At 35.9% G+C, this 60,948-nt stretch overlaps 3 protein-coding genes and 1 long non-coding RNA gene across 5 annotated transcripts in view; 3 read left to right on the forward strand and 1 right to left on the reverse strand.

Moving 5' to 3' along the window:
* Positions 1-14,930, forward strand: part of LOC127831224 (uncharacterized) — a 76,770-nt gene extending 61,840 nt beyond the window's left edge. Inside the window, exons 17-22 of the mRNA XM_052356210.1 lie at positions 2,757-2,903; positions 5,125-5,237; positions 5,425-5,579; positions 7,063-7,199; positions 7,924-8,113; positions 8,692-14,930. Of these exons, the coding sequence (XP_052212170.1) occupies positions 2,757-2,903; positions 5,125-5,237; positions 5,425-5,579; positions 7,063-7,199; positions 7,924-8,113; positions 8,692-10,040 (2,091 nt within the window). The 3' untranslated portion in view covers positions 10,041-14,930. The remainder of the gene's footprint in view (positions 1-2,756; positions 2,904-5,124; positions 5,238-5,424; positions 5,580-7,062; positions 7,200-7,923; positions 8,114-8,691) is intronic.
* Positions 14,931-23,418: 8,488 nt separating this feature from the next.
* LOC127831715 (uncharacterized) lies at positions 23,419-29,662 on the reverse strand. Its single transcript, XM_052356749.1, has 4 exons — positions 29,545-29,662; positions 27,492-27,675; positions 25,333-26,138; positions 23,419-24,307 (listed from the first exon to the last, which is right to left on the reverse strand). The coding sequence occupies exons 2-4, from the start codon at positions 27,671-27,673 to the stop codon at positions 23,445-23,447; spliced, it is 1,851 nt and encodes a 616-aa protein (XP_052212709.1). The 5' UTR covers positions 27,674-27,675; positions 29,545-29,662; the 3' UTR covers positions 23,419-23,444.
* On the forward strand, positions 29,064-48,223 carry LOC127831717 (elongator complex protein 5-like). 2 transcript variants are annotated; one of them, XM_052356757.1, is made up of 8 exons: positions 29,064-29,681; positions 33,623-33,683; positions 35,614-35,694; positions 37,040-37,269; positions 38,682-38,860; positions 42,820-42,915; positions 45,217-45,317; positions 48,023-48,223. In XM_052356757.1, the coding sequence occupies exons 1-8, from the start codon at positions 29,633-29,635 to the stop codon at positions 48,129-48,131; spliced, it is 906 nt and encodes a 301-aa protein (XP_052212717.1). In that variant the 5' UTR covers positions 29,064-29,632; the 3' UTR covers positions 48,132-48,223. The 2 variants fall into 2 exon arrangements, with proteins under 2 accessions (XP_052212717.1, XP_052212715.1); XM_052356755.1 differs by lacking the exon at positions 29,064-29,681 and adding an exon at positions 29,826-29,964.
* Positions 43,425-44,037, forward strand: LOC127831722 (uncharacterized). The gene is made up of 2 exons (XR_008026471.1): positions 43,425-43,657; positions 43,820-44,037. It is a non-coding gene; the product is annotated as an uncharacterized LOC127831722 (long non-coding RNA).
* Positions 48,224-60,948: the final 12,725 nt, after the last annotated feature.

Below are 60,948 nucleotides of genomic sequence, written 5' to 3' on the forward strand. Positions count from 1 at the left end.
TCATTAACACCGATGAAATGCAGAAAAATGCTTAAATAATTACAACTTATACGATACGTCAACATTCTTTAAATATGAATATTCATGGCGCTATTTTCTGGTCATAAACAAGTTGTCAAAATGACGTTAATCGTTATGTTTTGCGCGAAACTTATGAATATTCCTGGGTACAGAAAACAAATGACATTCGAAAAGCACAATGTTTGGTCTATATGAAGACCAATGGTGTCGGGGGAATGGGGGAAAGCGCTTTGAAAAGCCACGATAAAGGGGAAACCCACAAAGAAAACATGAAATTGAGAAGCAAACAGGGTTCCTGCAATGTGTTTTTTGGCGAAACAGGAAGGTACTATTGTTAAAACTGATGAATCTAAAACAGACATAAACAACAACAGCCCTGTGAAATACAAAATGTTATAGTAACTGACTTCTGTTTAAATAAAATGAACTAGTCTGTTTGATGTGAGCATAGAAAGAGACTATGTGTTTGTTTGTAATAACTTTTAAAAGTAAATACATATGTGAGACTCATTGAGTTAAGGATGGATAACATGTATGTGTATGTAATGACTATAAATAACATGTATGAGTTATTGTGAAATAAGTTTAATGTGTTTGAGCAATTAAATGATATACATGTATACTGTGTTAATCTGGCTTGAAAATGCATTTTTTTAAAGGAAACTAACGTACGGTTCTCGGCCTTAAAAATGAAAATTTGGCCTTAAAAAGTCAGTGAAAAGTGCTTGAATTTAGGTCTTGAGATTTCTGTTTGAACCATGACACTAAACTCTTGACATCAATGCAGTTTGTGTTTGTCCCTTTATATTAAGGAGATTGTCAGTGGCAGAGTGTTTGCACTTATTTAGTAATTACGTCCATATTGCATTCTATGCACTCGTTTTTACAATCATTTAGATATTGTTGTTCCCTATCCTGATATTTGTTTTGAACAAAATATTTTTAATTGTTTATTTAAATTGACCATTAAACATTTTAAAGTGTAAAGCTTTAAACAAGCCGTTGTTTCAGCAGTGTAATCATTACCTCACTTTAATGCAGTGCATTCAATTCCAAAAAGAATCAAGGTCAGTTCGCGGGCAGTAAAAGAATCGTTACCGCGTTAACTAGTTGAATTAGAATTTTATTTTGACCAGAACTATCTTTAATGAAGATATTATGCAATATTGTAATGGTAAGTCAATGATAGTTTTTTAATGTGTTTTCAACAATTACATGATAAATACCAGTTTTAATTAATTTAATAAAAATCATTTCACTATATTGAGCTACTTATAAGGCATGAGTGTGATGATATACGATAGTTTCAACAATTTTATCAAAATAATAATGTCCAAAAACCTTCCAAATCAGGTCTGTTTGAATAATGGGCATATAAATATTTCAAACATGTACGGATGATTTGTGTGTGGCCTGTTGACTCTTATGTTTTAATTTCATTTCCATTCTTCATGTGTATTTCTGTTCAGTATCTATACATATATGATAAATAATATCTAATAATGGGAAAAGCGACAAACTCTGGTGCAACACCCTGTCATTGATTTACAACACCCAGTGATCCTGTTAAGAACTGGGCAGAAACAGGCATTCGCTATCTTTGATATAATTTTTTATCATTCATAAATACCAACATCAATCAACTGGGTTTATATTTTTTCACTCACTTGAGAACGTCATGCTCATAGTGAGCTTTTGTGATCACCTTTTGTCCGTAGTGCGTTGTCCTTCGTCAATATTTTGCCTTGTTAACACTCTAGAGGCCACATTTATTTCTGATTCATGAAACGTGGTCAAGATATTTTTTCCATTGATATCTTGGTCGAGTTCGAAACTGGGTCTCAGGAGGTCATAAACTAGGTCACTAGACCAAATTACAGAAAAAGCTTGTTAACACTCTAGAAGTCACACTAGAAGTCACATTTTTTGTCAAATCTTCAAGAAACTTTGTCAGAACATTTGTCGCAATAATATCTCAGCTGAGTTTGAAAATGGTTCCGATCAGTTCACGCGCACCACCTCTTTTTGAGATGCATTAATTTATTTGCCCGATTTTTGAAATATTGTGAAATGTGTTGAAAAAACTTATAAAACCTAATCAGCTTCCTGAACATCTGGGCCTGAGTGCCACTTCGGAAGTTGCATTGGCTCATTAATTAATATATGGGGGTGGCACGCTTTATTATCTTCAATAACTTATTGGATAATATATATATTTATTTATTTATTTATTTAATATATATAATAAATAATGTACTCTCACATTCTTTATTGTTTTAGTAAAACATCTTTCATACCATAAGACAAGTCCACAAACGTCTCTGACAACCCTCTTAGATAAGTTATCAACAGTCCACACATTTCTGTGACAACCCTCATAGATCAAGTTTGTAAAGTCCACAAATTTCTGTGACAACCCTGATAGATCAAGTGTGTTCAGTCTAAGAATGTGTGTGACAACCCCCATTGATCAAGTGTACACAGTCCACTAACTCATACCACTAACTCATACCACAACCCTCATAGATTAAGTGTGTACAGTCCACAAACTTCTTTAACAACCATAGTATATCAAGTGTGTACATTCAACAAACTTCTTCAATAATACTCATAGATCAAGTGTGTAATCAACAATATTTTGTGAATATACTTGTAGATTTAGTGTGGGCTGCAGCTGTACTTTTTTCCACATTACGAATTCTCTGTAAATAATAAATCATGCTATCTTTTTGCAGATCAAGTGTGGAGTGCGTGTGTACTTCCCCACACAGAAGGAGGGCTCTGTGGAACATCTCTGGTTGTGGTCCTCATCTCCAGACCAGGGCCAGGTCTCGGTGGTTTCCCTGCACACCACCAAGCCAGCACTCATCGAGTCCTTTCAGGTAAGAGTTGTCTCCCAGCACACCACTAAGCCAGCACTCATCGAGTCCTTTCAGGTAAGAGTTATCTCCCTGCACACCACCAATCCAGCACTCATCGAGTCCTTTCAGGTAAGAGTTGTCTCCCTGCACACCACCAAGCAAACACTCATCGAGTCCTTTCAGGTAAGAGTTGTCTCCCTGCACACCACCAAGCCAGCACTCATCGAGTCCTTTCAGGTAAGAGTTGTCTCCCTGCACACCACCAAGCCAACACTCATTGAGTCCTTTCAGGTAAGAGTTGTCTCCCTGCACACCACCAATCCAGCACTCATAGAGTCCTTTCAGGTAAGAGTTGTCTCCCTGCACACCACCAAGCCAGCACCCATAGAGTCCTTTCAGGTAAGAGTTGTCTCCCTGCACACCACCAAGCCAGCACTCATCGAGTCCTTTTAGGTAAGAGTTGTCTCCCTGCACACCACCCAGCCAACACTCATCGAGTCCTTTCAGGTAAGAGTTGTCTCCCTGCACACCACCAAGCCAGCACTCATCAAGTCCTTTCAGGTAAAAGTTGTCTTCCTGCACACCACCAAGCCAGCACTTATAGAGTCCTTACATATAAGAGTTGTCTCGCTGCACACCACTAAGCCAGCACTCATCGAGTCCTTTCAGGTGAGAGTTGTCTCCCTGCACACCAACAAGCAAGCAATCATAGCGTCCATTCAGTAAGAGTTGTCTCCCTGCACACTACCAAGCCAGCACTCATAGAGTCCTTTCAGGTAAGGGTTGTCTCCCTGAGCACCATCAAGACAGCAATCATAAGATTCCTTTCAGGTAAGAGTTGTCTCCCTGCACACCACCAAGCCAGCACTCATCAAGTCCTTTCAGGTAAGAGTTGTCTCCCTGCACACCACCAAGCCAGCAGTCATAGATTCCTTTCAGGTAAGAGTTGTCTCCCTGCACACTACCAAGCCAGCACTCATAGAGTCCTTTCAGGTAAGGGTTGTCTCCCTGAGCACCATCAAGACAGCAATCATAAGAGTCCTTTCAGGTAAGAGTTGTCTCCCTGCACACCACCAAGACAGCACTCATCAAGTCCTTTCAGGTAAGAGTTGTCACGCTGCACACCACCAAGCCAGCACTCATCGAGTCTTTTCAGGTAAGAGTTGTCTCCCTGCACACCACCAAGCCAGCACTCATAGATTCCTTTCAGGTAAGAGTTATCTCCCTGCACACCACCAAGCCTGCACTTATAGATTCCTTTCAGGTAAGAGTTGTCTCCCTGCACACCACCAAGCCTGCACTCATAGATTCCTTTAAGGTAAGAGTTGTCACCCTGCACACCACCAAGCCAGCACTCATCGAGTCCTTTCAGGTAAGAGTTGTCTCCCTGCACACCACCAAACCTGCACTCATAGATTCCTTTCAGGTAAGAGTTGTCTCCCAGTACACCACCAAGCCAGAAGTCATATAGTCATTTCAGATAAGAGTTGTTTTCATGCACACCATCAAGCCAGCAGTCATAGCTTCCTTTCAGGTAAGAGTTGTCTCCCTGCACACCACCAAGCCAGCACTCATGGAGTCCTTTCAGATATGAGTTGACTCCCTGCACACCACCAAGCCAGCAGTCATAGAGTACTTTCAGGTAAGAGTTGTTCCCTGCACACCACCTAGCCAGCAGTCATAGAGTACTTTCAGGTAAGAGTTGTCTCCCTGCACACCACCAAGCCAGCAGTCATAGCTTCCTTTCAGGTAAGAGTTGTCTCCCTGCACACCACCAAGCCAGCACTCATAGAGTCCTTTCAGGTAAGAGTTGTCTCCCTGCACACCACCAAGCCAGCAGTCATAGAGTACTTTCAGGTAAGAGTTGTCTCCCTGCACACCACCAAGCCAGCAGTCGTAGAGTCCTCATAGAGTTGTCAGAGTGTGACTGGTATATGCGGCCTTCATCAAAGATGGGCATTCAAATAATCATCACATAATATTTGAGCCACAATCTGGGAAATAGGGGCTAAATGCATGTGCTCAAAGTGTCGTTCCAGATTAGCATAGGCTAATAAGGGACAACCCTTTTTGCTGTTTTTTTTTTTTGTTTAAAGAAAGACTCTAAGTGAAATTTGATTTTAGGCAGAATGTGCTGTCCCTGATGAGGCTTTGTGGACCACAAAGACTTATCAGGCACAACCCTTTTGCAAATTCATTAAGCCCCGTTTTCACAGAGCAAGGCTTATTTTATTTATATCAGGCCACCAAGTGTGATGTGGTGACTGCAGAGGGAGTCCCTGGCTTTGCGATAGTCAAGGACCATCCGACAGCCTTTGCTGAGGACACTGTGTGGACCAGCACTGAGGAGTCAAAGTAAGTGCATTTTAGTGTTATTCTTAATTTTTAAAGATTTGTAAATCAAAAGGCGGCAACACTCCTAAATCAAGCCAAAATAACCTAATTTTTCCCAATCCAAAAGGACCCGGCTCCATTCCCAAAATGATGAAAAAGTACACTGTATTAAAGAACTGGCAAAACTTCAATTTCTATTTCTCATCAGAATCCAAGTGTTCAGCCTGAAGGAGTCAGACCAGCACCGCAAGCCTGTGCACGTGTTTGACGTAGGCTGTGTGGTCATAGCCATGAAGTACGTTGACGACCATGTCTTCTGTGGCAACAGGAGTGGTGTGGTGATTGTCTACTTCAGAGATGATGGTAAGGGGTTTTGACAAGTTGTTTATCCCTTTTTCACTCAGAAGTAATGAGAAAATGACTTAAATGCTTAAAACCTGAACAGACTGCGAGTTACTCTGGTTTTATGCATTTTGCTGCTCAACTAGAATCTTAGGGTTGGAAATGAAACCTTCAAATTTTGAATCTAGTAAGACACTTTTTCACCCCCATAATACACACATTCATGAGTTATTAGCCCTTTGAACAGACTTTCAATATGGTTTAGTTTATGTAATGTTTGTTCCAAAAGTAAGGCTCTTTCATTAGTTCCATCAAGCTTCTTGTTCAAATCATAACACCATTACTATTGAAAGGATTCACATAGAACTTCATACAGTTATAGCGCATACTGATAGCAATTGCTAAGTGCTGAGTAAACATACATCAATCATTAAAGGTCTCTTTTCACAGATTTTTTATTTATTTTGTCAATTTACCGAAAACGTGAAAAGGCCCCTATAATATTTGAAGGAAAACAATTTATAGCATTTGATAAAATATGAGCTAGCCATTTCTTTATTGATTGAGCCTTGCTCACATGTGCATAAAGTGTTGCCCCAGAATAGCCTGTGAAGTCGACAGTCATCCCTGATAGGCCTGTAGGAACAGCCTGTGCAGTCGACAGTCATCCCTGATAGGCCTGTAGGAACAGCCTGTGCAGTCAACAGTCATCCCTGATAGGCCTGTAGGAACAGCCTGTGCAGTCGACAGTCATCCCTGATAGGCCTATAGGAACAGCCTGTGCAGTCGACAGTCATCCCTGATAGGCCTGTAGGAACAGCCTGTGCAGTCGATAGACATCCCTGATAGGCCTGTAGGAACAGCCTGTGCAGTCGACAGTCATCCCTGATACGCCTGTAGGAACAGCCTGTGCAGTTGACAGTCATCCCTGATACGCCTGTAGGAACAGCCTGTGCAGTCAACAGTCATCCCTGATAGGCCTGTAGGAACAGCCTGTGCAGTCGACAGTCATCCCTGATAGGCCTGTAGGAACAGCCTGTGCAGTCGACAGTCATCCCTGATAGGCCTGTAGGAACAGCCTGTGCAGTCGACAGTCATCCCTGATAGGCCTGTAGGAACAGCCTGTGCAGTCGACAGTCATCCCTGATAGGCCTGTAGGAACAGCCTGTGCAGTTGACAGTCATCCCTGGTAGGCCTGTAGGAACAGCCTGTGCAGTCGACAGACATCCCTGATAGGCCTGTAGGAACAGCCTGTGCAGTCGACAGTCATCCCTGATAGGCCTGTAGGAACAGCCTGTGCAGTCGACAGTCATCCCTGATAGGCCTGTAGGAACAGCCTGTGCAGTTGACAGTCATCCCTGGTAGGCCTGTAGGAACAGCCTGTGCAGTCGACAGTCATCCCTGATAGGCCTGTAGGAACAGCCAAGGCTATTTTGGAACTACACTTTAGGCACATGCATTAAACCAATTTTCCCTGAATGTAGCTCAATTGTTTTCTGTACAGATGGTATTTGGAGTGAGGTGAGCCGAGTGCTGATGGGAATGGACCCTGTGAACTCCATGATATGTGTGGGGGACAAGCTGTGGGCTGCATGTGGAGACAGGATTGTCACCATGGACTTTGATAACTACACTGTCAATGTAAGTCTTTGATAACTATGCTGTCAATGTTTGTCTTTGATAACTACACTGTCAATGTAAAACTTATATAACTACAGTGTCAATAAAAGTCTTATATAAGTACAGTGTTAATGTAAGACTTTGATAGCTACAGTGTTAATGTAAGACTTTAATAACTATCCTGTCAATATGTGACTTTGATAACTACAGTGTTAATGTAAGACTTTGTAAACTACAGTGTTAATGTAATACTTTGATAACTACACTGTCAATGTAACTTACATTGTAAGTCTTTGATAACTACAAGGCTTTGTTACTATTTGATAACTACATTTTCATGTAAGTCTTTCATAACAAAAATGTCAATCAGTGCAAGTCTCTTAGTTTCCTCAGTTATCTACAGCTTCTGTTGGATATGTAAAAGATCCCTTAATTACTTGCTAATATTAAATTGATGATTACACCAGGCATAGTTTATATTAATTTTGTAAAAACATATTGTTTTTATTGTAAAATTATCAGATGCCACATGCCGTAATTGCAATCCAAATTTGCTTATACGGTTTTGAAACAACTTTTATTAGATGTTTTTTGCCAATTGAATAAATGAATTTCATGCTTGGTTTTCAACAGGCCAAGATTGACCATCAGTCAGTGATTACTAGCGATTGTCTTCTACTCTATCATACTTGGTTGTCAACACTCCAATATTCAATAACTGTGTATCATAATTGCTTTTTGACAGTCCAAGATTGACCATCAGCTGTCTGTGATCGCTAGCCACCGCCCTCTACACTTCAACCAGCTGGTGAAGGCGGGGGTGGGGGTGTGGACCTCCTTCAGGGGCCAGCCCAACATGGCCTTGTACCACTGTGAGACACACAAACTGCTGGCTGAGTTAAACATATGCACGGCCATCAATGACTTTATCTCAGGTGAGATTTGTGTTGTCTTATAATTTAATATAATAAATGCATGGCTTTACAACTGATAGCATGTCAAAACACATACATATCAATGATTTTATTCATTGTGAGAATTACAGTTCAAATTTTTGTTCTTTTATTCCCCCGGTAGGGTTGCATATAGCATTTGAACTGTCTGTCCGTACGTCCGTCTGTCAGTCCGTCCGAAAACTTTAACATTGGCCATAACTTTTGCAATATTGAAGATAGCAACTTGATATTTGGAGCTGCACATTTTGAGTGCAGAAAGGTCAAGTTTAAGGTCATCCTTCAAGGTCAAAAGTAAAAAAAATACAATCCAAGGGAAGAAATAAGCTTTAAGAGGGAGATAATTTCTAAACCTGCCAAATGATATATTGAAAAAAAAAATCAAAGCGGCGCAATAGGGGGCATTGTGTTTCTAACAAACTCATCTCTTGTTTAAATATATAGGATATTATAAATCAAATGAGCCACGCTGCTGAAATGAACTGAGCTTTATAAATGTGCTTTAAATTAATCAAGCTCCCATTTTCAAGAGCTCGGCTCATTTTTATTTTTACTTCCAGTGTACACTGGTACAAAGACAGAGCGTAGGGACTATGAGATCACATGTCTGATGGCAAGTCTGGGAGTGTTGTGGGTTGGTACAAACGTGGGGGTCATCCTCGCATATCCATTGCCACGGTTACGGGACGGCGTTCCCAGAATTCATGAGCGACCCCAGGTGGCGCTTCACAGCCACTTCGGTCCGGTCCGGTTCCTAATTCCCGTACAGTATGGACCGATAACTGGGACGCCAATACGAAGGGGACCTGAGTCTGTGTTAGTGAAATACAAAGTCCAAGAGGACATTATTGCTCAACTACCTAAAGCAAAGGATCTTGGGAAGTCTGGAAGTATCAGTAGAACTGATAATGAAGACGGGGAAAACGTTTACGAAGAAATTGGGCCATTGAGGGCAGAACAAAGGCAACAACAAAGGCAGGCATTGAAAAGTCAAAGTGTTGTTCAAGATGACAATTATTACGAAAGTTACGAGCCAAAAAGTGCAGATTCAAAAGACGAAGTTTCTAAAAATGTTAGTGCTGAAGTGAATGAAAAAGAAAAATCTGCCGAACACACATATTTTATTCTTGAAAAACAGTCAGATCTCATTGTGTCAGGAAATGGTGTAATGCATGCAGAGACAAGTGTAAGGTCGAATGTTCCACAAGTTTACCCCTCAGGTTATGACGTCCCACAAATTTCTTACCAATTAAATAGCGGAGGGAAAACAGACCAGGTTGCTAGTGATGATGTTTTTAAACCGACTGACCGGATGAATAATGATGCATGGGGCAGCTCCAAAGAAAGTGCCCCAGAAAACTTTAAGTCTGAGCTAGAAAAGAAAGTTTTGGCTCGAAGGCGGTCTTTGGATGATCTTATAGATAGGGACGCCGATGATAAAACTGTTGAAATGTTGTACCCTACATTGGTTAGGCCAAAGACTGTTCATGGCATGGTTAATACGGATTCTTCTGAGAATGTAAATGAAGAAAGCCTTTATATACGACCCAATACTTTATCACCCATTAGAGCCAAGAAACCAGACATGTCATCATTTAGATACAATAAATCTTCTTCAAAGCACGAGAGCCAAAAAGCAGAAAAAGTGGAGAAAAGTGAAACAAAGCCAAAGAAACGTGTCTCCATAGCTGCTGCAGAAGATATGTCCTCTAAACAGAAGAAACAGAACAACTATGTTGGCACGAGTTTCTCGAAGGGTTCTCAGATAGATACCCTTAGAAAGACCGACACAAACACGATCATGGTTCTCAGTGGGGGGGATGGGTACAAGGACTGGAAGAGACGGCAGGCACTGCCAAACTACAGACCTGAGGAGGCCTGCTTGATCTTCTGGATGTACAAGTTCTGAATTAATGAGCCACGCTCTGGGAAACTGGAGCTTAATCCTTTGCATGCTGGGAAATTTTTCATCTGCTAAAATTTTGTCTGCTGAATTTCTAAAATTAGCATTTTCTTCGATTTTTTTCAAAGAATACTATCAGAACAGCAACCAGTTTGGATCCTGATGACGTTCTGTGGCGTCTTATCTGGATCCAAACTGGTTGCAAAGGCCTTTAAAATTCGGTTCCAGCACTGAAAGAGTAAATGCATGTGCGTAAAGTGTCGGCCCAGATTAGCCTGTGCAATCCACACAGGCTAATCAGAAACACTTTTGGCTTTTATGGTATTTATAGTTTAAAGGAAGTCTCTTCTTTACACAAATCCAGTATAGGACGACACTTATCGCACATGCATTAAACCATATTTTCATGGAGTTAGGCTCGTATTGTTAGTGACCCTGTTCTGTGAATGATTGTTAGAGTATTTTGCAGTGTTCCTAACTTTAAAATCTTTGAAAACAAGTTTGTCTGTTTAAAAGTATTTTTCATAGATGTAATGCATAATTGTGTATTAAGTTTATTGAAGTATATGCAGCCTTTTATATTTTCTCTGTGTATTAAAACAACTGGATTTTTTGCATGAAGTTGTTAGGATTTAGGTACTTTTGAAAAGCTGATTGTGATACAAATGAACTGGTTATTCTGTGATCTGTAAAAACAAAAACAAGGGATGGCAACAAATAAGATAATTGCTATTGGAGTATTAGGTCATTGAAGTATTTGAATATTTAATTTTCTGGTATTACATATATATGTATAATCAATATCCAAAAGTTTATTTTAATTGTTAACCTTGATGCTTCCAAAATATAATTATGAAAATCTAACAACAAAATACCAGCATGTACAGTGTATTATATTGCATTACAAATTAAACATACATGACGATAGGCACGTCAATTATATTTGAGCAATAAACATGGAAACAATTATATACTTTGCAACATTAAACATGTAACAAAATACAAGCATAGGCTGTATGCTACATTTAAATACTTTTACTATTGAAATAGTTGTTGCCATCCCTACTAAGAGGTGCTCTATAGTCTTTTTGCTGTGTCTATAGTCTTGAGGAATTAATGAACTACTATGTGTCTTATCCATACTATTACCAATAATTATTGAAAATTCTGTGCCTTAAAGCGCTCTGTCCCTGCCTTAAATTGATTTTTACTCTGCCAAAAATCAATACCATGCAAGATCATTTTGAACTTTGCGTTTTCTTTCCAATTAAATTTCATTTATATTATTGAAATGAATAGACGACAACAAGTTATATGTTTAAGTAATCCCTCTCAGGATATATTTCCACCATTTACTTTTAAGAGTTTTGCATTTTAAGGTTCATACTTTCAGGGCTCAACATTAACAGTTGTCCTATTGCCCCTGGCAAGTAAATGTTGGGTCCGGGCAAGTTATTTTATAATCTAGTTGTCCGCCCAGTCAAGTGCAAAAAAGAACAAAGAGCATTAAATTTGACTTAAATTAGACTTTAATTGCTGTTATCATTTTGTTAAATGTGAAAAAGTAAAACAGTTTTTGTGGTGTATCATTTTGATCTTTATTAAAAAATATGAGGTTTACAGTTAATGTGATATTTCATGTTTGGGCAAATGGCTTTACGTTCAGGGTAAGTAGATTTGCTAAGTACTTGCCCGGCATGGCAAGTTCGTTTTAAGGTTAATGTTGAGCCCTGAATTTAAATCTATATGTTCAGCTTGTTTACAAAAAAAACATTGTGTTTCCATTTAGTGTGACCCTTACTTTTTCTAGCTATTGGTGTTTTGTACAGAGTAATAAATACCTTTTTTGCAAAGGACAAGATGACTCAAGCAAAAAAGGTCTAAGGCGCTATGTATCAGCCCAAACATATTTGACTTTAAAATTTATGGAAAATATTCACTGAAATCCTACATGGCGCTTTCCTAACCCAATTGTGTAGCATTGATTAGAAATGGTACTGTTATAAAACAATATAAATTATACCTTTATTGAAAGAATAATTAAAACTTTTTTTTAAGCATTCAATTAAAAGAACATGTGATTGATTTACTGATTGGTTGATTGATTGTATTACTGAGAAATAACTACATCAGTAAAATTAGAAAATCACTTATTTTAACTTGAGCAAGGGCTCATAAAAAAAAATCAAAATTTTCAAACTTAAGGGAGAAAAATATTCTTTAGTAATATCCCAATAGCAAACAAATATTCTTGTTGTACTTAATAGAAGTAACTTTATTATTTTGTAATTTTGTTATTACTGAAATCAGATACATGTAGGCATAATTGTTAATTAATTGTTTGTTAAGATTATCCAAAGCATCTATTTTAATGTAAATATTTATTGTAGGAAAACATTAAAAATAAATGAAAATTTAAATGCATACAGTTGTTTATATTTTGTAACAGACAATAAGTTAACATTTTAAGTAAGACATATTTAAATTAAATATGTATATTTCGGCTGAACACACATTGGGAAATTAATGTCGAAATACTAATCAGACCTTTTGTTAATAGACTTGTCAGAAAATGTTTGCATGATTTAAGCAGGTGTGTTCGCTTTAAGCTTGCTTAATTACCTGTACTATACATTTTGATTGAATTTAACAGTATATTGTTCAAAGTCCTTAAAAACTTCAATTACCTGTCTGTTAATTTAATTGGTTGTTTTAGATATGCCAAAAATTACAATGACTTGTGTGTTTTAGTGTTTTTTTTTGGTTCAATAAGCATGTGCAATTAAAGGTTGGTAGTTTTATTGCAATCATCATATTTACTATAATATACAACATGGATAATTCATTAAAACAATTTATTTAGATCTCTGGTTAATTATTAATGTTTTATATTCTACTTTTAACAATATAGTTATGTTTTGTACTTTTTGGTAAATGTTTAAACATACATTTAAAGCCCCATAAACACTCAAAATCAACAAATGTTTCGTATGATAAAGTTAACCCATACAAAATCAGTGTCCCTTAAAGTAATAGCAAAAATTTCTGCGCTAGATGTGGTATGGTTACATAGATTTAACGAGATACAAAATGCTTGTTTATATATTTTTTGTTACAATATATTCTATGTGAATTCCCCCGGATATCCAAACATTTATGAGTGAGCACGAGATTGGCTTCGGGCAGCGTCGGAGAACTTAAACGTCCTGCTTCCAATGCTGCCTGAAGCCAATCTTGTGGTCGTTTGTAAATGTTCAGATATCCTGGCTGAAAATTGAAAGGAATATATTGTCACACAAAAAATAAAAACATGATTTTGAGTGTTTATGGGGCTTTAATGACTTAATTTTATCAAAATTAAACTGCATGTTTTGTGTTTGCAAGTTTTCTCAAATTAAAATGGTTGTTCATTTTAAGAAGTGTGTCCGAAAGTAACGCATTGAAAACTGTGAAAAAGTACTTTTTAACTGCCCAATTACTAGGAATAGAAGCGCTGGATCATATTTATTTTCTATGCACTATGGCTGTGGTTAGATAGTACATATTGATAAATATCCAACAAGCTCTTAGTAACTTAGTAATTTTAAATCTCACTATTTTGCAGAAATCATCCATTGTATGGTGTATTACCCTTTATCACTTAGATACATATTTTGAAGCATGTGTACACCCTTAGCAAGTTAAATTTTAATAAAGACATATCTTAGTAGATTCAAGTTTTAAAGGTTTCATTTCCAATTTTTAGATGCTGATGAGCAGCAAACAGCAAACCTGAACAGACTGTGAGTTACTAATAAGCTGTTCTGGTTTTATGCTGTTTGCACATAGCCGTTTTCACTTTGCTTCTAAGTGGGAAAGTATTAACCTTATGGGAAACCCCTCCAGCAATATACATGTACCTATATGTATATAATATACATTTTATTACAGTATTTTGGTTGCTTGTACTTTAAATACAATATGGTTCCATTTATTGGCAAATCACTCATTTTCGAAAGCTATTAGTCCTAGCATATAATATTCTTAAAAGTACTAGTAATTGATAACTTTTCTGTATTTGTGGATCAGTTTTTCTTATTATATACAACATGGTTAAAGAAATTAATATGAACAAGTTCAATGATTAATGATTCAAATAAAATGTTGACTATTTATTGTTTTTTTCAATGTTTACGTAAATGTACACAATATGGTTATTGGGCAATGGTTTTGCAGTCCTTGTCACTCTTATTGGCTTAGCCCTTTACCACTAAGATACATATATTTACGCATTTGTTGTCCCTAAGAAATTTAGATATAATAAAAGACCTTTCTTTCTTTATTCAAGTTTTAAAAGCTTTATTTCAAACCCTTAGATACTGATGAGCTGCAAACAGCATTAAACCTGAACAGATTGTGAGCTACTCGCAGGCTGTTCTGGATTTATGCTGTTTGCACATAGCCATTTTCACTTTGCTTCTGAGAGGGAAAGGGTTATGATTTAGGAAATAGAATGGGTTTGTTGTTAGTGGCAGCGTCAGTGGCACATTGTTAGAAATGTTCTATGGGAAATGTTATTTCACATTCAATCACTGATGATTTTTCAAATCAATTAATATTTTATGATATATTTGAAGATAAATGAATTGTGTGATTTTAATCATTATATTTTTGTTACATGCTTTCTGTTTCAAGTATGTCAATATTTACCTAAATTAGATATATATTTGTCTTGGAAGTTTGCCCCAAAAGGTTTCTAAAAGATCTTTATTTTATAGAACCTATTTATTGTATACAATGTATTTGTTATATATTGCACCATGCTGCTGTTTTAGACATATTTGAACAAAAATGGTTGGATTTTATATTTTGTTGATTGCTGTTGTTTAACGATGAATAAATGAAACACATAATGTACAGAGATTGTTAGTTTTACACTTTTTGTTGCAACAAACTTCACAATCCCCAAAAAGCTCTCTAGAAAGGCTCCACAACTACGAACAATTTGAAATCAATTTAAGACATCTACAAGCACTCATACAGTTATTTTTTTACAATAAGTTTATGGCTCTATTCCACTACGAAAACAAGCCCACGATTTGCTACGATTTATCACATTTATTGAATCGGGAAGACTCGTGACAGTCTACCCTTCAGTTACGACACTGGTGTGATTGAGTTACGACGAATCGTGATTGGGTTCCGTTGAAGTCTTGCAAATAGGGTCCCTACTTCACAAAAATGTGTAAGAATCTACTGCGACTGTACTACGATCGATGCAGATCAGTCACGACTAAGCTAGGACCTCACCGAACGCACCCATGAATATGGCCCCAATATCTATTGATATTGATCTAAATCGCGAGAATCTTAGCGGGCTCGCAACTCATTCAGGATGAACTCGTGAAAGTCTTGATCAAAATCGCAAGAATCTTAGCGGGCTCGCAACTCACTCATGAAGTCTTGACAAAGTCATAAATGATTCGTAAACAGATGACATGATCACCGATTTCCCGATTAAGTCACGAATTACCTACTATTCCAATACGACGCCCAAGAACGCACTACGACGCTGTTACAAGTCAACTGCGATTAAATTCAGTCTTGGAGTTCCTGGCCAAATTTTTAACACGTTTAAAATCTGGCCCGTTTTTTTGGGAGCTCACGAGTGGCAGGATTCACTTATGACCGGCCCACGACTAGCTACGAATAAGTAAGGACCTTCACCAATTGAGCTACGGATGTCCTTGACCTCAAAATATTGGAAATCGGGACAAATCGTGGGGAATCGGGTTGTAGTGGAATACCCCTATAACACTCATAGTCCTTATGTAAAGTCAACCAATTAAAACTGTAACTGGGACCATAGCAAACATTTCAAGCTATGTGAAACACCAACTCTTGCAAAATCAAGCCAGAAAGACGGAAAATTGATATAGATATATAGTGTGTTCTTTTTTAAATATATAAAGCACTTTAATGTTGGTCCCTCAAATGAAACCTCAAGTTACCTAGTTTTTTAGACAAGTGAATTTGAACTATGCATTGGGCGCTGGAAGAACGTTTTATTGAACATGTGAAACCAAAGATCGTTAATAGCTACTTCAATTTTTATTTCAATATTTTCTACTAACATGTAACATAAATAAATACAATCCAAAACTATATCACAGAGATGCACAACTCTTTTGCTATGAAAAAACTTAACTAAACATGGCAACTTTTGGAAAATCTAAAGTTACAAATAAATCACTAAATTTAGCTGGATTTCATTTAAACAGACATTATTTTTTATGTGAACACTAAAAGCTTGAGGGTTATACAGTTTTAAATAGTAGTAATTACACGTGTTAACATTTTGTGTATTGTTGCTTTAAATTCAACTCGTAAATGTTACAAGAGAATTTTTCATTACTAAGTAAGAAGTATTTGATTGCAACAAAACCTCTTGATACAACAACAACAAAACTAATATAGCAAGCTGACCATGCTACACATATTATTGTTAAAACATGACATATTTCATTAAACAAAACACATACAATATCTAATATAATCAGGAATTTATTTTACCTTGGAATATTTTTAGTCATCAATTTTTTTTAGACTGAACATAAATAAACTATCATATTATGGAAGGAGAAAAAAAACCCTGCTCTTATTACATTATAATTGCCCTAATACAAACATGCAATAAAAGAATATCACAACATTTAAGGACTAGTCAACAAATGATAATTTTCAAACAAGTCTCAATCTCAATAGAAACTTTAAAAAAAATACAATTTTAAAATTACAGACATTATACTAAACACATTATTTTCTAGCAATAGCCACTAACATGTCAATTGTTACTGTGAATTAATATCATGCACAAACTGAATCACAATACCACTTCAATAAATATGACTAAATAATTTTAGCCTCGCTTTAACAAGGCTTAACCCTTTCAGTGCGGGAACCGAATTTTGAAGGCCTTTGCAAACAGTTTGGATCCAGATGAGACGCCACAGAACGTGGCGTCTCATCTGGATCCAAACTGTTTGCTATTCTGATAGTATTCTTTCAAAAAAATTCGAAGAAAATGCTAATTTTAGAAATTCAGCAGACGACATTTTAGCAGACGACAAATTTCCCAGCATGCAAAGGGTTAGAGGCAGTCTCTTGGATTAAAATTCAGTAAAAATGGAAAGTGTTTTCTCTGATAAGCATTAGGTCACAGAATACTGTGGGTTGTGACCATGGTTTACTGCGTACTTGACCTTTTAAAAGCTTTTAACCCTCCTTATCTAAACAGTTAACCATGAAACATACACTATGCATTGGAATATACTCTTAATGGCAAATTGATAAAAGCATTTCAAAATGGAAACTTACTGATTACAAGAAACCTTATGTTGATTTAAATCATCTTATGGATTGGCAAGTTATTACATGTAGTCAGTAAACCAAAATACAATTTACAATTTAACCGTTCATTAAATAAAAGTATAAACTGAAGGACCTGTTTTATGTGTCAACCTAGTTTGCACTCTGCAAAAAATACTTTTTTCAGATAAATTATGTATTATGGATATCATTATTGAACTTAAATAAAATGGAAATTATCATCAAAACGATCCTAAGAAAAACATGCATCATTTACACTTTTGGTAAGTGATTGAGCATGTGAGAAAAATACAAGCAGCTGATTCTGTACAAAACTGACATACATGTATAACAAATTTAAATTTATGCATTTATAGGATTAAAACAGAGGTGATTTGTCATGAAGTGGCAAAATATGCATGATGAAATAACATTATCTGCTAGCAAAAATGAGCCTGCACTCAGAAACAAATTTTTTTTTTAGTCTTATGTGACCATTGTCATGACATCAAAATTTCCCTTAAGACACTTGAATCACAGTTACCAGAAGAAGAGGAACAAATGTTTTGAATAAAGTTTACATGACAAACCATTCTGCAGATGTATATATGTATAATATTGATAACAATACTGTGGCATTTAAAAGTCTTCTTAAAATGTGCAGTTTCTATAGCGTGCTTTTTTGAACCAAGTTATGAAATTGACAGTACATTATTCTAGAAATGATTCAAGTAATATTGCTACTAGACATACATATGTGTGAAAAGTGGGATAATGAATTATGTATCTATATTTAAGCGGTAATACAGTAAATATGGCCCTTTTACTAATGAGTTTAAGCAGCTTTTGTGCAAAAAGATTTTTTATTCCATTTTTACTCCTAAAATAAAACAGTTGATGTTCTCGTTTTTTACATTTTTTTCTTAGATTTCTCAATATCAAGGATTCTTCATAGGTTTGTAAAAACTCTCACACCCTTACCAGGTTCCACAACTTACCCTAGTTTTCCAGTGTTCATGTAAGTGACAATTTTGTATTTGAAAAACTTTCTAGAAATGTATTCTTTGAAGTAAATCTCAAAATAAATATCATTGAAATTGTAATAATCTTAAAGTACATTAATATAGAGTCTTAATGCCTTTTTAAACACCAATTAGTTTGTTCATCATTCTTTATTACATCATACAATTAAGTAATGAGATCTGCAACATTAAGTAGCCTGGTAATATTTAGACTTGTTCTTTTCTTGGGTCTAGGTCTAAACTTAATTATTTAGTCTAAGATTTGTGAATTATAAGGGGCAAAGATTTCAACTTAGACCCTATACAACATAATTTCATATAAAAACATCAAGTTAATGTAAGCACTACAAATTCTTACATCACAATGGGTGGTTTTATTAAAGGGATGTTATGTTTAAATGGTAAAAGAAAAAAAAACATTATTCAAATTATAACAGTCACAGTCAGCTAATGGTTTGGTGGCACAGGAGAATAATTTACACAAAGCAAAAGCAAAGTCCCTGATTTTATAAATGATCAATATGTCTATCACAGAATATCATTAACTAACGCAACAGCAAAATAACACCTAGCTAAATCATTAACACCACTTCATAAATTCAAACAGCACAATATTACAAATATCATAGCGTTTTCCCTACAAATGACTTTTATAAGCGCCATCAAAATTATATATAAAACTTATGGAAATAAAAGCACTATATGTATGTTTTAAAACAAATTAAAAGACATGTGCAGTTGTTTCTATTATACGGCCTTTAACAGCATGTGACATGGATTTTAATAAATGTTAAATCTAGGAGTATCAATCTACAGTGGCATAAAGGGGACATAGACAATGTTTTATTTAATGGTCTCTATGATGTACGCACATGTTAGCTATGATGTGCGCACGCGATAGCTATGGAGACCGTTAAATAAAATATTTCCTATGTCCCCTTTATGCCACCGTATCAATCAGATAAACTATGAAAACATTTTTGTTTATATAAAAATATAATTAAACAATTTACAATATCACGTGTACAAAATATTTTAAAATCATATTCCATGCAAAAAATATAATTGTGGATAATATAGGTGACTACAAATCCTAACTGCTATATTTCTTCAGCAGTAAGCACCTTTATTTTTAAAGCTAGATACAATAACTTAGTCTTCAATGCTAGATTATAGCTTAGTCTTCAATCCTTAATAGAATAGCAAAGTCTCCAATGAACAAAACAATATGTCTTCAATCATATATACAATAGTTATGTCATCAATGCTCAATACACTAGCCCTGTCTTAAAAAGCTCCTTACAATAGCTTAGTCTTCAATGCCAGATGCAATAGCTAAGTCTTCAATCTTATATATAGAATAGCTTAGTCCCCAATGCACAATACAACTGATATGCCTTCAATGCTCCATACACTAGCTCTCTGTCAAATGCTCCTTACAATAGCTTAGTCTTCAATCCTTGATACAAAAGCTGAGTCTTCAATTGTCAATACAATATTTAGATTTTAAGTAATTGCAAACATGCATCAATGCAAATGTAGTGGTCACACAGTAAGATGATCATAGAAACAAAGAAGAAATGTTAAAAATGCTTACCTGAATATTAAACTCTACAACTTTAAAATGGATGTGATAAGAACAGAAAAGGCTGTTATTTTTGCTTGTAATATTTAACTTTAAAAACATGACAATTTTTTCACAGGACACCACAAATTTGTATTTTCAGAAACTGTCTTAAACATAAATTTAATTATTTTGCAATTCGTTGAAAAGGAAAAATGGATCAAAATGTGAATACATTATGACCGTTAAAATACAATGTTGCTGGTATTTATTAGTGAAGATTATAAAAAAAAAAAATGGAATCCAATAAGATTAACGTATATTGTACATGACTAAATAACCTACCTGATGAAGTAAATTATACGTAATTATATGCATTATCATTGGCACTAATATATTTATATTAAATGAAAACTAAAATACATCAACTTAAATGGCAATAGCAGCATGTATTTTTAACAGTTATAAAAATTTAACAAGATGGCAATAATGGCCCTGAATTGCTAACCTGAGTTCAAAGAACAACAATTATAAAAAGCCTTGCCAGGAGACCTAGTTTTTTAAATCGCCTGATCCAGATATACATGTAAAGAGACTTTTTCACTTTTTGCTGTTTGCTGCTCATCAGTATCTAAGGGATGGAACTAAAACCTTTAAAACTTGGAATCTAGTATGAAAGGCCTTTAATTAAATTTAACTTTGTAAGAGACTAAAAATAAGTCAAAATACGTATCTAAGTGGTAAAGGGTTAAGAAGTGGTACCAATGTTTTTGCAAGACTTGACCTTGTTTTCGGAATAAATAACACAAATTCAAACTAGGACTGTATATTGTCAAAGTATACATTTTGACCAAGTTCCCTTGATATTATTTCATAAATGTGGCCTCTAGATTGGAAACAGGTTTTTTGTAAGGTTTCAACTGGTAACCTAGTCTTCGGATGCATGTTACCCAGATTCTATTTTGGTCAAGATACTGATATGATAAACATTTTGACCAAGTTTCATCAAGATTGAGAATCTAGTTTTTTTAAACACCTCACCCATATTCAAACTAAGTCTTGATATTGAAAAGATAAACATTCTGACCCAGTTTCATCAAGATTGAGTCATAAATGTGGCCTCTAGTGTTAACTAAGTTTTGACCTGGTGATCTACTTTTGGACGCAAGTGACCCTGTTTCAAACCTGGTCTTAATATTGTTTAGATTAAAATTCTGACCAAGTTTCATTCAGATTAAGACTCAAATGCAGCTTCATGGTTGGTAACATATTTTTTATAAGATTTAATTTGGTGGCCTTGTTTTTCAATACATGTTCACCTGATTCGAAATCTGTCTAGATTTTGTCAAGATAAACATTCTGACCAAATTTCATTTAGAATTTATGAAAAATGTGGCACAAAGGATGGCAACGATCTAAAGTTGACGACAGATGATGCCTGAAGGACAGTGAAAATTGAACATGAACCATACATGCCATAATTTTATAGGTCCAAAGCGGGACATTCCATAAAAAATTGTCGGGACATTTGACCAAAAAGCGGGACACCTAAAACGATTTATCATTCCACCTTTACTGTAGTCAGTATAGTACTAACAAATACTCTTGATACTTTTATTCAAAACATAAAACATCTGATATGAAGCATGGAATCTAAAACATAACAATAACAGTTTTATAACATAATACAATAGCAAACAACGAATATTTTCATCAGTTACACACGGAATGCGCGGCCGTACACATATCCGAGGTAGGTTTTTGGTGGAAGCAAACCGTCTTTGTGTTCATTATAACTGTCAACAACACCTCAACCGTTTTTACACCAACAAAAACAAAAGGACAAAAGAAGTCTATGGATGCTTTACTCGAATTATTTTTCTCTAATGTTAATAATCTTTTTTTTAAATCAGAGTTTATTTACAGGTCCTACCGGCCTCTTCACGAGGTCTTTGAGGTCCGACCTGGAATGTTAATAATCATATTTTGTTTTCTTCTTATATAAACATATTAAACTGAATTGTGAATTGTCAGGCGCTGTATTGGGGTAGTGTCAAACTGTCATGAATAACGACACGTTGTTTTTATTACAATAACACAAGACAAGATGGGTACCACTTTTACTGTTTGTTGCGATGTTTTTTTAAGCATGTATCCATGCGCAGTTTGTTACTTGTCAATTGTCGTGGCTTAATTGGAGTAGGGTCAAACTGTCATACATAGCACCTCGTGGTTTTTAGCTTAATTAAAGTAGGGTCCAACTGTCATGCATAGCACCTCGTTGTTTTTATTACAATTACACTAGACAGGATTGGTATCACTTATTGGACTGTTTGTTGCGATTTTGGTATATTGCACCATCGGATTGTCGCGCTATTTATGAACTAAACATTGAATGTAAAAGACTCATTAATGACGTAGAGTTAATTTTACAAAACAATTGTTTTGTAAACCGTTCCAAACAAATACAAAAATAAACACATTTTCAACATTTATTTCATTATAATACAACTATCGATAGCAATAAGCAACCACTATCTTGAAGACCACCATGGTGTGAATGCCTGATGAAGTCAATAATTAGCCGATAAATCGCTGATAAGGTGTCAAAAACAACACTGGTACACACGATAAGTAGAAATCGGATTGTTAATTGGGGGCAATAAAGGGATTAGCGGGGGTAAGTGTTAGCGAAACAGAGCTTAAATAGCGAATTTTATTGGGAACCTATAGACCTTACATCTTTTTTATACGAATGTCGGGACAAATCGTCTCATATCGGGACAGCGGGACAAAGGGCCCAAAAGCGGGACTGTCCCGCCGAGATCGGGACGTATGGCATGTATGCATGAACCCTTTCAGCACTGGAACCGAATTTTAAAAGGCCTTTGAAAACAGTTTGGATCCTGATGAGACGCCACAGAACGTGGCGTCTCATCAGGATCCAAACTGTTTGCTAATCTGATAGTATTCTTTGAAAAAAACACGAAGAAAATGCAATCAATTATTAAAGAATTAATAGCACTTAAGATAAATCTATGTGTATCTATTATAATTGTCACAGGATAGCATATCTGCCTCCCCTAAAAACACACACAGAAGTAACATGCCACAAAACTAGCATCTTCAAAACTTCTTTTTTTTTACCCAAACTCTTCAAAAAATAAAGACTAAATAGGATTGAAAAATTAAAGATAAATTTGCATGGTTTGGTCTCCATTTCTCATAAATTTTAAAGTCGGTTTTAAGATTAAAGTGTTCACCTGGCATATTATATGGAACCATATTACTATTTAAGTAAATACTGCAACAAATAACAGTATTTCACACACACAAATAATTTAAAGCTTGTAATATTAGTAAAATTATGTGCTGGTTCACTTTAATGCAATTAAAAAAAAGCAGCTTGAATTTATCCATTTGAACATACTTATAAAGAATATTACAAAAATTGGGTCAACTTAGGGGAGATTTATGTCACTCATCTTTCTGTTCAAGATAAAGAACCGTACGATCCTTAATGCAAGTGTTCGCTATTGAAACATTCAAGTCTGTAAACATCATCCTGGGAGCATTACACAAAAGATTAAAATTCCCGTATCTCACGAGTGCACTATTCTCTGCAAAATGCATGACGTCCACAAGAGATTCACTTGGGCGGAAAAATCTCTGAACTCGTTTCCCATCATGCAATTTGATCGCTAAAAGAAGTCTGAATTCATGCTCGGTAGGTTCAGAAGGAATATCGTGAAGAAAATCTAGGGACTTCAATGCTGAACTAGACAAATGTTCATAATTTTCCTCTGTCGATAGGACTTGTGTACTAGCATGAGATTCTCTATCATCCTTGAGTCCATTTCCATCGCTTACACTATCGCCACTTATGTTCCGTTCATAGTTAGCTACGCTCGACTTGTAAATCTCATCCGATAAATGCTGAGGGAAATTCGATAGCACGTCCATTCCGGGCAAATCTTTATTTGTGAGAGGCCCGGATGCTTTATCACCAGCACCATGAATATCCTCCGCAGAAAAAATGTCAGAGTTTTCGTTTGCAGGGTAATAACCTTCTCTGTCCATTAAACTTAGACTCTGAGTTTTTACCATGACGTTATCAGTGGCGTTGTAATTTCTGGGTTCAAACGATGAGTGATGCTGGTGCTTATTTTGCGGGGAGCGATTCAAAACCCTCGTATCATGAGAGTCCCTGCAATGACCCTGTTCTTGGAGGTCATGGCCCCCCAGTTGTGCAGGGTCGTGGTCCCCAGGATTTATGGCCCCTATGGCTGGGAGGGGTTTATATGGGGACAGGGATGAGGAAGGTCTTCCATAGGGATCGCCTGAAGAAAAGCAAGGGAACTTGTATCATTTTTAACAATCATTTCATGAATAATTTTCTTACCAGACAGAATAATTGGAACAGAAATTTCTAACTTAAGTGACTTCAGTTAAATCTCTGCTCCCTGTTCATTTGAATTTGGTAGGTGGTCACCACATCAGACAGGCGGACTTTTGTTAAGATATTCTCACTCCCACCCATGCACAACATCAAACCAAAAATGATTGAGCCAAGCTCTGTGAAAATAAGGTTTAATGCATGTGCGTAAAGTGTCGTCCCAGATTAGCCTATGCAGTCGGCACAGGCTACTAAACAAGGACAACACTTTCCGCTTTTATGGTATTTTTTTGTTTACAGACATTATCTTCATAGCCGAAATCTAGTTTAGACACACATGCATTTAACCCCCTTTTAACAGACACGGCTTAGATGTTTAAATAACAGTTTGATAGTTGGAAACAAGCTTAATAGTGATGACATCTTCTGAGGGTTGACATGGGCTTAAAACTTGAACACCGTTAGATCCAATTTCCAGCTTTGCTAAATTATTTTGGATTTTTCATTATTACATTATTTTAACGTATGTACCAACTTTCATATGATATTGAACTATTTCACTAGTCATGTTTTGCACCTCCAACTCTGTTGATATGTTTTAAAGATCTTAATTGAAAACAATAATTATCATGACTACAAAGGCATGAACTTATAAGGTGTACAATTTGAAAGCCTTTACTGCAAAGTGTTGGTTACTGGAAGTCGATAAAGGAGTGTTTATTATTATTATTGCAGTAATGGAAGTACCATGATAAAAATAAGCCACATCATGTAAAATGGGTCTTATGCAATATGCGAGCATCATAGCTCCTGCAGTTTCAATATCCCTTTACAATGCTACAATTATATATACCTTGCCTTACTTGCAATCCATGTAGCTCCTGACAAGACTTCATAAGCTGCAAATAGCACATGACGCCATTTTCACATGATTCTTCTTAAAACAGAAAAAAGATAAAGTCTATTTACCTGCATTCAGAATGGAGGCTGTATCACACTGCTGAGGAGGGGAGGTTTCCTGTTCCTCATACCTATGCTGCTGCTGGTGCTGTCTAACCCGCGCACTCTTCTTGCGCCCAGTTTTTGGACGCGCTGATTTTGGTCTTGGGGCAGGGGGCGGCCGAGTATGACCCTCTGGCGACCCTGATAATCCATGGTTTCCATGGTTACCTCCCCTGTAACTTGGACTGCTTCCGTAGTTTGGACTCTCTCGTGTCCTATATGGACTTTCCCTGTACTGGTTTGGGCTGTCTCTAAATGGACTGTTTCTATACTGTGGGCTTTCTGTGAATCGTTGTAAGTATGAATCGCCCTCGTTCAAATATCCACTCTCAGCATTAGAGTGCTGCCCCTTGGCAGCATGTTGGTGAATATCGGACTGGTTCAACTGAGCCTCATCCCTCTGTAGCGGACTCACATTGAGATACTCCCGCGAGGATGGTCTGGATCTTGGGTGCGTTTGGGACTCGTGACGCGGACTCTGGCCATAAATCTGCGGACTTTGAGTATGGCGCTGTGGACTCTGACGACTGATAATCTGCGGACCCTTCTGCTGCAACTTTGTAGAGTTCCTTTTCAGGTTGTCCTGTGGATTGCTGGGACTTACAATGAGACGGTCCACCGGGGAGTTCTGGGGACTCTGGCCGTACAACGCCTTCTGGTTGTTGAAGTATTCTTCGTCTCTGTATAGGACTTCTGGCGACTCACAAGGGGAATTGGGGATCTGCTTTTCTGAATCCAAGGAGATCTGCCTTGAGTACTCATCATGAGAATATCTGCAAAAAGAAATATAAATGAGTAAAGCTCTAGAATACCAAGCTAAATGCATCTGTGTAAAAGGTAGTCCCAGATAAACAAATCAGTTAACCCACTAAATGGATTCTTGTTACAAATACTAAAATTCTGCATTTGTACAATTAAGTCCAAATTTTTATTTGTAAATGACCCATTAATAAACCTAGAAAGTGATAAAAGTCAATATTACAACACTGTATTATCTTTATATAAACATAATACAATTGTTTTTATGTTCATGCCAACATTCTATGCTTTTGTTCCTGAACGTTTATTAGAAAGCGTGCAGACCTTTTCAAGTCTCACATGTCCCTATTACCCCCCATACTTTTTTGTATAAGCAATAACAACACTTTTTGTAGAAGCATATACAGACTATAATTAATATCTGAATGAAATGAGTTCAACAACTTTTCCAACACAGTTTTGTGTTCAATTGTATCAGGGTTAAAATCCACATAACTAACTGGTTTGTGAAATAATATTGTCCGGTAAATTATAATTTACATTTTCATAACCAACAAATTGTGTCAGCGTTTTTCAGGTATAAATGCATTGCAGACGGAAATGTTTACAGCAAAACAGCAAAATGGGATTGTTTCAGTAGTCATAATAAATATTTATAATCATTAAAAGAAAGAAAGTCCTAAATAGGCTTTTATAAACACTGATTAAATAAGTTACATATATGTATCCCTCTTAGCTGTACATCAATTCAGGTAAAATTCTGACTCAATAAATCGGCTTGACATATTGGCTCTTATAACAACTGATCATAAAAGCAAAATAGTTTTGTCCCTTTAACCTCAACAGTTCGACATTTCAATTGTAAATCATACGCTGGAAATGGATCTGCGAGCTAGATTCTTAATTATGAACACTTATGATGGAAGTACAATTCTTTATTTGCTCTAACCTGTTAAATGATTCAGATGAAATTCAGAAAAATAAGCCCTCATAAACACTGCTTTCAGAAATATAATAGTGAAGTCTCCCTTTCCTGTGTGATGATTCAGCTGAAAATCAGACTCTAAAAATGGTTCTTCAAGGTAAGACCTTACAAACACTGATTACTGATGAAAAAAAATTCATCCCCTTATCTTTAGCACTATTTAAGTAAACCAATAATCTCACTCCAGAAATGCTTACAAAAGTGAAATATTTTTCCCCTCAAATCTTAAGATCATTTTGCATCAAAATCTGATTCACGAGATGCCAGCGTCTGCCTAGTGCCTTATAAGCCCTTTAAAAGATTGCTTACAGAGGAAAAATAGTTTTATCCTTCTGAACTTAAAATCGATTAAAGTCAAATTCTGTGCTTTTTTTCCTCTAACCTGTACGACGATTCAGGTGAAAATCCGACTCTAGAGATTGGTCTTCCTGAATACTCTTCATCAGGGGGCTCCTCGCGACTGCGCCTTGACGCAGGCCGCGCAGGGATGTTTTGTCTGGAGCTGCGGTGACCTCGGCTGGTTGTCGGTCTGTCTGCCCGCTCAGGCTGGTGCTCAGTGTACATTTCTGTGGTGACAGTGGAGTAGTCTTTATATGAGCCGCACTCTTGGAAAACAGGGCTTAATGCATGTGTGTAAATTGTTGTCCAAAATAAGCCTGTGCAGTTCAAACTGTATATTTCATTAATGAAATCCTCATCTAAGCAAAAAATCCAGAAAAGGCGGAAAGTGTCATCCCTGATAAGCCTGTGCAGACTGCACGGGCTAGTCTGGGACCACACTGAGGATGTTGTAAAGGACTGAGGATGTTGTAAAGGAGTGAGGGTGTTGTAAAGGACTGAGGATGTTGTAAAGGACTGAGGATGTTGTAAAGAACTGAGGATGTTGTGAAGGACTGAGGATGTTGTAAAGGACTGAGGATGTTGTAAAGGACTGAGGATGTTGTAAAGGACTGAGGATGTTGTAAAGGACTTAGGATGTTGTAAAGGACTGAGGATGTTGTAAAGGACTGAGGATGTTGTAACGAACTGAGGATGTTGTAAAGGACTGAGGATGTTGTAAAGGACTGAGGATGTTGTAAAGGACTGAGGATGTTGTAAAGGACTGAGGATGTTGTAAAGGACTGAGGATGCTGTAAAGGACTGAGGATGTTGTAAAGGACTGAGGATGTTGTAAAGGACTTAGGATGTTGTAAAGGACTGAGGATGTTGAAAAGGACTGAGGATGTTGTAAAGGCCTGAGGATGTTGTAAAGGACTGAGGATGTTGTAAAGGACTGAGGAAGTTGTAAAGGACTGAGGATGTTGTAAAGGACTGAGGATGTTGTAAAGGACTGAGGATGTTGTAAAGGACTGAGGATGTTGTAAAGGACTGAGGATGTTGTAAATGACTGAGGATGTTGTAAAGGACTGAGGATGTTGTAAAAAAAACTGAGGATTTTGTAAAGGACTGAGTATGTTGTAAAGGACTGAGGATGTTGTAAAGGACTGATGATGTTGTAAAGGACGGAGGATGTTGTAAAGGACTGAGGATGTTGTAAAGGACTGAGGATGTTGTAAAGGACTGAGGATGTTGTAAAGGACTGAGGATGTTGCATAAGGCAGCCAAAACATTAGCTTCTGTTGCTGCTAGTTGATATATTGTAAAGGACTGAGGATGTTGCATAAGGTAGCCAAAACATTAGCTTCTGTTGCTGCTAGTTGATAGCTAACATTGTAAAGGACTGAGGATGTTGCATAAGGCAGCCAAAACATTAGATTCTGTTGCTGCTAGTTGATAGCTAACATTGTAAAGGACTGAGGATGTTGCATAAGGCAGCCAAAACATTAGCTTCTGTTGCTGCTAGTTGATAGCTAACATTGTAAAGGACTGAGGATGTTGCATAAGGCAGCCAAAACATTAGCTTCTGTTGCTGCTAGTTGATATATTGTAAAGGACTGAGGATGTTGCATAAGGTAGCCAAAACATTAGCTTCTGTTGCTGCTAGTTGATAGCTAACATTGTAAAGGACTGAGGATGTTGCATAAGGCAGCCAAAACATTAGATTCTGTTGCTGCTAGTTGATAGCTAACATTGTAAAGGACTGAGGATGTTGCATAAGGCAGCCAAAACATTAGCTTCTGTTGCTGCTAGTTGATAGCTAACATTGTAAAGGACTGAGGATGTTGCATAAGGCAGCCAAAACATTAGCTTCTGTTGCTGCTAGTTGATAGCTAACATTGTAAAGGACTGAGGATGTTGCATAAGGCAGCCAAAACATTAGCTCTGCTGCTGCTAGTTGATAGCTACGAAAACAACACATGAACTGGGACGGCATGTATTGTCCTTGATTTAGAGGAACTAAGCCAATCATTTTTCATGATTAATTTATGTTTCGGACAAGTTGGTTAGCGAGAAGACTGTAAAAGCTACACATCTCAAGACTTTAAGTGCCATACCATCAGATGGTGTGTAATCTACGTTCCCATACGCTGAGGTTTCGTTGTTATACTGTATACTTGATGTTCCTGACGAGTTATATCTTCCATGGCGACTTACTGGGCGACAAGAATTCGCCATTTTGTAAACAAAAGAGGTGAATATAAATAATATACGAATTGTATGTAAATCATAATATTTTCAATTGTCAGATATAAATCATATTTGAATAACTCAAGTTGTCAATTTTGTTGAATGGATTAAGATAATTATTTTTTTTGTATTTTTTTTTACTGCAGCACTAAAACATGTCAGCCTACATGGGAATGTATAGACTGTTTTAGTTCTTTTTCGGTTAAAGTTTTCATCTGCTTGCATAACCAATATGATTGGTGATATTTTAGATGGGAAAGACAAATCCAAATGCATTCTTCTTGAAGGTATTTAATAGTTGAATATTTTATTCTGATATAATTGAAGCGTTTAACTTGAATGGTGTAGTAATTTGGATAGTTTACTATCCGAATATGTATAACAGGCTTAGTCACACATCACGCAAGAATGGAAGAATACGTTCGAAACTGTTTCCGGCCATAGCAGTCTATGTAAATGTTGAAATGTTGGTTTAAAAAAACTGATAATTAAAGTGGGACTTATTTAAATCATTATTTTTGTCAACCCCACAATTTAAATTAAACAAAGGCACTAAGCATTAGTACAAATGTAGTTTACACTCCTCCTTGCTACCCCCCTCCCCTTACTACCCCTCTCCCCCCTTACTACCTCTCTCCCCCATCTGCTACTCCCACTCCGAAACCACAAAATTAGCGATTTGGCATACAAAATATCCAAACAAGGCAGGGCCCTCAAACTATCAAATCTGCCGCCAAAATGTCCCCCACCTGAAAAGTATAATTTTTTCCCTTTTTGGGGAAAAATTCCCACTGATTTAATTTTTTTTTTAAGATGTGTCTCATGATTATTATATCTCAATTCTATTTCATTTTAATATTGTCAAACATACTAAATTATGAAAAAAGAAATGAATATAGTGCAAACATGTACAAATGTAAGAATGAGAGAGTAAGTAAAAAAATCCCCCAAAAAGGGAAATGCTGGGAAAATTCCCCCTCATAAGGGTAGCGACCCACTTACCCTAAAATGGATTGAGGGCCCTACAAGGGGTAGAAGTTAGGGGAGATGGGTTGCAGATGGGGGGGGGGGGGTAGCAACTTATGACGAGTGCAACCCATGCGAAAGACGTCGGACCTCGGACATTTCCGATAAAATTTGCTGAGGTCCGGTATCTTTCCCGAAACTGGTGGTCCTCGTGTCCGAAATGAAAAAAACAATAAGTAAAACTTTGTTTTGGTTGGAAATGAAAATGAAACTACGAATAGGTAAAAAAATACTGACTGGTATGAATTAATCTACTTTGATAGACGGTTTGACGATGAAATAAAAAGATTTGTTACAAACCAGTCGAACTTGCAATCTTTACTTGTGACGTAACAAACTCATGAAACTCGTAGTGCTGTTCTTTGAACCTGTCAAATGCTGCGCATTGTTTTGTGACGTTATAGCGACACAACAAATTTTTGATTGGTTGAAATGAATTTTAATTGTTTCAATCCTTGTGATGATCGTAAAGCGAAAGCAGGGAACCATACGAACTTTGCCTGTTCTGTGTCAACATTGAAAGCGAAAATCAGCACTTTAACCGGTTGCAAATACGTGTATTTTTTATCAGGTGATTTTGTTTCATATTGTATTTGTTTTACGTTTTTGCAATACCTTTTATTTGTGTAAAGTCTTAATCTATTAATTTCCAAGCCTGATTATTTTTTTTACTAAACACTAAAACTAGCTGTAAAGTGTGTCACTGTCAGACTCATAATGTCATTTTCATTGCTATGTTATTTTGACAAGGCTAAGTCTGGCGAAAAAAGAAAAAGCCAGGTGAGTATTGACCTAAGAGCAGAGGAAAATAAAAAGAGATGGAAGGCTTATGAAGTAGAAAAACGTGACAAAATAGGATTTAAAGAGGTTTGGAAAAAGGACAGGCCATGGCTTCAATTTAATTGTATTTTGAATTGTAAAACATTGTGAACGAAATAATGATACAAATAAACTCTATTAAAGGTATTCTCTGGTATTTGGTTAAAGAAGAACAAGGTCCGGTAAAATCTGGTGAGGTCCTGTAATTTTTAAAAGTTATAGGACCTCATGTCCTGTAAGATTTTTTTGTCTTTCGCATGGGTTGACGATAGTCCATATAAATGGACTCCCAGAGCCTTTGATAATTTTTGCTAGCAACCCATTGGGTTAAAAAGCTGATAGTTGAATTATTGCAACTAGGGTTGACAAGTGCAATGTGAACATAATATTGGATGTGGTTCTATGTTGATTAATTAAACAAAGGTCCATACTAAATGATGCCTTTGTTAAAAAATGCAAAGGTGGACCCTAGGGAATTCTAAAATGTACTGAAAGTAAAGGGACCCAATTCGGCAGGGCTACGTTCAAATTTGAGGTAGAAGTTACTTCTGCATCAACTGAAATTAGGGCAAAGTGAGGCAACTTTAAGGAAAAGTGTTTTCTGATCAACGTTAAATAAAATCTTCACTTCTTTAATTCTTACAGTGCGGGAACCGAGTTGTGAAGGCCTTTGCAAACAGTTTGGATCCAGATGAGACGCCACAGAACGTGGCGTCTCATCTGGATCCAAACTGTTTGCTATTCTGATAGTATTCTTTGAAAAAAAATCGAAGAAAATGCTAATTTAAGAAATTCAGCAGACGACATTTTAGCAGACGACAAATTTCCCAGCATGCAAAGGGTTAATACCCCTAATTACAATATGCCCATTATCATTTATCAGAAACAACCCACATTGCGCAGTTTTGGGGACAGCATGTTCAGACACAAACACACACTTGCAAGGTAACATCTTCCCATCATTATTTAGTATTGTTTTAGCCCTTTGCATGCTGGGTAATTTGTCTTCTGCTAAAATGTCGTCTGCTGAATTTCTAAAATTAGCATTTTCTTTGATTTTTTTCAAAGAATACTATCAGAATAGCAAACAGTTTGGATCCTGATGAGACGCCACGTTCTGTGGCGTCTCATCAGGATCCAAACTGTTTGCAAAGGCCTTCAAAATTCGGTTCCCGCACTGAAAGGGTTAATGAGGCATTTTACTTTGCGAAAGCATAGTTATTAGTAGACAGCAAAAGGCATCATCTATGAACAATTTAAAGAATTCTAATGGCTCCTGACTTTTCATCTCAATGTTCAGCTTTTCATGAGCTGTAAATGGGGAAACTAATGACTGAGACTGACCTCCTATGTCCAGCATTTTTATGTGATGAATTTATAGTGAATGGCAAAAGTAAATCATTGAAAGGAGAAGAAGTCACTTTGCCTTAATTAAATGAATGTGCAAATGTAATATTATTGGGCAAAACAAAACAAATCACCCATCTCGCCCTCACTGCTAAGCCCTGCACTAGGGTACCTTTTAAAATACCCTGAGCCGACAATAACCAGACTAACTTTTGTTGCGTTTACATCTTGAAGTCTCAAGAACTGGTGTGGGCAGTTTTGTACAACAGTTTTTAGTACATTCACAGTCAAATGTTTGTTAAGAAATTATATCAAGTTGAAAAAAGTGCACAAGTTAATGCCCTTGCCCCTTCTTTTCATATATGACATTTGTGGATCCCTTAACAGGACCAGTTCTACTTGCTTAATAGATTATTTCTTCCCCAAACTTTTAGTAAAAATTTCTTTAGCAAAAAATATATGCAGTATTAAGTAAAGTAATTTAACTTTTACAAACACAGTTAATGCAAATGTAGGGAATTTGATAAAATTGATTATTTTTTCATGAAACAAACAAAATTAAAAAATTAGCCATATTTTGGTTACACATGGTAATTGTTCCCTTCCCTCTCAGTACCTTTCCCAAAATTCACTAAAAAGGGTTTTAATTACAGCACAATCTCTTCCCCGTTGTTGCTTAGTTCAGTACCATAAATTGCTCACAGTTTCTATTCACAAGGTAATCCATATTGATTTCTTCTTTATTTATTTCAGACACAGTGGTTCAAAGTTGTGTTCCCTTGCTTGTGGGGTTCATAAGCAGCTTGGCACAGAGGTATCAAGCCTTTATTTGCAGTTTCTTAAAACAAAACAATTAAAGCAGCAATGCTTTTGTAAGTTTTCTAGCTGCTGAAGATGAACATCTGAATTTTATCTGTAAACACATGTATACTATTACATGTATTATAACCCGCCATAGGCGGAGGGATATTCTTTTGGCGTTGTCCGTCCGTCCTTCTGTCCAGAGCCATATCTTGGAAGTGCTTTGGCGGATTTTATTGAAACTTGGTTTGAGTATACATGTATATATGGATAAGAGGATGCTGCACACCAAATGGCATTGTACACCATCATGTCTACTGAATGTAATAACTAGGATAACTGACATTTTGTGAATTGTTCAGGAATGCATATTTTCAGACATTTTCCAAAATACAGTAAGAGCACTTACGTTATTTTTTGGGCTCAAAATATTTCAGTGTTGAAATTATGGTAACTGCTCCTTTCTTAATTTTTTTTGTTTTAAAAAAGACAAATCAATTTGGAGTTTTGTTTCTTTTTCAAGTGTTATTATAATACTAATCAGAAAATTTGAATACGGAAAAATGTCTATTATTTTAATAAAACATTTTTTATTTTTTTGCCTCTCCTGAAAATTTAACAAAATGTCAGTTACGCTACTTTTTACATTCAGAAAATGACATGTGTTTGTTATGTCAATTTCAAAAATTTGATAAAAACATTATTTTTACCAAAAAAGTTGACTTAATATTTTAACAGTTGATGTATGTCACCTTAATAAACACAAAAATGGAAAAATGTATAAAAATGTCAGTTACATTCAGTAGGTGATCTGTTAATAACGGAGTTATGTTATGGCCCTTTGTATCTTGAAAAAATGCTTATAAATAAATAAGCTTAGAGCTTTATCTCCATTAACACATGAGCAAGAGCCATGAAACATGTCATAGTTGTTTTCAATTATCTGGAGGTGCTTCACACTCAACACCCATAATCCTTGGGGTTAAAGTCAAGGTCACACATTGAGGTCAAAGGTCACACATTTGATGAATTATTCATTATTTAGTAATTTCTTTACTATGCACCAAGGGATTCTGTAATAACTGTCAACAATTGTTCTCCATTATCTAGCCGAGTGTCAAATACACACCCATCCATAAACAAAATTTATTTGGCGGGGGATATCAATTCAATGAATTTGCTTGTTAGACATGTGATAAGTATTGATGCAATGAAAATGTAAAGTGTTGCAGACCAGGATTTGTTCCTCAATTTCAATTCACACATTGTCATTACATTTCCTTAACCGTTTTTAATTTTAATCTTATTCTTAGTTAATTTTATTGCATGAGCATGTTATAAGGAAGTAATTTGTCAACATAATTGCAATTTATAAAATTCAAGGCGGAATGCTCTGATAAGAGTTCTATGTTAAAAATTTTAGGAATGCTGATTCTGAGTACATTAGTTATTGGAATTGCAAGAACATTGACAAAAGTTACCTAGCTACCCTGGTTTCTGGTATTAAATTGGTTTGATGACCCTTTCTCCTAATTGTATCGTAACCCATTTTCGCCTAGTGTCTAAAAAAAGGTCTTGGCAAACAGCGTAGACCCAGATGAGACACCGCATGATGCGGCGTCTCATCAGGGTCTGCGCTTATTGCTTAAAGGAATTTCTGTAAGAAATATTCTAAATATAGAAATAAGTATACTAGACATATTTTTTTTTGGAAATAAATTGATCCCATTTAGAAGGATGGGAGAGTCCACTAGGCATTAATGGGCTTAGCATTTGGGGTAAAACAAAGCCAAGTGTGTTTTTTCTGAAAGGCTTGGCAAGAAGATTCAAAAGATTCTGTCATTAGCAACATAACTACAGTACTATTAAATGAAAGGTGACCTTAGAAAAAATAAAAACATTTCTGTAATTTCTTCAACACTAATTGTAACTTTTCATTGCAGGGTAGAGAGAGTACACATAATTTGTTTTGACAGACATCCTCAACAGTTCCGTGATGCTGTTCCACAGCAGTTCCAAAACAAGTAAACATTGCATTATTTTATTCAAAACAAAATATTAAATAAACTATTGTCATATTTGTGTTGAAAGTTATTTTATTAAAAGTTAGATTAATTTTTTTTTTGTTCTTGCAATAGTCGAATACTTAATTTGAACACTTAAATAGGTATTAACAAAGTCGCTGGAAGTTGATTATTACCAACATGCATGGGTAATGAATTTCATTTTCAACAAAGGGATTTCCTTTTTTCCAAAGGAGGTAGCCAAGTTTTTGGAAATGCATATTTTACCACTGTATGACCATATATGCAAATAAAAATTGACACCCACGAAAAAAGTGTAAACACATTTACTTAAAGAGATGCCTAGAGTTTTTATTAGTCCCCTACCGGTTTCACCAGAGGGGACTTATGGTTTTCGCTCCGTCTGTCAGTCAGTCAGTCAGTCTGTCACACTTTTCTGGATCCTGCGATAACTTTAAAAGTTCTTAATATTTTTTCATGAAACTTGAAACATGGATAGATGGCAATATGGACATTATGCACGTCATTTAATTTTGTTCCTACGTCAAGAATTCTGGTTGCTATGGCAACAAATAGACTAGAAAAACTGCTGAAAATTGTGGTTTTCTGGATCCTGCGATAACTTTAAAAGTCCTTATTATTTTTTCATGAAACTTGAAACATGGATAGATGGCAATATGGACATTATGCACGTCATTTAATTGTGTTCCTACGTCAAAAATTCTGGTTGATATGGCAACAAATATATTTTTTAAAAATCTGAAAATGGTGGAATTTCTGACAATGGTGGAGCCTGTAGGGGACTTATATTGCTTGGCAATAGTCTTGTTAAATTTGTGTTTTGTTTTAAAAGCTTTCAAACTGTTTTTTGTTAAAAAACCATTGGACCCTCCCCACCCCCAAACTGGTCCAAACTTGCCCACAACATTCCTATACAAATATAGGCGCCATATCTAAGCACTAATGTTACAGTTCAGATGCCATAATTTAGAAATTATGCAATTCAAAATTGAGACTAAGTACACTATCTACATAAAATCATACCATTTAATCGATATTAAGGGTTTGTGATGGCCACTAAAAATTGTAACTACTTAAATTTTATTTAGTCAATGAAAAGTGATTTATTGTATATAAGCAGCGTTCTGTAAAAACAGGGTTTATGCATGTGCCTGAAATGTTGTCCGAGATGAGCCTGTTTCATGCACAGGCTTATCAGAGACAACTCTTTCCGTCTAAAATGAATTTTTTTTACCAAGGGACTTCCTTGAAAAGAAAGAAACCTTAGAAGCGGAAAGTGAAAACACTTTTCTCATCCCTTTTTATAATGCATTTTCCATTTAAGGTTGGTATTTCACGACGGAACCAAAGACATTCTTGGAATCAGCCCGGAAACACAGCTATCCCTTCAAACCAATATCCCTCAGTACCTGAACTCTGTTGCCGGTCAACCAGGCTGTCAGGCGTATCATTCTGTTGCTGTAGTGATTGATAACCTCAGTCTGTCATTGCTACATCGAGGTGCACCGTACACATGTCAGACTCTTGCGCAGATCCGTGAAACTAAAATACAAGGTATTGTCATCTGTCTTGTCGGGCAGTTAATTGAGAAAGGTGTCGTAGTCAATGAGTAAATATGTCTCTTAATCTTTCAATTTGTTGATTTTCTTTAAGAAGATATTCTACGACTTCTTTCTTTGCTTTGCATTGAGCAATTTTTTGTATTTGATTTGTCAAGGCACCAATGTCGGTGATTTTATTGTTTGCAATGATAAGAGAAGCGCAAGCAAGGTTGTACCATTTTTTATAACTTTCAAAAATATTAATATAGCAATAACAAATAATAATAATGAAGTCTACTCAATGTGAATATTAGCAGCGATGTCCCACGACATCGCACCAAATCCACTTCAGGTAAAAAGGACAAATAGAATGGAATAGATAACAGACAAAAGTATTATATGAATTTCTACATGAAATCTTACTTTGCCTCTTATTTTAAATGTATTAATTTATATGGGTAAAATATCTTGTATATAAAAATGCACAATACATTAAGAACTAATTGAAATTATTCTTAAAGACTTTCTCTCAACTGAGAAATATTAACACATAATTGGAGGCGTGTCTTTGCCTCATGTCTAATACTTAGTTGGTATTTTATTTTAACAAGGTGCGTTTTGGTGAGGTTATTATTCCTCCACAAACGAAGTTTAGGGGGGTATATAGGAGCGAGCTTGTATGTCTGTCTGTCGGTCGGTCTGTCAGTCCATATTAAGTGTCCGCTCTCTAATTCAAGGTGTTTTCATCCGATCTTCACCAAACTTGTTCAGATGTTGTATCTAGATGATGTCTAGGTCAAGTTCGAATATTGGCCATGCCGGGTCAAAAACTAGGTCACAGGGTCACTTAGTGCGTTTTAAACAGTGTGTTTTTTGTAAAGACAACATGCAAAATATTCTGTGTCAATGCGGCATGTAAGGGTTTTCATCACGTCTGTGACAAAGCTCTAGTTTAACATTTGTATGTCCATGAATGGTTTTATCTTGACTAAGGTAAGCAAAACTTGTAACTAATCATGCTATCCAAGGGTTTATCTAGGATGTTTTAAATTTCATATTTTATGAAAAAATATTTTACTTGTTTGTCATGCATATAACCTTGTGATGTATGCTAAGATTGCAAGGAGACAGCATACAATTTCTTTGAATACATGTTTTTTTTTCCAGTCATCCAACTGTTGTTTCAATGATGGGCAATTTTGCTCATCTTTTCTTTGGAAATATGGCACTGTTTTTGCTTGGGGATATAGCCTTAGTTTTATCATAGGTATTCATAAGGGGACATTTGAAATCAGTTGAAGCGATTAAATGTCATTTGAAGTGATTTAATGTTTTTTGATCTCAATAAATTCATCTTAGGTATGTAAAATGCAGTCATTTGATATCATTGGTCCTCATTTGAAGTCATACGATGTCATTTCCAAGGTGCTGATGTAGAGCAGGTGGTGTGTAGCCTACACTCTGATCTCCATGACAACATATCACTCAGCCTTGTAGAGCACCTAGCAACAACTGTTGTCAAGGTTACAGAACCGAAAATGGACCAGTTCTTCATGGCAGCAAACATTCTGCATAAACGACAGTCAGGGAAAGTGATACGAACAGTAGGTCACTATACATCATAGTCTGCTTGCTCATTGTATGTGAATACTGTTGAATCTCTTTTTGTGGAGCAAATTTAAGTAATTCTTCCATAAATAAGTTTTTTATTAAACAAAATTACAAGCTTTTTTAAGATCACCTGATCCCGAAGTGCTCAATCAAGGTGAGCAAATGTGAACACGCTATGTTTGTCGTCCGTCTTCGATACGTTGTGTGCATTGTCAATTTTAAGCTATTTACCATTCTCAAGACCACATATGAAGGCAATCTTTAAGAAACAGCTTCTGGACATTATCTAGACCTAGCTCAATCTGTGTCATGTGTGTTTAAAACCAGATCATCTATCTTAGAAAAACATTGCTAGAGGCCACATTTATGACTAAATCTTGATGAAACATGGGAAGAATGTTTATATTGATATTTTCCAGGCTGAGTTCGAATCTGGATCATATGCCTTCAAAAATTACATGTTTTATGTCAAAATGCCTATAAGAAACAAATTCTTTCAACCAAAAGGGACGTTTTGGTAAATTGACAAAATTGAAAAAAAATCAGGTTCGCACATTTTTAGCTCATCTATTTTTTGAAAAAAAATTATGAGCTATTGTCATCACCTTGGCGTCGGCGTCGGCGTCCGGTTAAGTTTTGCGTTTAGGTCCACTTTTCTCAGAAAGTATCAATGCTATTGCATTCAAACTTGGTACACTTACTAACTATCATGAGCGGACTGGGCAGGCAAAGTTAGATAACTCTGCCGTGCATTTTGACTGAATTATGTGCCCTTTTTATACTTAGAAAATTGAAAATTTTGGTTAAGTTTTGCGTTTAGGTCCACTTTTTTCAGAAAGTATCTATGCTATTGCATTCAAACTTGGTACACTTACTTACTATCATGAGGGGACTGGGCAGGCATAGTTAGATAACTCTGGCGTGCATTTTGACAGAATTATGTACCCTTTTTATACTTAGAAAATTGAAAATTTTGGTTAAGTTTTGTGCTTAGGTCCATTTTATTTCTTGCGTATCAAAGCTATTGCTTTCATACTCGCAACACTTACAAACTATCATAAGGGGACTGTGCAGGCAAAGTAATGTAACTCTGACTGGCATTTTGACAGAATTATGTGCCCTTTTTATACTTAGAAAATTGAAAATTTGGTTAAGTTTTGTGTTTAGGTCCACTTTATTCCTACAGTATCAAAGCTATTGCTTTCATACTTGCAACACTTATTAACTATCATAAGGGGACTGTGCAGGCAAAGTTATGTAACTCTGACTGGCATTTGGACAGAATTATTGGCCCTTTATAATTAGAAAATTGAAAATTTTGTTAAGTTTTCTGTTTTGGTCCACTTTACCCCTTAACTATCATAGATATTGCTTTCATACACTCGCTAACTATCATAAAGGTACAGTAAAAGGACAAGTTGCATAACTCTGGTTGTCATTTTTACGAAATTATGGCCCTTTTTTGACTTAGTAACTTTGAATATATGGTTAAATTTTGTGTTTGATCCACTTTACTTCTAAAGTATCAAGGCTATTGCTTTCAAACTTTAAATACTTGAAGCATGAGGTTACTGTACCTGGCAAGTTGAATTTTACCTTGACCTTTGAATGACCTTGACTCTCAAGGTCAAATTATTAAATTTTGCTTAAATTGCCATAACTTCTTTATTTATGATTAGATTTGATTGATACTTTGACAAAACTACTTTTACCTGACATACCACAATAATAGACTCCACCCAAACCATCCCCCGTGTCCTCCCCCCATCCCCCTCTCAAATCCCCCCCCCCCCAAATCTCCCTTCCCCCTAATTTTTTTTTTTTAAGATCATCTAACAAATTACCACCACACCCTCACACTATACCCCCCCCCCCCCACCTCACCCCCCCCAATTTCTTCGCATTTTTTTCGCATTTTTGGAATATAATGTAATAAATGTCCACACCCCTTCACTATACACCCCTGTTCACTCCATCCCTCCCTCCTTTGTGATTGAAAATGAGAGTCCCTTCACCTTTAAAAAGAAAATAGATGAGCGGTCTGCACCCACAAGGCGGTGCTCTTGTTGTTGTAGTTATGATATTTGCTAGGAAACAGTAATACTGAAAATGTCTAATATATATTTTATGTGCATATTTTGACGATTTAAAATAGTGAAAATTATAAAGCGTAACAAATGCAAAACAATTCAATAATTTGGACAGTTCTGTTATTATTCTTACATTTTCGACACTACGAGGATTACTTATATAAAGTATAAAATACTTCACACACTGTATGAGCACCCATGGCAGAGTGGTTTAAGTGGTGTACTTTTACTCCAAAGGTCAGTAGTTCGAGCCCAGTTGCGGATTACTTTTTTATCTTTCTTTATTTTTGTATTGTTCCTTTTTACTGGAGCTATTTAGTTCCAAAGTTTACATTTATCAATTTAAAGCATTAAATGAAAAACTCTAATACATGCCAAAATATGTGAAAAGGTCTCTTTGAGCGGGCAGACTTATGACTCAATCTTCATGAAACTTCGTAAGAATGTTTATCAGTAACTTTTGTGTTATTTTAGATTTGAGGGTTTCTCAGCCATAACTTTTCCATATCAAATGTTTTTAAATAACTTTGAACCATTAGATGACGTGTAAAGTGTAGCATCTGTCAACCCACCTCAAATGTCAAGGTCAAACAAAGTGGTTAAAAAACAAAATTGACCTTTAAACAGCTTGGGAATTTTTGTGTTTGCCATAACTTTGCCATATGTTTAGAAATTTTGAAATAACCTAACACAAATGCAATCCATCAAAAGACCACAAGTGACTTTAAAAACTTAAAGGTTAAGGTCACACTTAAGAGTTTAAAGGTCAAATTGCACCAGAACTCGGTGTTCAGATTGTAACTGTGTCATTATTGTCCCCTACCGGTGAAACAGGAGGGGCTTTATGGTTTTTCGCTCTGTGTGTCAGTCTGTTAGTCTGTCAGTCCGTTACACTTTTCTGGATCCTGCGATAACTTAAAAAGTTCTTCATATTTTTTCATGAAACTTGAAACATATGATGGCAATATGGAGATTATAATGCACGTCAATTCATTTTGTTCCTACGTCAAAAATTGGTGTTGCTATGGCAACAAATGTAAAAAAATAAAGAAAGAAAAAAAAGAAATTTACTGACAATGGTGGAGTTTCACCGGTATAGGACCATATTGCTTGGCAAGCTCTTGTTCATTATGGTATGTTGCCTTATGGTCATCTTTTTTGGTCAAGTAGGTATATCTTATTATTCTCTTTCTAGTTTAACTTCTATCTGGTCAAGTAATTGACAATTGGGCCATCATGGACCTCTTGTTCCATTTAAGAGATTGTTTCAATGGTTTTATTGCGTAATAACAATTTTAACAGCAAATATGTTCTGCATAAAAAAATCATCATTGATTGATGTCTCACCTGAAAATAGAAAGCATTTACAGTGAAACCTCGCTATTAAGAACACCTGTGGGACTTAAAAAGTGGTCTTAATAGTGAGGAGGTCTTAATTCTGAGTTGTCAAGTGCCGAAAATCTAACACCTGCGTCGCAAATCGATGCCAAAAACACGCTGTAGTGAATTGTGGTTAATTGGGTCACAATGGCTTCATTCACAAACCCGATCAATCCACAACACCGAATTAAGTAAGGGGTGAAAATTACTGGTCGTTTGGCAGGTGTCAATGTAGAGCAATTTTGTTCATTGGCACTGATTATAGTGGTCATAATAGGGGATTAGCGGGTTGGTCGGAATAATGTGTGTAACGACCATTGAAATATAGAAGGAAACAATCGGCACTGAAAAATGTTGGTTGTCTTAGCGAGTTGGTCTTAATACCAAGGTGGTCATAAAGAGAGTTTTTACTGCAAATTTTATTTTTAAAATGTTTGTTCCAACCCATAATTGTACTTTCACTATGTTTGTACAATTTTTAGATGGAGCATTTTAACATCAATGATCAGTACGGAGTGTTCAATGTGACGGAGGTCAAGTCAGTGAGTGCTACGCCATCAGTGATGGATTCCAAGCAGGTCTGTATAGGTTAGAATATAGGACCTACAAATTATACATCAAACTTGCAGGATTGGGTATAAGGTGCCATGTTTAAGTTAAAGTAGCTTATCTACCTACAGTGGTATGGAGAGATCAAAAGTTAAATATCAGTGTGCTGCAACCTGTTCTTGGTTAGTTCCAACTTTTGGGGAACCAAAGAACTTGAAATAGTCCACTTACCAATAATTTAACGAATATTCATGGACAAATGGCCATCCCCCTCTCAAATCACCCCCCCCCCCCCCAAATCTCCCTTCCCCCTAATTTTTTTTTTTAAGATCATCTCACAAATGACCACCACACCCTCACACTATACTATACCCCCCCCCCACCCCATCCCCCCCCCCCCAATTTTTTTTTTGAAACGGTTAAAAACACAAATATTTATTTATATTATTTTATGTTTGAAATACCGTCCAACCATCACACCCAAGAATACCCCCCCCCCCTCCCCCCCCCCCCCGAATTCCCCCCCCCCCCCCTTAATTTTTAACCAGGTTTTCCGAAGGAAAAAACTGGTTATTAGATTGGCGAATGCGGGCGGGCTGGCTGGCTGGCTGGCTGGCTGGCGGGCTGGCTGGCTGGCTGGCGGGCTGGCGGAATAAGCTTGTCCGGGCCATAACTATGTCGTTCATTGTCAGATTTTAAAATCATTTGGCACATTTGTTCACCATCATTGGACGGTGTGTCGCGCGAAATAATTACGTCGATATCTCCAAGGTCAAGGTCACACTTTGAGTTCAAAGGTCAAAAATGGCCACAAATGAGCTTGTCCGAGCCATAACTATGTCGTTCATCGTCAGATTTTAAAATCATTTGGCACATTGTTTCACCATCATTGGACGGTGGGTCGTGCGAAATAATTACGTCGATATCTCCAAGGTCAAGGTCACACTTTGAGTTCAAAGGTCAAAAATGGCCATAAATGAGCTTGTCCTGGCCATAACTATGTCATTCATTGTGAGATTTTAAAATCATTTGGCACATTTGTTCACCATCATGGGACGGTGTGTCCCACGAAAGAATCACGTCAATATCTCCAATGTCAAGGTCGCCACGACTAAAAATAGATTTAAAAAAAAAAAAAAAAACTTACAAAGGGGGTTAATTTTTTTTTGTTATTTCAAAAGTTCAGTTTGAGTTTTCTCCCTTTATCAGATTTTTTTTTCACAATGAAAACCTGGTTTTGTGACAATTTTGTCCCTTGTTTTTTTTTAAGATCATCTCACAAATGACCATCACACCCTCGCACTATACTCCCCCCCCCCCCACCCCACCCCCCAAATGTTGTTGTTTTTTAAACGGTTAAAAACACAAATATTTATTTTTATCATTTTATGTTTGAAATACCGTCCAACCATCACACCCACGAATCCTCCCCCCCCCCTACTCACCCTGGCGTCGGCATTCCCGTTCCCATTAGCATTTGCGTGCAAATGTTAAAGTTTGCGTACTACCCCAAATATTTCCTATCTCGATCCTTTGACATATTGCTTTTATATTTTGCATACTTCTTTACCAACATGACCCCAATCTATAAACAAGAGCAGACAACTGTATCAAGCATTTTGACAGATTTATTGCCCCTTTTATACTTAGAATATGCATATTATTGATAAATCTATGTTAAAGTTTGCGTACCTCCTCAAATATTTTCTATGTCCTTTGACATATTGCTTTCATATTTGGCATACTTCTTTACCAACATGATCTGAATCTATTAAGAAGAGCAGACAACTGTATCAAGCATTTTGACAGAATTATGGCCCCTTTTATACTAAGATAATTGAACATTTTGCTTAAATTGCCATAACTTCTTTATTTATGATCACATTTAATTCATACTTTGACAAAACAACACTTACCTGACATACCACAATGCACTCCACCCAAACCATCCCCCATGCCCCACCCCAGAATCCCCCCCCCCCCCCCCAAAAAATATTTTTTTTTTCCTTATTTTTGAAAGATCATCTATTAAATGACCACACACCCACATTATCCCCCCCCCCCCCCTCTCCATGATGGCTTACGTTATACTGTCAAGCACTCGAATAGTCGAGCGCGCTGTCCTCTGACAGCACTTGTTTGTATCTACGGTGAGCTACTTTGGAACTTTCAGGCCGTATTGTTTCTCAAGTCTTTGTTTCATTGTTTTTTGTGAGTGGCCATGAGCCGTTATGGTTTATTTGTATTAACACTCATGAAATAAATATCTTGTTACACAGAAATTAACAATTGCATTTACACTAACCAAGGGCTTTTTCTATATGTTGTAGCCGGATCCTACAGCCAATTTGACGTTTAACCTGACCCTGACTGACAAAGAGAAAGAGGCGAGAAGTCAAGTGAAACTTCCTTACACATATGATAGAGAAAAGTATGTCTGTACAGAGATGCTTGCATTTGATATTTCACAGTTGTTTACTGGTCCTATTAGTAAGGTTAGTATAGTGCAGGACCAAGATGAGCCAGGTCTGGGAAAATGGGGCTTAATTCATGTGCATTAAGTGTCGTCCCAGATTAGCCTGCATAGGCTTGTTAGGGATGACACTTTACACTTTTATGAAGATTTTCATTACCAGGAAGTCTCTTCTTTTTTTAAATCCAGTCTAGACAGACTGCACAGGTGACACACTTCATGCACATGCAATAACCCTATCCCACATGTGCAAACAGTATAAAACCAAAACAGCCCTTGAGTAACTTGTAGCCTATTCAGGTTTTATGCTGTTTGCTGCTCATCAGTATTTAAGGTTTGGAGATGAAGCCTAACCTTGAACTTGAATCTAGTAAGGAATGTCTAAAACTAAATGTAACTTTCTTAGGAACTACACATGCATGAAAATAGTTTAATACATACGTAATATTACGCTAGTCAATTGTTCCAAGAGTTTGTATCACTCGAGTGGCTTGTGTGATGATGTATCACACGAGAGGCGGAGCCTCGAGTGTGATGTGAAATAGCACAAGCCACGAGAGTGATACAAACTCTTGGAACAATTGACTAGCGTAATATTCCTTTTATCATATACAAAAACTAACGAAAACAGTTAACAAATGTATTTTTACTTTAACAAAACTGACAAAACAATCACTAAAACGGTACGCCATAGTTTATTTTAGACGCGTATGAATACAGTTTATGTAAGTTAACGTGTAAACATTCGAACCGGGAAAACACAGGTTTCCGACACGCTTACCTCAATGCCATCGTTAATCCAATTTTAATAACAATTAAGTTGACAGCTTTAATCCGATGTTTATAACAAAAACGTTTAAACGATATGCACTTCCACTTCTATCTTCCATGTCTTTATCGAAACTTAGTTTAAACCACACTATTTCATTGTATTTCTATCGAAATATACATTTATGCATGATAAACACACACTCCAAAATACGTTTTTAACACATAGTTTACTGCTAAAAAACACCACGTCCGACATGTCCTTACAGAGTTTAGATAAAACTATTGTGTTTTGTCACTAAAATGACGTCACACAATGTGCTACATTGTAATATAAAATATTTCTATTTTCGGTGCATGTAATGTGACGTCATTAAATGGGTCGAAGTAGTCCGGCTAGGTTGGTAATACGGAATTGGAAACAGCGAGTAGCGTAATACGAGATTTTTTATTTCAACAATTGATATAACCTGTATTTTGTTAAAAGCATTAAATAGGTATATAATACATATCTAAGTGGTAAAGGGTTAAGGCCGAGTTTTCCTTTAGTGATGCTCATATTTAGGGTCCAACTATTCACATTCAGCCCAACTCAAAGACACCAAGTACTGGTTATAGGCCCAGGAAACAGACTTGAGAGAGTTTCTATAAGCATGAGGCTTTTGATGTAATAAAAAGGTTAAAACTAATAGTGGTGTGGGGATGGTAATTCATGCTTTAATGTCCACCCTATTCCTCCTTACCTGTGACTAAGTTAGACAGGGTATGGGTAAAACTTACTGCCATCATGACTTACACAAAGTACTGATAAACAGTTTAAATCAGGGAAACCTTCCTTATGTAAGGTGTTTGAAGGTTAATTGACCGGCATGACATGACTGAAATGCGGTTTGTAATAAATATAATAATACTGAAATAGATGAATAGAGATTTCTTCAAATCCTTAATTAACCCTTTGCATGCTGGGTTATTTGTTGTTTGCTAAAATGTTGTCTGCTGAATTTCTAAAATTAGCATTTTTTTTCGATTTATTTTCAAAGAATACTTTCAGAATAGCAAACAGTTTGGATCCTGATGAGACGCCACGTTCTAAGGATAACTTAATTTTTGCATAATAAACAGTTTGTAAAAATCCACACCAATGAACTCATAATAGAGTAGTAAATATTGCATGGAAAGTTCACATTATTATTTTTCTACCTGTAAGCACTTAGTGAAATAAATTATTTGAAGCCTGTTCTTGGAAAACGGGGCTTAATGCACATACATAAAGTGTCGTCCCAGATTTACCTTTGAAGTCTGCAAAGGCTTATCATGGACAAATTTTTTGACTTTAATGGAATTTTTTTATTTTTAAAAGCATCTTCTTAACAAAATTCCAGTCTTGTTGGAATGCTTCATCTCTTCATTAGCCTCTGCAAACTGAACAGGCTAATCTAACATGACACTTTATGCACATGTTTGAGCCCAGTTTTCTCAGGGTAATGAACCTAGCCACCCTTATTACTTGTGTGGGCGTGATAATTAAGTGTTAAAGTCCATCCCAATGTTTGCCCTACATTTAATTAGAGGTGGTGGGTCAGAAACATACTTAAATCATGATTAACACAAAAGATTTGTTAACAGTTCAGATTGGGAAAGCTCCCTTAGCAAACATGTTTATTGATAATTTTCATGATATTACGGAAATACTGTTAAAATGGAATAAAAATAAAAACCATACTACTGAAAAATCAATTATAACCACAATTTATGAATACAATCATGTTTTACCCATTTATGCCTAGCGTCTAGAAAAAAGGCCTTGGCAAACAGCGTAGACCCAGATGAGACGCCGGATTTGTCTACCTGTAAACACCTTGTGAAATAAAATATTTTACTAACATTTATTTCAGACAAGATGACAGATTGCTGAAATCTGTGGGGGAGGGGAAGATCTTCTATCAGCCGGACGAGGCAGACGATTTTGACGAGGAAGACCCGGATGATGACCTTGATATTTGACAATTGCTGTTACCTTCTTCTTTGACCTTTAGTCACTTTTTTGATTGCAACAAAAAAGCTACATCTGGGTCAAAATAACTTGTGTTGAATGAGATGAGGTTATATCTTTAATGACCTGGTTGAAGTGTTTTTATTGTCAACCACTGAATAATGTTACAACAAAGCAATGAATGAAGTTACAAATAAGCTTTGTACAAATAAGCTATGAATACGGTGACAACAGTGCAGTTAATGAAGCAACTTCAAAGAAATCAATGAAGTTTCATTAAAGCAATTGATGAAGGCACAATGCAGAACTTGGTCCAAATTTAATGACCTTGACATTACCGGTAAACCTTAGCTAAGCTTGAATGACTTTTCCTATAGCAACCAGAGAATTTACAGTAACAAGAATATAAATACAAAAAGGAATTTTGTTTAGAGAATTAGAATGAAATTCGATATTGGATTACTATACCCTGTTTCCTTACCTTAAAAAATTGTATTTGCAGGCAAAGAGATAAGTTGTCACTGTTTTAAAATTCTCCCTATTAAATGAATGTGCATTAAATGTCATCCCAGATAAGCTTGTGCCGTCTGCTTAGCCCTTACAGTGCTGGAACCGAATTTTGAAGGCCTTTGCAAACAGTTTGGATCCAGATGAGACGCCACAGAACGTGGCGTCTCATCTGGATCCAAACTGTTTGCTATTCTGATAGTATTGTTTGAAAAAAAATCGAAGAAAATGCTAATTTTAGAAAGTCAGCAGACGACATTTAAGCATATGACAAATTACCCAGCATGCAAAGGGTTAACCAATAAGCTAAGTTTTCCAAGAGGTAGACTCAAATGAATCTCATGTATAATGTATTCAGTTATCACACTTGAAAGTTGGTAATGTCTTTCTTCAAGATTTATAATGTTTCTTGTGATGACTTGAGAGTTTAATTTGTTCGTGCTTGTGTTTATAGTGTTTCATAATGAAATAATATTAGGTAATGACCTTCATTCTATGCCCCCGAAGGAGGGCATATAGTGATCACACTGTCCGTCTGTCTGTCCGTCCGTCCATCCTTCTGTCTGTCTGTCTGTCTGTCCATATTTATCCATCAATATAGCTCACATGTGCAAACCAGTAAATAAGACATACTTAAACAGATGAGTATACTAGTATTTCAATAAACTGGAAAAGATATACTTATAAGGTAGCAGTTCAGTTGTAGGGTTTATACATGTAATCATAAGACAGAAAATATTATTTTAATTAAGATTAAAAATACAGGCAAATTTATTACGAGGGCAATAGGCTGTTGTACATATATTTGCTGTGTAAATCGTTGTACTAAAATAAGTTGTAAAGAAGGCATTATAAAACAAAGGAGTATACTAGTATTTCAATGAACTGGAAAAGATGTATTTTTAAGGTATTGGTTCAGTTGTAGGTATTTTTACGTGTCATCATTGACCGAAAATATTAACTTAATTAAATTTAAGAGTACAGTTGGATTTATTTCGACAGCAATAGGCTGTTGGTAATGTTGAGTAAATTTTTGTATCTTAACATCTCAGACTTATAATATGAATTACATTTCGAAGGCACACACCTGTGTTTCTGCATGTCATGCAAAGTCGCTTACGTGGTTGCATATAATTCATATTTACTTAATTAAATAATATCAGACATATGAAGATAATTATGTTTATCAAACTTTATTGAAATTGAATAACAAAAGTGCACAATCAATGAAATTTTTTTCGAGTTAGTCTTTGATCTTCTGAATGCAATATAATCGTTTTAATACTGAACATATTATTTTGAGAAGTTGCCATCCTGTGACCGACTTCTTCTTCTTTGTAAAGCCACTATTGGCGTCGTCCTTATATGGTTTCAGGGTCTTTTTATCAGAGCTGTTCTTGTCATCACCCAGAATCATGCAATCCTCAATCCCGTTGTCATCACCATTGCAGCCCTTGTCATCTGCACATACCTTGTCATAAGTAAGGCACTTGTCATATGTCAAGCCCTTATCACCTATGCAGCCCTTGTCATCAGTGCAGCCATTTTCACCAGTGAGGTTCTTGTCATGATTGCAGCCTTTGTCATCTGCGCAACCCTTGTCATGATTGCAGCCTTTGTCATCTGCGCAGCATTTGTCATCTGCGCAGCCTTTGTCATCTGTGCAGCCTTTGTCATCTGCGCAGCCCTTGTTGTCAGTGCAGCCCGTGTCATCTGTGCACCCCTTGTCATAAGTTAGGCGCTAGCCATCTGTAAAGCCCTTGTCATCTGTGCAGCCTTTGTCATTTGTGTAGCCTTTGTCATATGTGCAGCGGGTTTCATCAGTGCAGCCTTTGTCATCTACACAGCCCATGTCATATGCGCAGCCCCTGTCATCTGTGCAGCCTTTGTCATTTGCGTAGCCTTTGTCATCTGCGAAGCCCGTGTCATCTGTGCATACCTTGTCATCTGCGCAGCCTTTGTCATCCTGCGCAGCACGTGTCATATGTATCTGTCATCTGCGCAGCCTTTGTCATCTGCGCAGCCCGTGTCATCTGTGCATACCTTGTCATCTAGGTAACCTTTGTCATCTGAGCAGCAGGTTTCATTTGTGCAGCCTTTTTCATTTGCGTAGTCTTTGTTATCTGCAAAGCCTGTGTCACCTGTGCATACCTTGTCATCTGCGCAGCCTTTGTTATCTGCACAGCCTTTGTCATCTGCGCAGCCTTTTTCATCTTTGCAGCCTATGTAATCTATGCAGCCTTTGTCATCTGTGCAGTCCTTATCATATGTGCAACCTTTGTCATCTGTGCAGCCTTTGTAATCTACGCAGCCTTTGTCATCTGTGCAGCCTCTGTGCAGTCTGTGTCATCTGCGCAGACCGTGTCATCTGCGCAGCTCTTGTCATCTATGCAGCCTTTGTCATCTGAAAAGCCTTTGTCATCTGGGCATCCTGTGTCATCTGTGCAGCTTTTGTCATTTGTGCAGCCGTTGTCATCTGTGCAGCCTATGTCATCTGTGCAGCCCTTGTCACCTGTGCAGCCTGTGTCATCTATGGGGCTTTTGGCATCATCAGTGGAGCCCTTGTCATCTGCCGGAGCCCAAGCCATCAATGCAGCCCTTGTCATCTGTGCTGCCCTTGTCATTAGCAGTGCAACCCTTGTCATCTTCATTGCAGCCTGTGTCATCAGTGCATTCTTTGTCATAAGTGAGGGCCTTTTCATCAAGACAGTCCTTGTCGTCGATGCAGTCCTTATTATCAATGTAGCCCTTGTCATTTGTGAAGCCCTTATAATCATCATTGCATGCCTTGTCATCAATGCAGACCTTGTTATCTCTGCAACCCTTGTCATCTTGGCGTCTTGTGTCATCATCATTGCAGCCCTTGTCATCTGCGAAGCACTTGCCATCAATACAGCCCTTGTCATCTGTGCTGGCCTTGTCATCATCAGTGCAGCCCTTTTCATCAATGCAGCCCTTGTCATCTGTGCAGCCCTTTCTGTTCTGTTCTTTTCTGTTAAGTCCTGTGAAATCAAGAGGAACGCGTTTTTTTGTATCAATTGGTGTGAAATTAGACTTTGAACTTGACGATAAGGTATCGATGTTTTATTAAAAAAAAATAAGCATTTTAACTCTCCATTGATTGTTGTCAACTCAGGCAATACTTAAAAGTACCCCTGGTTCTCATAAATCTACTTTAATGAACACCATGTATGGGTAATAGGTTTAAATGCACCTGCCATACTCCGGGATGCGTTTTAGTAAATTTTCCATACGCTGGATTCTTCGTAGTATATGTATGAGTATCCGGGCTAGTTTTTAAGTAAAAACCTATGCCAACAACGGAATACTGGAGTTTGACTCAAACATTAGTTTTTCTATTTAACTAACGAAAAAACAAATTGAAAACGCAATACTTCGAAATAATCAGAAATTAGGATTAACGGTTTTCAAAATAATGACGATGGACGGATGTTATACGTTTTAAACAAGCGGGGAGTTAGCCGTTACTTCCCATTCTTAACAGTATCTGGTTAGGAGGACATGAAACAAAGTTGCATTAGTGGAATACAATTTAGAATTTAGAACTAAATATGATTTGTGGCGCCTCATCGAGACATGAAATAATGATATTTATTTTAAAAATACTAGATATGTATCGTTTACACAAAAAAATATAATGATATTAAATGAACTTATTAAAACTTATTTATTTAAACTTTAAAATCTATACTGATGATTGACCTTAAGATTTTATCTTACAAATGCCATGGCCTTAACGACTATAAAAAACGTAATGATGTATTTAACTATTTGAAAAACCAAAAAGCAAATGCATATTGTTTACACGATTGTCACTTTACCCCATTAACAGAAAAACAGGTATCTATGCAGTGGGATGGGGAATGCTATTTCAGTCATGGTACTTCCAACTGTAGAGGGGTCTGCATTTTGTTTAAAAAGAATACAGCTGTAACCATTCATGCCACCAAAACAGATCAATCTGGAAATTATTTACTTTACGATTTTACATTTGATACAAAAAGATTGACTCTATGTACTATATACGGACCCAATAATTACAAACCAATTTTTTATGATGAGCTTTTTTCTAAAATAGACATATTTGGAAACGACACCTATATCATATGTGGGGATTTTAATCTTGTATAAGATAATAAATTAGACTATTCCAATTATAAAAATCTGGATAACAACAAAAAGTCAAGAGAATTTTTATCTACTGTAATAAATGATAGAAGCTTGATAGATACTTTTAAATTAATCAATGATGATGTTAACCAATATACAAGGAGAAAACCGAATACTCTTCAGCAGGCCAGACTAGATTTCTTCCTAGCAATCTTGTGCAACACACAAGACAATCTGAAATTAAAGCTAGCTACAAATCCGACCATTCAGTTATAACTTTAGATTTAAATTTATGTCACGTATCCCATGTTAAAGGACTTTGGAAGTTTAACAATTCATTATTACATGATGGAGAATATCTAAAGATTATTAAATTAAAAATTGAAGAAATTAAAAAACAATAATGCTTACCTGTTTATAACACTGAATAACTGAAATATTGATGATAACTTGTTGCAGTTTTCTATGAATGATCAGCTGTTTTTAGAAACTTTATTAATGGACATTAGAGGTAAAACAATATCTTTTTCATCTTACAAGTCTAAACAGAGGACGGAAAGGTAATTTATTCTTTTAAATCAAATTGAAACACTAGAAAAAAATATTAATGAAACTAACATTGATGAGCTTAACTTATTGCAACAGAAACTCTCAAATATATGTGAAACCAAATTAAAGGGAGCATTTATAAGATCCATAGCCAGATGGATAGATGAAGGTGAAAAACCAACAAAAAAAATTGTCATTTGGAAAAACAATATTCATCTAGTAAAACGATACCCTATATTATAAACAATGATGGCCAAAGTATTATGACCAAAAAGAAATATTAACTGAAGCTGCTAAATACTTCAAGACTTTATACACAGAAAAGGCAACAAATGAAGCTTATAGTAATTCAAAAATATTTAATGAGCTTGAACAAATACAAACAGCTAAACTAAGTAATGATGAATCTCAATCAACACAGCTGATATGGATAGGATTAAAAAAATATAGCACACACTCAATTAAAACTAAGTACAAACTTCACTGGGGCACAACGAATTTCAAAGTGTAAGGCATCATATTTGATGTAGATTTAGAAAAAATGGTTGAGTTAAATTTTCAAAATAAGATAGCAAGTTTACAAAGTATAATACAATTTTGGAAAAGACGAAATCTTACACCATTAGGAAAAATAACCTTGTTGCTTCCCCTTTTTACACACTTATTTACAGCTCTTCCTAGCCCAGGGTTAAGTATATTGAAACAAATACAAAATTGTTTTAACAACTTCATATGGAATGGACCTATACAAATTAAGCATAATATACTTACCAAATCTTTTGAAGAAGGAGGGCTTAATATGATTGATGTTTACTCATTTGAAAAAAGTATGAAGCTTACATGGATAAAGAAATGAGTAACATGCACATGAAAATGTTTCCAAGTTGTGTATTCACTGTTCAACGTTAAGAAAATGATAAATATGGGAAATGCATATATCGACAAAATTGTTAAAAATTTAACAAATAGCTTTTGGAAGGATGTGCTTATATATTATGGAATCTACATAAACAAAATCAAAATATATAAACCAGACGATATACTTGACATGCCACTTTTTTTATAACAACAAGTTAATGATTGGTTCTAATTGTATTTATGAAAAAAATATGTATGAATGTGGCATACGATTTATAAGGGACATACAATGTACCTCTGGAAAATTCAAACCCAAGCAAGAAATTGAAGCTTGTACGGGTACAAATATAATTTTTTTATTTTACAAAGGTCTAAAAAGATCTGTAGCAGAGTTCATTAAAAATTCAGGTTTTGTATCAGTAAAAACAACAACCAATAATGGACCTTTTATTTCTTGTTATCTTAATTTTGTTGTTCTTACCCAGAAGCAAAATAAACTAGTATATGAAAATCTTCTTTCAAATACTGAAAAACCTACAAGTGAAACTAAATGGAATAGAATATTTAGTAATATAGACTGGAATTATGCTCACAGTTTTGTTTTTTAAAATATCCAGAGATACGTATAAACAATGGTTACATACTAGAATAATACATAGAATATTAGGAATTAAATCTATGCGATATAAAATGAATATTGTTGATGATAATAAATGCACATTCTGTAAAAAATAAGAGGAAACTTTAACTCGTCTTCTCTGAGCACATCCAACCAGTTGTTCAACAGGTTATAAATGTTTTTAATATAAATAATATCAATATGCCTACACTGACTTGCCAGGACATGATTCTTGGATTTTTTTTAGAACAAATGAACCCTATCAATATATTACTCCTTGAAATTAAAATGTATATTTTATGTGTAAAAAAACAAACAAAATCCCGAACGTTCCAGGACTTAAGAGAAGCCTACTTTTATCATGGGAAATCCAAAAACAGACGAATCACCATAATAAAGAAATCCTAAATTGGTCAGTTGTGTAATATGTAATAGTTATGAAATTATCAATTAAATCTACTTACATATGTTTTATTAACTCCAGATACTTGCTAACAATCCATTGTTTGTCACAATTCAGTAATTCCAATCCAAAAATACGCTCCATGTTTGTTTACTATGACGCTGTCAGCCAGCTGTGTAGGAATACGACCTACATTTTCAATTGCACAATATAATTTGTTATTCCTAACTATTGTTCTCCAAAATTAATGGCTTTCACTTGTATTATTAATCTAAGGATGCATTTGTGTATTGCATTTTGGTAAAGTTATGTTCCAGTTGCAAATGCTTTGGAACTATTTTGTTAGGCGTAGAAAGCCTATGCATCATATAGTTTCATGTTTCCATTGTATTATTAAAATGTTTAACAGAATTTAAATGCAGAACATTTCTGCCTGATATTATGTATTAATGTTATGTGTTTTAATACAAATTGCTTTTTATAATGTAACAACTCGTATTATTGACTTACTTTGTTGATTTAGGATTCCGAAATGCTGTTTAGGAAAATGGCTCTTTGTAAACTTGTTTTATTGGTTAAGGAATTCCTAAGTGCACGTTGATTGGTTGGGACGCCTAAGTTTCGGAATCCTAAAGCATCTTCACTATAAATAGCGCGCAGCATCACGGATTCTTCACCTCGGTCAATGACTCAAAATCCACGTCATTTAAAAGTCGGAAACCTACCAGCTTAAGCTAAAGCCATCATAATGGTAGGGAATAGTTCTGTAAACTCTTAAGTAATCTTTTAAGTTATTAAATATTAATAAAGTAACAGTGATGCTGCGCACCTTCATCATACTTATAGTTATTTATTCGTAAACCAAACTTCTTAAGTCGCGTTCTACGATTTGAATAGATTTGTTAAACCTTAACTCGGTCGTTTGTTCTATCCTGACAACTTAGAAGTGTCTAAGTATTACAGTTGTAAGAATATTTATACACGAACCCAATCCAATATAATTCATTGTTACAAAAAATATGAACTACTAAATATACAATAAAAGTACACTGGTGCCATGCCTTTTTTCTCTCCTTTTTTATAGTTTTTTTTTCTACTTTTGTGCAATAGCAATGTTATTCTTTATTAACCTACAAGGTATTTACAAAATGATATGTGTTATATTTGCATATAATTTATTATAATACAATTAATTCTTGTCGTATGACTTCTACAATGTCTATAATCTTTATATCCATAGTAAACACATTGTGTTTGTATGTCTCTCATATGAAATATTAACCCATATATGTACTACTAACACATAATCTTTTGTACGGTATGGAGCAGGATAGCCTAGACCTCCACATACCTATGGACGAGGTAAATAAAGTGTTTTTTTCCTTGTGAAAAAAATTATATGAAATGAACATCGATTAAGACGATAAATTTGCATTTTATTAAAGTGTAAACACGGAATTATTTAACATTTAATCAAAGATCTACTATAAAACTAACGCCTCACTCTGCGACGCGGTCTGGCGCATATAAATCCTTCTTTTGTAGCCTCTTCGAGTACGTAGTTCTGCACTCGCCGTCGCACGATAGGGTTCATCTCACTGCATGATATTCCTTCTTCGTAAAGTGCAAATTTCGCAATCATGGGCATAATAACGTCGTTCATAAAAACTGGATAGCCACCTTGGGATACGAAATACCTTCCAACTGGGGTAAGCTGGAATAGATTGCGCGTCTCTTGATTCAATGCGATGTCGTACCTTTTTCGTTTATTTAATTATTTTTCGTTGTGTCTTTGCGTCTGTTCTCTTTACTGCTCAATTCGTTTCTAACGGCAGTAACGTCAATGACGTCGTGACGTTGCAAGACCAATCGTACATAAGGTAACATACTTCCCGTGGTACGTTTGGAGGTTAACAACATAACGAGTGCATTAATTGTGTTCAATACCCGAGTTCATTATCAATTTAAAAACAAATAGGAACACCAACATAATCTTTTCAACAATTTTCTTTCATGCTTATGTTTTATTTAGACATAATTATTAAAATAATATTTTATGTATTGAATAATTATAAATAACAAGAAAACTATTTTAACAATAAATATCTTTAAAAAGATATATATCATGACTTTGAAATAAAAGTAGACAATTTCCTTTCTACGCCATTAAATTTAAAACGAATGTTAAGTATTATTTTGTTCTTTTGTCACTTAAAAAGTCGCATATCCACCGGATGAAACGTTTGCTATGAAGTGCACGTATATTGGACCACTTATTAGTTTTCGTAGATAAATAAAATACTGCGTGTGATCACATCAAACGTGTCCTCGTGTGGCTTATAATGACTATTTCTTCGTCATCGAAAAATGGGTATATGATTACGACGCCTTCTTCGTTCCGCCTCAGTCGAAAATTGGTCTTATGGCATATGTGTCCAGTGTTGCTCGCCTGCGTAGTTGCGCAGTCTGGTTAGGGGCTACGCTTTCCCCATTAAAAAGCGTCGTATTTCCTGAGTATCCTCTTTAGTATGCATATCTTTACAAGGATGCGCAGGCATGACTGGCGTAATGGATAATGTGTCCGCCTATTAATCATATAAATGCGTGTCATTGAAAAATATCCAACTAATGAATTTAATCAGCTGAAGTTCTTGATACTGACCTTTTTATTTGCCAGGCATGCACATGTGTTTAATGAAAATAATCTTTATATATCATTAGACACAAACATCGCGCTCGATTGACCCCCCAATTAATAGTAAATAAACATAATCTTTTTATATCGCTAGACACAAACAACGCGCTCGATTGACCCCCAATTAATATTCTTTTCCACGTGATGTGGCGATAGTGTGCATCACCGCTTACTATTGTGGCTTTAATTGCTCCGGGATATTTAAAAGCAGTGTCCGCATTCGTCTACCGGTGTTATCATGCCCGTTTGTTGTGAGCCTCCCACATACACGGATTTTATTTTCTTATTTGGAATACGTGATTCGTATGCTGGCATTAAAGCGTTTTGTGACACAACATTCTTCCTTTAGTTTTTCATTTCGGTCATATTTATTTTCAATTAAAAGCATTTTTTAGACGATTGCTCTTTTGGCGATTGTCATCACAATGTAGTCACTTATAAATTAGATAACATAGAGGATATTTGTTGGATTTGGTGGATTATCGATTTTAATTCACGATATTCCACCGAATCCAACAAATTTTCTTTTAATTTTATGGGTTTTTTTTACTGTTTATCCTCTGTGTGCCTAATTTCGATCAGGTGCCTAAGTTCGATCAGATTATAATAACGTATTTTCGAATGCCATCACTTACATCACGCGCCAGCCTTCCTGCGAAATTAAAACTCATAACAGAAGTCGTTATTCCGTCAACCTCTCGTTAAAATGCGGTTTAAACAGGTCTTTATGAATAACAAAGCTTAAATTATATCAATTATTGATACCTCATTTTTCATGCATTTATCGCACTAATATTCTTTAAATCACCATTAAATTCATAAAACATCCATCAAAATACTCTTTTCTAAATTGCCAGCTACGCTGCAGTATTCAGGGGAGGTAAGACAATTCTCCGTAAATAAGCGCTTTGTTTACATGGAGCTCATAAGGGGGCATTCATAAATTAGATCGACGCATTACATTTTAAGATAATAGACGTCCAATTAAGACGTTTATTGTTAAATTTAAGCTCTTGACTGCAGCGCAATTGCCACGAAAAACTGGCTTTTAGAAGGGGTGAGACATTCCTATGTCCACATTGTGTTAAGAAAATATCGTATTATAATGTTAATATGTTTGGTAATTTTACAAATGTGAGTGTTCAATGTTCTTTTCTGTTACCTTCTTAATTGTTAGTTGTTGTTAATTTAAAAAGATATTTAAGACACACATTTTAATAATCTTCAAAATATCTGAATAACCTTTGTGCCCGAAATTTGAGTGTTTTTGTTTTGTTTATAGAATACCTTAAAGGTGCCAACAACCACCAAGGGCGAAAAAAGAAAAGTTGTAAAATACCGTATAACAATAATAAGTTTATATTATGATGTACTTTTCGTGAAATCGAAAGTACATCATGAAAATAGGTGAAATAACGATATACACACGATAAATAACGCAAGTAAGTTGATCATTTTATAAATGCTAAATATACAATTCACTACGCATGCACAATTTACATTCCTGTTTTTACCAAGTGACGATGATGATCAATCTACTGGCGTTATTTATAGTTAACTGGTAGTTACCTGGTACCTGTAACCAGTAAAATAACCGAATTAACTGAAAATATGAAAACTCAACAACTTTTTTTCAAGTAATGTAATTTACCAGTCGTGATATTTTAATCAATATTAACTTATAATAGTAAAAAATACGGTATTTAAGAACTTTTATATTTTCGTCATTCGTGTTTGACGGTCCCTTTAAGTTTCCATCCTGTGTATTAACCAGTTTTAGTCAATATTTCTAACAGAAATCGACCGGACTACCGATGGGCTCGCGATATTAAGAAGTATCGGTAAATAATATGAATGTAATGTGGCGTCGCAATAGACATGTACACTATAAATAATTTTATTTTTTAGTGCAGAAATATAATTATTTGGCATTGGATTATAGTTTTTTTTCTTTGCAGTTTTCTCAAAATTCCATGTTTTTATCACAATACTATATTTCGATCATTGAAGTACAACACTAATAATTTTGTACACATGACTTCAATGCAAAGCATGCATAGGCATCTTTCACTTGTAACGATGTTTTTAAAAAGCAGCTTACGGATTTTGTACGCTTCGCCATGCACACGTACTGTGCACTGATACATTTATAATTGATATCGGGTCAAAAAAGCGGACAACCTTCACACTGAAGTAATTGGAAGTTGATTTGATACGTTATCATAACTACTTTAATCGTAATATAATAGACACTTTTCATCATGCATTTGTGAAGTAAGCGTAAGCCAACATGACTTATTCTATCTTGTGACTTACTTGCTGTGATGGAACTAACTATTTTTATACTATTCACTTGATATGACCTAGTTTATTTGGTTACAGATTCTTTAAGCTTCTGTTCCATTTTCTATCAACTCAAGACACCTTAACACACAAACAACACGCGCATTTCTCGAAAAAAAAACGCATCTGTTTATTAATTGCAAAAACACATGACATGAAATAACATCAATAAACGTTTAAACAATGATTGTGCATGCGTTAAACGCTTGTGAAAAAAGTTAACATGGTTTTTAAGTGCCATTTTGTAAATAATGATGATGTATCCACAACAAATCACGAAAAGTTGAGTCTTTTAAGAAAGTTCTTATCGAAGTAACATTAACAGTGATATGTCAAATAATCGTGGTGGTTCCAAGTTAGACCCAGCAGCGGTTTGGAGACTATTTACACGAGCAATAAGCCGGGAACTGAAACATCTCGAAGCCGACGTTTCCGGTGTTTGTATTCCAAACAAATATCGGCTGTGCAGAGGTCTCAATGGCGCATGCGTGTCCGCTAACAGAACACGAGCCACCAGGACTGAAATAATAAGTATGTATTGACAGAAGGGGTAATCACGTGATTGTCAAGATAGCGACGTCCCTGCCGAGGCCGGTGGCGTTTCGCCGTTTTATACCCTTTATTACTTGTATTATTTTTCGGCGTAAGCTGTATTAAGCCAGCTTTTCACCCTGACTTGACCTTTGTAAGTGTCCAATAATACTCAAATAAAATTTCCCGCGG

This window comes from Dreissena polymorpha, chromosome 5, assembly GCF_020536995.1.
Source record: "Dreissena polymorpha isolate Duluth1 chromosome 5, UMN_Dpol_1.0, whole genome shotgun sequence".
NCBI classification, from domain to species: Eukaryota; Metazoa; Mollusca; class Bivalvia; order Myida; family Dreissenidae; genus Dreissena; species Dreissena polymorpha.

Coding starts and splice junctions, on each gene's coding strand:
- LOC127831715 (XM_052356749.1), bottom strand. CDS start 27,673: ATGTACACTGAGCACCAGCCTGAGCGGGCAGACAGACCGACAACCAGC. Junction 26,139..27,491: donor TCACCTGAATCGTCGTACAG/GTTAGAGGAAAA, acceptor TTCTTTTTGCAG/ATATTCTCATGATGAGTACT. Junction 24,308..25,332: donor AGCCTCCATTCTGAATGCAG/GTAAATAGACTT, acceptor GCTTTTCTTCAG/GCGATCCCTATGGAAGACCT.
- LOC127831717 (XM_052356755.1), top strand. CDS start 29,910: ATGATTGGTGATATTTTAGATGGGAAAGACAAATCCAAATGCATTCTT. Junction 35,695..37,039: donor CCACAGCAGTTCCAAAACAA/GTAAACATTGCA, acceptor TTTCCATTTAAG/GTTGGTATTTCACGACGGAA. Junction 42,916..45,216: donor CAGTGATGGATTCCAAGCAG/GTCTGTATAGGT, acceptor TATATGTTGTAG/CCGGATCCTACAGCCAATTT.